General features: G+C 45.0%; 1 protein-coding gene, 1 long non-coding RNA gene and 4 pseudogenes across 4 annotated transcripts; all 6 read left to right on the forward strand.

Moving 5' to 3' along the window:
- Positions 1-14,159: 14,159 nt before the first annotated feature.
- Positions 14,160-20,139, forward strand: LOC125550115 (putative disease resistance protein RGA4). Of its 2 annotated transcripts, none has more exons than XM_048713030.2 (5): positions 14,160-18,651; positions 18,766-18,925; positions 19,171-19,268; positions 19,442-19,533; positions 19,733-20,139. In XM_048713030.2, the coding sequence occupies exon 1, from the start codon at positions 14,432-14,434 to the stop codon at positions 18,638-18,640; it is 4,209 nt and encodes a 1,402-aa protein (XP_048568987.2). In that variant the 5' UTR covers positions 14,160-14,431; the 3' UTR covers positions 18,641-18,651; positions 18,766-18,925; positions 19,171-19,268; positions 19,442-19,533; positions 19,733-20,139. The 2 variants fall into 2 exon arrangements, with proteins under 2 accessions (XP_048568987.2, XP_048568986.2); XM_048713029.2 differs by having other exon boundaries at positions 19,171-19,346; positions 19,733-20,138.
- Positions 20,140-20,840: 701 nt separating this feature from the next.
- LOC147977490 (uncharacterized) lies at positions 20,841-22,141 on the forward strand (annotated as a pseudogene).
- A 115-nt stretch (positions 22,142-22,256) lies between these two features.
- LOC147977491 (uncharacterized) lies at positions 22,257-23,654 on the forward strand. Of its 2 annotated transcripts, none has more exons than XR_015601924.1 (3): positions 22,257-22,759; positions 22,932-23,023; positions 23,223-23,654. It is a non-coding gene; the product is annotated as an uncharacterized LOC147977491 (long non-coding RNA). The 2 variants fall into 2 exon arrangements; XR_015601923.1 differs by having other exon boundaries at positions 22,257-22,836; positions 23,223-23,653.
- A 676-nt stretch (positions 23,655-24,330) lies between these two features.
- Positions 24,331-25,631, forward strand: LOC147977492 (uncharacterized; annotated as a pseudogene).
- A 2,190-nt stretch (positions 25,632-27,821) lies between these two features.
- LOC147977493 (uncharacterized) lies at positions 27,822-29,122 on the forward strand (annotated as a pseudogene).
- Positions 29,123-31,308: 2,186 nt separating this feature from the next.
- Positions 31,309-34,541, forward strand: LOC125553293 (uncharacterized; annotated as a pseudogene).
- Positions 34,542-72,089: the final 37,548 nt, after the last annotated feature.

Raw genomic sequence — 72,089 nt, forward strand, 5'->3', positions numbered from 1 at the left:
CTCTTTCCTTATTACTTCCTATTAATTGCAACGATGACCAAAGCTATGTTTGCCAACTCCCAACAACTTTTAATCATCATACTCTTTTTATGTGAAGTCATTGCTCTCAATAAGATCAATATGATCTCTTTGTTTCTTTTCATTCTTTTTATTATTTTCTTTTATTCACTCAAGATCACGACAAAATAATCAAGCCCTTGACTCAACACTAATCTTTATTATATAACTCACGGACTCGATTACATAGAGAGATCATAAAGCAAAACTCAAAACTAGATCATGCCATAACTTTATTCTACTAGATCAAGATACTACTAATAGGATCGAACTAAGAAAAACGGTAAAGATAGGAGTTGTGATGGTGATACGATACCGGGGCACCTCCCCCAAGCTTGGCAGTTTCCAAGGGGAGTGCCCATACCCATGTGATTATATCTCCTTTGCTGGTGAAGAAGGTAGAGGTGTTGTCGATGATGCGGGCTTGTCGTCCATCTTCCAAGGCATAGGCTCACCATCATGAAGGAAATATGCCCTAGAGGCAATAATAAAGTTATTATTTATTTCCTTATATCATGATAAATGTTTATTATTCATGCTAGAATTGTATTAACCGGAAACATAATACATGTGTGAATACATAGACAAACTTAGTGTCACTAGTATGCCTCTACTTGACTAGCTCATTAATCAAAGATGGTTATGTTTCCTAACCATGAACGAAGTGTTGTTATTTGATTAACGAGGTCACATCATTAGTTGAATGATCTGATTGACATGACCCATTCCATTAGCTTAGCACCCGATCGTTTAGTATGTTGCTATTGCTTTCTTCATGACTTATACATGTTCCTATGACTATGAGATTATGCAACTCCCGTTTGCCGGAGAAACACTTTATGTGCTACCAAACGTCACAACGTAACTGGGTGATTATAAAGGAGCTCTACATGTGTCTCCAAAGGTACATGTTGGGTTGGCGTATTTCGAGATTAGGATTTGTCACTCCGATTGTCGGAGAGGTATCTCTGGGCCCTCTTGGTAATGCACATCACTTAAGCCTTGCAAGCATTACAACTAATAAGTTAGTTGCGAGATGATGTATTACGGAACGAGTAAAGAGACTTGTCGGTAACGAGATTGAACTAGGTATTGAGATACCGACGATCGAATCTCGGGCAAGTAACATACCGATGACAAAGGGAACAACGTATGTTGTTATGCGGTCTGACCGATAAAGATCTTCGTAGAATATGTAGGAGCCAATATGGGCATCCAGGTCCCGCTATTGGTTATTGACCGGAGACATGTCTCGGTCATGTCTACATTGTTCTCGAACCCGTAGGGTCCACACGCTTAAGGTTTCGATGACAGTTATATTATGAGTTTATACGTTTTGATGTACCGAAGGTTGTTCGGATTCCCGGATGCGATCACGGACATGACGAGGAGTCTCGAAATGGTCAAGACATAAATATTGATATATTGGAAGCCTATGTTTGGATATCGGAAGTGTTCCGGGTGAAATCGGGATTTTACCGGAGTACCGGGAGGTTACCGAACCCCGCGGGAGCTATATGGGCCTTAGTGGGCTTTAGTGGAAAGGATAAAGGGGCATCCCAAGGTGGGCCGCGCGCCTCCCCCCTCCCCTAGTCCTATTAGGACAAGGAGAGGTGGCCGGCCCCCTCTCTCTCTTTCCCCCCTCGAGGAATCCTATTCCAACTAGGATTGGGGGGGGGGGGAATCCTACTCCCAGAGGGAGTAGGACTCCCTTGGCGCGCCCTCCTTGGCCGGCCGCCCCCTCCCCCTTGGCTCCTTTATATACGGAGGCAGGGGGCACCCTAGGACACACAAGTTGATCCTTGAGATCGTTCCTTAGCCGTGTGCGGTGCCCCCTGCCACCATATTCCACCTCGATCATATTGTAGCGGTGCTTAGGCGAAGCCCTGCGACGGTAGAACATCAAGATCGTCACCACGCCGTCGTGCTGACGGAACTCCTCCCCGACGCTTTGCTGGATCAGAGCCCGGGGATTGTCATCGAGTTGTACGTGTGCTAAGAACTCGGAGGTGCGGGAGTAACGGTGCTTGGATCGGTCGGATCAGGAAGACGTACGACTACTTCCTCTACGTTGTGTCAACGCTTCCGCAGTCGGTCTGTGTGGGTACGTAGACAACACTCTCCCCTCTCGTTGCTGTGCATCATCATGATCTTGCGTGTGCGTAGGAAAATTTTGAAATTACTACGTTCCCCAACAGTGGCATCCGAGCCTAGGTTTTATATGTTGATGTTATATGCACGAGTAGAACACAAGTGAGTTGTGGGCGATATAAGTCATACTGCCTACTAGCATGTCATACTTTGGTTCGGCGGTATTGTTGGACGAGGCGACCCGGACCGACATTACGCGTACGCTTACGCGAGACCGGTTCTCCCGACGTGCTTTGCACATAGGTGGCTTGCGGGCGACAGTCTCTCCAACTTTAGTTGAACCGAGTGTGGCTACGCCCGATCCTTGCGAAGGTTAAAACGGATTCAAATTGACAAACTATCATTGTGGTTTTGATGCGTAGGTGAGATTGGTTCTTGCTTAAGCCCGTAGCAGCCACGTAAAACTTGCAACAACAAAGTAGAGGACGTCTAACTTGTTTTTGCAGGGCATGTTGTGATGTGATATGGTCAAGACATGATGCTAAATTTTATTGTATGAGATGATCATGTTTTGTAACCGAGTTATCGGCAACTGGCAGGAGCCATATGGTTATCGCTTTATTGTATGCAATGCAATCGCGATGTAATGCTTTACTTTATCACTAAGCGGTAGCGATAGTCATGGAAGCATAAGATTGGCGAGACGACAACGATGCTACGATGGAGATCAAGGTGTCGCGCCGGTGACGATGGTGATCATGACGGTGCTTCGGAGATGGAGATCACAAGCACCAGATGATGATGGCCATATCATATCACTTATATTGATTGCATGTGATGTTTATCTTTTTATGCATCTTATCTTGCTTTGATTGACGGTAGCATTATAAGATGATCTCTCACTAAATTATCAAGAAGTGTTCTCCCTGAGTATGCACCGTTGCCAAAGTTCGTCGTGCCCAGACACCACGTGATGATCGGGTGTGATAAGCTCTACGTCCATCTACAACGAGTGCAAGCCAGTTTTTGCACACGCAGAATACTCAGGTTAAACTTGACGAGCCTAGCATATGCAGATATGGCCTCGGAACACGAAGACCGAAAGGTCGAGCGTGAATCATATAGTAGATATGATCAACATAATGATGTTCACCATTGAAAACTAATCCATTTCACGTGATGATCGGTTATGGTTTAGTTGATTTGGATCACGTGATCACTTAGAGGATTAGAGGGATGTCTATCTAAGTGGGAGTTCTTAAGTAATACGATTAATTGAACTTAAATTTATCATGAACTTAGTCCTGGTAGTATTTTGCAAATTATGTTGTAGATCAATAGCTCGCGTTGTTGCTTCCCTGTGTTTATTTTGATATGTTCCTAGAGAAAATTGTGTTGAAAGATGTTAGTAGCAATGATGCGGATTGGATCCGTGATCTGAGGTTTATCCTCATTGCCGCACAAAAGAATTATGTCCTTGATGCACCGCTAGGTGACAGACCTATTGCAGGAGCAGATGCAGACGTTATGAACGTTTAGCTAGCTCAATATGATGACTACTTGATAGTTTAGTGCACCATGCTTAACAGCTTAGAATCGGGACTTCAAATACGTTTTGAACGTCATGGACCATATGAGATGTTCCAGGAGTTGAAGTTAATATTTCAAGCAAATACCCGAGTTGAGAGATATGAAGTCTCCAACAAGTTCTATAGCTAAAAGATGGAGGAGAATCGCTCAACTAGTGAGCATGTGCTCAGATTGTCTGAATACTACAATCGCTTGAATCAAGTGGGAGTTAATCTTCCAGATAAGATAGTGATTAACAGAATTCTCTAGTCACCATCACCAAGTTAATAGAACTTCGTGATGAACTATAGTATGCAAGGGATGACGAAAACGAATCCCGAGCTTTTCATGATGATGAAATCGATGAAGGTAGAAATCAAGAAAGAGAATCAAGTGTTGATGGTTGACAAGATCACTAGTTTCAAGAAAAAGGGCAAAAGGAAGAAGGGGAACTTCAAGAAGAACGGCAAGCAAGTTGCTGCTCAAGTGAAGAAGCCCAAGTCTGGTCCAAAGCCTGAGACTAAGTGCTTCTACTGCAAAGGGACTGGTCACTAGAAGCGGAACTACCCCAAGTGATTGGCGGATAGGAAGGATGGCAAAGTGAACATAAGTATATTTGATATACATCTTATTGATGTGTACTTTACTAGTGTTTATAGCAACCCCTCAGTATTTGATACTATATCAGTTGCTAAGATTAGTAACTCGAATCGGGAGTTGCAGAATAAACAGAGACTAGTTAAGGGTGAGGTGACGATGTATGTTGGAAGTGGTTCCAAGATTGATATGATCATCATCGCACACTCCCTATAATTTTGGGATTAGTGTTGAACCTAAATAAGTGTTATTTGGTGTTTGCGTTCAGCATGAATATGATTTGATCATGTTTATTGTAATACGGTTATTCATTTAAATAAGAGAATAAATTGTTGTTCTGTTTACATGAATAAAACCTTATATGGTTACACACCCAATGAAAATAGTTCGTTGGATCTCGATTGTAGTGATACACATAATCATAATATTGAAACCAAAAGATGCAAAGTTAATAATGATAGTGCAACTTATTTGTGGCACTGCCGTTTAGGTCATATTGGTGTAAAGCGCATGAAGAAACTCCATGCTGATGGGCTTTTGGAATCACTTGATTATGAATCAGTTGATGCTTGCGAACCATGCCTCATGGGCAAGATGACTAAAAACTCCGTTCTTTGGAACAATGGAGCGAGCAACAGATTTGTTGGAAATCAAACATACTGATGTATGTGGTCCGATAAATATTGAGGCTCGCAACAGGTATCATTATTTTCTGATCTTCACAGATGATTTGAGCAGATATGAGTATATCTACTTGATGAAACATAAGTCTGAAACATTTGAAAAGTTCAAAGAATTTCAGAGTGAAGTGAAAAATCATCGTAACAAGAAAATAAAGTTTCTACGATCTGATCGTAGAGAAGAGTATTTGAGTTACGAGTTTGGCCTTCAGTTAAGAACAATGTGAAATAGTTTCACTACTCACGCCACCTGGAACACCACAATGTAATGGTGTGTCCGAACGTCATAACCGTACTTTATTAAGATATGGTGCGATCTATGATGTCTCTTACCGATCTACCACTATCGTTCTGGGGTTATGCATTAGAGACAGCTGCATTCACGTTAAATAGGGCACCATCTAAATCCGTTGAGATGACACCGTATGAACTATGGTTTGGCAAGAAATCTAAGCTGTCGTTTCTTAAAGTTTGAGGTTGCAATGCTTATGTGAAAAAGTTTCAACCTGATAAGCTCAAACCCAAATCGGAGAAATGTGTCTTCATAGGATATCCAAAGGAAATTATTGGATACACCTTCTATCACAGATCCGAGGGCAAGACTTTTGTTGCTAAATTCGGAAACTTTCTAGAGAAGGAGTTTTTTCTCGAAAGAAGTGAGTGGGAGGAAAGTAGAACTTGATGAGGTAACTGTACCTCCTCCCTTATTGGAAAGTAGTACATCACAGAAACCGGTTTCTATGACACCTACACCAATTAGTGAGGAAGCTAATGATGATGATCATGAAACTTCAGATCAAGTTACTACCGAATCTTGTAGGTAAACTAGAGTGAGATCCGCACCAGAGTGGTACGGTAATCCTGTTCTGGAAGTCATGTTACTAGACCATGATGAACTTGCGAACTATGAGGAAGCGATGATGAGCCCAGATTCCGCAAAATGGTTTGAGGCCATGAAATCTGAGATATGATCCATGTATGAGAACAAAGTATGGACTTTGATGGATTTGCCCAATGATCAGAAAGCCATAGAAAATAAATGGATCTTCAAGAGGAAGACGGACACTGATAGTAGTGTTACTATCTACAAAGCTAGAATTGTCGCAAAAGGTTTTCGACAAGTTCAAGGTGTTGACTACGATGAGAGTTTCTCACTCGTATCTATGCTTAAGTCTGTCCGAATCATGTTAGCAATTGCCGCATTTTATGAAATCTGGCAAATGGATAAACAAAACTGAATTCCTTAATGGATTTATTAAAGAAGAGTGTATACGATGCAACTAGAAGGTCTTGTCAATCCGAAAGGTGCTAACAAAATGTGCAAGCTCCAGCGATCCATCTGTGGACTGGTGCAAGCATCTCGGAGTTGGAATATACGCTTTGATGAGTTGATCAAAGCATATAGTTATATACAGACTTGCGGCGAAGCCTGTATTTATAAGAAAGTGAGTGGGAGCACTACGGTATTTCTGATAAGTATATGTGAATGACATATTGTTGATCGGAAATAATGTAGAATTATTCTGTAAAGCATAAAGGAGTGTTTGAAAGGAGTTTTTCAAAGAAAGACTTCGGTGAAGCTGCTTACATATTGAGCTTCAAGATCTATAGAGATAGATCAAGACGCTTGATAAGTTTTTTTTTCAAGGAGTACATACCTTGACAAGATTTTGAAATAGTTCAAAATGGAGCAGTCAAAGAAAGAGTTCTTGCCTGTATTACAAGGATGTGAAGTTGAGTAAGACTCAAAGCACGACCACGGCAGAAGATAGAAAGAGAATGAAAGTCATTCCCTATGCCTTGGCCATAGGTTCTATAAAGTATGTCATGCTGTATACCAGATCTATTGTATACCCTGCACTGATTTGGCAAGGGAGTACAATAGTGATCTAGGAGTAGATCACTGGACAGCGGTCAAAATTATCCTTAGTGGAATAAGGAAATATTTCTCAATTATGGAGGTGACAAAAAGGTTCGTCGTAAAAGTTACGTCGATGCCAGTTTTGACACAGATCTGGATGACTCTAAGTCTCGATCTAGATACATATTGAAAGTGGGAGCAATTAGCTAGATTAGCTCCATGCAGAGCATTGTTGACATAGAAATTCGCAAAATACTTACGGATCTGAATATGACAGACCCGTTGACTAAAATTATCTCACAAGCAAAACATGATCACACCTTAGTACTCTTTGGGTGTTCATCACATAGCGATGTGAACTGGATTACTGAATCTAGTAAACCCTTTGGGTGTTGATCACATATCGATGTGAACTATGGGTGTTAATCACATGGTGATGTGAACTATTGTTGTTAAATCACATGGCGATGTGAACTAGATTATTGACTCTAGTGCAAGTGGGAGACTGAAGGAAATATGCCCTAGAGGCAATAATAAAGTTATTATTTATTTCCTTATATCATGATAAATGTTTATTATTCATGCTAGAATTGTATTAACCGGAAACATAATACATGTGTGAATACATAGACAAACTTAGTGTCACTAGTATGCCTCTACTTGACTAGCTCGTTAATCAAAGATGGTTATGTTTCCTAACCATGAAAAAAGTGTTGTTATTTGATTAACGAGGTCACATCATTAGTTGAATGATCTGATTGACATGACCCATTCCATTAGCTTAGCACCCGATCGTTTAGTATGTTGCTATTGCTTTCTTCATGACTTATACATGTTCCTATGACTATGAGATTATGCAACTCCCGTTTGCCGGAGGAACACTTCACAACGTAACTGGGTGATTATAAAGGAGCTCTACAGGTGTCTCCAATGGTAGATGTTGGGTTGGCGTATTTCGAGAATAGGATTTGTCACTCCGATTGTCGGAGAGGTATCTCTGGGCCCTCTCGGTAATGCACATCACATAAGCCTTGCAAGCATTGCAACTAATGAGTTAGTTGCGGGATGATGTATTACGGAACGAGTAAAGAGACTTGCCGGTAACGAGATTGAACTAGGTATTGGATACCGACGATCGAATCTCGGGCAAGTAACATACCGATGACAAAGGGAACAACGTATGTTGTTATGCGGTCTGACCGATAAAGATCTTCGTAGAATATGTAGGAGCCAATATGGGCATCCAGGTCCCGCTATTGGTTATTGACCGGAGACGTATCTCGGTCATGTCTACATTGTTCTCGAACCGTAGGGTCCGCACGCTTAACGTTACGATGACAGTTATTATGAGTTTATGCATTTGGATGTACCAAAGATTGTTCGGAGTCCCGGATGTGATCATGGACATGACGAGGAGTCTCGAAATGGTCGAGACATAAAGATTGATATATTGGAATCCTATGTTTGGATATCGGAAGTGTTCCGGGTGAAATCGGGATTTTACCGGAGTACCGGGAGGTTACCGGAACCCCCCGGGAGCTATATGGGCCTTAGTGGGCTTTAGTGGAAAGGAGAAAGGGGCAGCCCAAGGTGGGTCGCGCGCCTCCCCCTCCCCTAGTCCTATTAGGACAAGGAGAGGTGGCCGGCCCCCTCTCTCTCTTTCCCCCCTCGAGGAATCCTATTCCAACTAGGATTGGCGGGGGAATCCTACTCCCAGAGGGAGTAGGACTCCCTTGGCGCGCCCTCCTTGGCCGGCCGCCCCCTCCCCCTTGGCTCCTTTATATACGGAGGCAGGGGGGCACCCTAGGACACACAAGTTGATCCTTGAGATCGTTCCTTAGCCGTGTGCGGTGCCCCCTGCCACCATATTCCACCTCGATCATATTGTAGCGGTGCTTAGGCGAAGCCTTGCGACGGTAGAACATCAAGATCGTCACCACGCCGTCGTGCTGACGGAACTCCTCCCCGACGCTTTGCTGGATCGGAGCCCAGGGATTGTCATCGAGCTGTATGTGTGCTAAGAACTCGGAGGTGCCGGAGTAACGGTGCTTGGACCGGTCGGATCGGGAAGACGTACGACTACTTCCTCTACGTTGTGTCAACGCTTCCACAGTCGGTCTGCGTGGGTACGTAGACAACACTCTCCCCTCTCGTTGCTGTGCATCATCATGATCTTGCGTGTGCGTAGGAAAATTTTGAAAATACTACGTTCCCCAACACATCATAGAAGGATGATCGAGTCTCCGGGATACTCAAATCTGCAGCCAAACTCATCCCTTTGAATCCATATTCATACTCACAGTTTTGGTTTTGCAGGTCATAGATTTGGGCTTGAAGGTGCTCGATCTTCTCATGAAGCTTGAAGATGGCCTCCCCGATATTGTCGGCATCCAGCTTGTGGTTGCTAGTGAACTCCGCGATCATCATGTGGTTGGAGTTGAGTCCACGTTCCACCATCCCTTGGCACTTGAAAACTTGTTACTCCACTACTTCGAGCCTTGTCTCCACGCTTCCGGTCCCCTTCGGTCCCTCAGCATCGCGGATGTGCAGCAACCCATCACGCATCTCAATGGTTTGAGGGTGTCGCAGCACCTCCGTGAGGTAAGGGTTGATGACCTTCTCGAAGAACTTGTCCTTGGAGGCATTTGGGGACGTCATTGATAACCTAGATCTGTCAGAAAAACAGCTCGAAACAAGAACAAAGGATAATTGTGTGATACAGGAGTCAAAACCTTCGGGAGGTTATATAATGATTTTTTACCGACCAAAATATGTATCGTGCAAGAAAACGGAGTCCGGAAGGCACACGAGATGCTCACGAGGTAGGGGGCGCCCAGGGGGGTAGGGCGCGCCCTCCACCCTCGTGGAGCCCTAGTGTCCTTCCCGGATTGCTACTTATTTTTCTATTTTTCTAAATATTCCAAAACGGAGAAATATTGCCTTAAAAACTGTTTTGGAGTCGGTTTACTTACCGTACCACATGTTGGGGAACGTAGCAGAAATTCAAAATTTTCCTACGTGTCACCAAGATCTATCTATGGAGAAACCAGCAACGAGGGAAAGGAGAGTGCATCTACATACCCTTGTAGATCGCTATGCGGAAGCGTTCAAGAGAACGGGGTTGAAGGAGTCGTACTCGTCGTGATCCAAATCACCGGAGATCCTAGTGCCGAACGGACGGCACCTCCGCGTTCAACACACGTACAGCCCGGTGACGTCTCCCATGCCTTGATCCAGCAAGGAGAGAGGGAGAGGTTGAGGAAGACTCCATCCAGCAGCAGCACAATGGCGTGGTGGTGGTGGAGGAGCGTGGTACTCCAGCAGGGCTTCGCCAAGCACCGCAAGTGACGAGGAGGAGAGAGGTAGGGCTGCGCCAGGGAGAGATCAAATCGTCTTGTGTTGGGCAGCCCCAAACCTCAACTATTTATAGGAGGAGGGGAGGAGGGTGCGCCCCCTAGAGGGGCGGCAGCCCTAGATGGGTTTGAGGGGGGCGGCCAAGAGGGGGAGAAGGGGGGCGCCCTAGGGTGGGCCTTAGGCCCATCTGCGCCTAGGGTTTCCCCCTTCTCCTCCTAGCTGCGCCTTGGGCCTTGTGGGAGGCGCACCAGCCCACTCAGGGGCTGGTCCCTTCCCACTCTTGTCCCATGCAAGCCTCCGGGGCTTGTAGCCCCACTTGGTGGACCCCCGGGACCCTCCCGGTGGTCCCGGTACGTTATCGATAAAACCCGAAACTTTTCCGGTGACCAAAACAGGACTTCCCATATATAAATATTTACCTCCGGACCATTCCGGAACTCCTCGTGACGTCCGGGATCTCATCCGGGACTCCGAACAACATTCGGTAACCACATACAAACTTCCTTTATAACCCTAGCGTCATCGAACCTTAAGTGTGTAGACCCTACGGGTTCGGGAACCATGCAGACATGACCGAGACGTTCTCCGGTCAATAACCAACAGCAAGCGCGGAAAGCACTAGGTTGGCTACCACTTGGTTGCCTTGGCACTTGTTGGCTACCGCGTGGTTGCCTTCGCACTTGTTGGCTACCTCTTGATTGGCTTGGCACTTGTTGGCTACCACTTGGTTGGCTCCCTTGTGTACCTCCTTGTTGGCTTGTGCTTGCATTATTTGTCTTGGACCTTTTCCTTGGTTTTGTACATTTTCTTTTGTTGTGGCCTTGACCTTTGCACTCCCCACAACGGGAGCTCTCACGAGGCTCTTGGAATTGGTCGTTGCCCGCTTCATGGCGGCCACCATGGCCCCATCCGTCCATGTCGCCTCTAAGACGCTTTGTCTGACGTCTACCCTATTTAACAACCTTCAACTCCGGATCCGGCCATAGTTGAACTCCATGATACTCCGGCCATTGTGATTGGTCAAAGTACGGGTGAAAGCGGGGAGCCCATGTTTTCTTGACCGTCATAATTGAGAACTCCGACTCCCTCACGGTGCGTGGGTGATTGATGTCCACATTCCTAACACGACCGGCGGTATACAAGTGTGAGCATGGGAGATGAAGCAACAATGGCCTCCCGCAAGTGCAATCACACTGTGTTAACGACACCTTGAAAGCCTTCCCTCCATGTTGCCGGCCATCATTTGTGGTTCCTCCTGCCTCTTTCACTTCGTACCTCCTTTGGAATTACCTAGGGTCGTGGTGTTGAATCTCGATGTTATTATGGTCTAAATCTTGATATTTTTAGTTGACCGCCTTTTCTTTTGCGGGGTTAGTCGACCACATTCTTGATGGGTTTCCACTTGAACCTTTCAACAGCCCACATTCGAAATCCGCGCCCGCCAGTCGCCACGGTCGCCGGAAACCGCAAACTTCAGTACAAGGTGAGAAACAGAAACAGAAACAGAGGGAAGGAGTGGACTTACTATGCATACATATAGACAGGCTGTTGCTCCCCGGCCAAGAGAAGCAGGAATGCAATGCTTGAGTGCTGGGAAATTTGGACAGCCGAGGAAGATGTGAGGACTCCTTGAGCTACGGCAAAGGTCACATCGTCACTGCCAAACAACAAAATGAATCGGCAATTAGTAGTATATGTGCATATTTGTCTGAGAAACAGAGGGTTTTCAGCAGGAAACAGGGGATCTTCAGCAGAAATTCAAGGTCTCTCTTCTACTCCTAGAAACCAGAGCATGAAAAAAAATAGGAGACCGACCTTGAACTAAGCCTCAAAGTTGACAACTTAACTTAACTACTAGTTCCATGTCTCCTTTTCTTTCACTGTGATTTATTTCGGGCAAAATCGGGATTACTCGAATCATGTGCAAAATTCAGGTGTCATTTCTGAAAACTGAATTACGCTATCCGAATTGTCAGGTAAACCCGGGCATCACGACTCGATTAAAGGATCTAGCCATAGCATTTGGTTGGGGGTATATTTGTAAAAGAAAAAGAGTGGCATTATTGAGGCGCAGAAGGGCAGCAGAGCATCCCATGTGGCACAGTGGCGTTTGGTCAGGTGACTGTGGACGACCAGAAAGACCGACCTCTAGTCTAGTCTAGTAGACAATGGCTGCCCATCTAGTCTAGTCTAGTCTATGAATTATTGATTGAGAGCAGAGCATCCCATGTAATGTGTCACTCACAGTGCCGTTGCTCACCATCCAAGTCCAAGCCCAAGTCCAGATCGGTAAGAGCAACTCCAACGGGACCATCTATTTCGTCGTGTGTTGGGTCAGCGCGGACATAAAAATTGGTCCAACGCACTGATCCAAACGGACGCGCGCCCGTTTTTCGTCTGCCTGCTGACCCATTTCCGGCCTAAATTTGTGCCTTGTTTGTGTCGGCCCAAACACGAAGCGGACACGCGGCTCATGCGCCTCCTTCTCTCCCTGGCCCACCAGTCAGCGTCACAGCCTGTCCTTTTTTATCCTCTTCCCCCGCACGCTCCCATGCTCAAACCCTACCACCCGCCGACGCCCATCTTCCCCGGCCACCTTGCTCACCAGCCCTTCCCCTCCTCCTCCCAATACATTCACCGGCTTTTGGTGCCTCCCTACGGCCGGTGACGGAGATCTGCGACGGCGGGATTTGGCGCATCCCGTCAGCCTGATTTGCCGATTCAGGTCGTCGGTGAGTGCGCCTTGCCATGGATTGGCCGGGTAGCGGAGCACACAGCCTCGGCAGTGCCTCCGCGTCGCATGCAGGTGTTGAGGCCTCCTCTACCCGCTCGGATCTACCCCGTCGTCGGTTTGCCCGCAAAGCCATGGACGGCCTTCGCCCTGGCTCGGTGCTGGCCCAGAGGCTTGCCGGCTCACCATTGCCGCTCATAAAGTGCGATGACTGCCCTCGACAGGTCGTGCTCCGAGTCTCTTCGACGGAACATCCCCAATGGGTGTTCACCAAGTGCAAAAATGATGGGGTACGTGCTTATGTTGGTTCGGTTTTGTTCTCGGTGTCGGCACAATTTCGGGAGCTTCATATTTGCTTAAATTTGTGTATAGGAAGGCTGCAAGTTTTGGTTTTGAGAAGAATAGTACATCGATTTTGATTGAAAGAAATTTGCTAAATGTCCGTGAACTTGTAGCTAGAATTGAGGCTAGGTATCAGACTAAAGAAGAGACCAAAAGGGAATCAACCTCTACTTCTTTAGAATCAAAGAAGAAAGAAGTTGTGAAGCTCAAGAATCCACAGATCAACAATGAAGACATAGAGAAGATATTAGTCCAACTAGTGGGAGCAGTTATGGAAGTTGGACATCTTCTAAAATGTCTAATTGTGGTTTTGTTTTCTTTGGTCTTGCACTCGTAGCAAAGAATTGGTGAATGCATGTATCAAAAATGTCTTTGATGAAATAAAAAAAATGTTCAATGGAAACCAAACAAGCAGCATGAGGACGAAAAATGCGCCGTCGCGTCGGACGCACCGCCGACTCAAATGCAAAAGGGGACGGACATGCTAACCCAAATGGACAAAAGGCGGACAAAAGACGGACACCGGCTTCTTCAGCAAGGCGCCTGACGTACGCAACCAGAAGCTCTCGACGTATGAGAAGGAGTTCCTGGCGGTGATCGACAAGTGGCGGCGCTACCCGCAACGCGGCCCCTTCGACATCCTTACTGATCACAAGTCACTTTGCAATCTGGGCGAGCAACACTTGAACCCAAACGGATGAAAAATGGACAAAACACGTACCCGTTTGGATCGGCGTGTTGGAGTTGCTCTGACGCATCCTGGGCGCTGCAGCATTTGGTTAGGGGTGAATTTGTAAAAAGAAGTGCGGCATTATTGAGGGAGGAGGCGCATTTGAGCATCCCATGTGACACAGTGTTGGTCAGGTGACACAGTACCGTTGTAGTACTGTAGAAGGAAAGGAAGGAAGAAAGCAGGCCGCACTTTCTCCTTTCCGTCACCTCTCCAGTCCACTCCATTCGCAGTCCTCTCCAATCCATCCATCCACACCCAGCGGCAGCGGCGACTGACCTCCAAGCTGCCCGCCCGCCACTTTACATCCTCGCAGCCCAATCCATTCCACCCCGCCTTCTGCTGCTGCTGCTTCCTCCCTCTTCACCACTACTCCGGCGAGGCCAGGCAGAGTGTCTGCACGGCAGTGCAGAGAGACGATGCAGGCGGCTCTCGGCCCGGCGGCCACGCTCCTCGGCAAGGTGTTCACGATGCTGTCCGCCGTCCCGGTGGCGGCGTACGTGGACAGCCTCAAGCTCGGCCACAACTCGGAGCATATCAAGGACAAGCTGCTGCAGACGCAAGGCCTGCTGCACAACGCCCAGGCCCAGGGGAGCCACCTCGGCGACAACCCTGCCCTGCAGCGCTTGCTGGAGAAGCTGAGCAGGGACGCCGACCAGGCAGAGGACCTGTTGGATGAGGTCCACTACTTCCAGATCCATGACAAGCTCCATGGCACCACCTACGCCACCACCCAAGAGGCCGGCCATCAAGCTCTCCACGCCGGTAGTGCTATTCGCCACTTGTTCCGGTGTTTTTCTTGCTCGCCTACACCCAAGAGCAAGAGCGATGGTAGTGATGATGATGCTGCTGCTGTTGCCGGTGCACCACGCCACGTCACCAACACCCTAGGCACCTTGCTCCACTGCTTTTCTTGCTCCCCCTGTACACCCAAGAGCAAGAGGAATGGTGGGATTGATGCTGCTGCTGCTGCTGCTGCTAGTGCTGATGGTGGTGATGCTGCTGCTGTTTCTGTTGCCGGCGTCACCAACTCCAATTCTGCTAGTGCTGATGATGGTGACACGCTGCATTTCGACAGAGTGTCCATGTCCAGAAAAATCAAGTCCCTATTACAGGGCATGCAGTCACACTGTGATTCCGTCTCCAATTTGCTCGGCAATATCCCAACCAGCAGCAACACGACAGTGACAGTCGTCCAAGACCGGCCTCAGACTGCTTCCATGATTATACAAGATACATTGTATGGCAGGAAAGGCATTTTTGAGGAAACTGTCAGTCGTATCACCGCTGCCACAAACATTGTTTCTGTTCTTCCTATAGTTGGTCCTGGGGGTATTGGAAAGACAACTTTCACCACTCATCTGTACAATGATGCAAGGACTGAAGAGTACTTCCAAGTCAAGGTCTGGGTATGTGTATCCACTGATTTCGATGTGCTTAAGCTCACCAGGGAGATCCTTGGCTGCATACCTGCAACTGAAGAAGAAAGAAACAGCGGTGTTGCAAATGAAACAACCAATTTAGACCAGCTTCAGAAATCCATAGCACAACGTATCAAGTCCAAGAGGTTTCTGATTGTATTGGATGATATATGGAAATGTGACAGTCAGGACCAGTGGAAAACTTTCTTAGCTCCGTTCACAGAGGGGGAAGCCAAAGGAAGCATGCTACTTGTCACAACTCGATTCCCAAAGGTAGCTGACGTGGTGAAAACAGTTGATCCACTAGAGCTGCGGGGTTTGGAGTCTAATGACTTCTTCACATTCTTTGAATCATGTATATTTGGTGCAGACAACAAGCCCGAGCATTATGAAGATGAGTTTGCTGGTATTGCACGAAAAATTGCAAACAAGCTAAAAGGTTCCCCGTTGGCAGCCAAAACAGTTGGTAGACTATTGCACAAGGACCTTTCTCAGAAACATTGGAATGGAGTTCTTGAAAAGCATCAGTGGCTAAAGCAGCAAAAGAATGATGATATCATGCCATCTTTAAAGATTAGCTATGATTGCCTCCCTTTTGATCTGAAGAAATGTTTTTCCTGTTGTGGCCTTTTCCCTGAAGATCATAGGTTTACTTCTTCAGAAATCAATCATTTCTGGGTTGCAATAGGTATCATAGACTCTGATCATCAAGACGATAGGAACTACTTGGAAGAACTAGTGGACAATGGTTTTCTCATGAAGGAACCAGTGGACAATGGTCATCGGTACTGCTATGTAATGCATGATTTAATGCATGAGCTATCTAAGATTGTTTCTGCACAAGAATGCCTCAATATAAGTGACTTAGATTTCAGAGCTGATGCCATCCCACAATCTGTTCGCCACTTATCTATCAACATAGAAGACAGATATGATGCAAATTTTGAGGAAGAAATGTGTAAACTGGGGGAGAGGATAGAGATTGCTAATCTACAGACTTTGATGATTTTTAGAGAATATGAAGAAAGAATCGCCAAGATTTTGAAAGATAGCTTCAAGGAAATAAACTGTCTGCGTGTTCTGTTTGTAGTGGTGAAGTCTGCACAATCTTTTCCATATAGGTTTTCAAAACTTATCCACCTCCAGTACCTCAAAATTAATTCATCTCACAGGGAAATGAGTTTACCTCGTACACTATCAAGATTTTATCACTTGAAATTCTTGGACCTAGATGGTTGGCATGGTCGTTCTTATTTGCCTCAAGACTTCAGCAACCTTGAGAATTTACATGATTTCCATGGTAGAAGTGAACTCCACTCCAACATTCGCAATGTCGGAAAGATGAAGCATCTGCAGGAGCTAAAAGATTTCCATGTCAAGAAGGAGAGCATGGGATTTGAACTCACAGAACTTGGGGCATTGTCAGAGCTTGAAGGAGGACTGATTATACGTGGTCTTGAACACGTGGCAAACAAGGAGGAAGCCGTTGCAGCAAAACTGTTATTGAAAAGGAATCTGAAGGAGTTGAAATTATTCTGGGGCAGAGACCAACCAACTACAGATGCTGATATTCTTGATGCTCTTCAACCACACTCTAATCTTAGAGTACTTACAATTGCAAATCATGGTGGTACCGTTGGTCCTAGCTGGTTGTGTATTGACATCTGGTTCACAAGTTTAGAGACTCTCACTCTAGAAGGTGTATCTTGGAGCACCCTCCCACCTTTTGGGAAGCTACCAAATCTCAAGGAACTCTATTTGATTAAAGTTTCTGGAATGCATCAGTTTGGGCTTCAATGTGGTGGCGCTCCAGGAAAATGTTTTATGCGCTTGAAGAGAGTTGGGTTGCATGATTTGCCAGACCTTGCTGAATGGGTTGTGGAACCTAATTGCCATTCCTTTCCAAGTATTGAAGAAATAGATTGCTTCAGTTGTCCCAATCTCCGTGTGATGCCCTTGTCGGAGGTATCTTGCACCAATTTGCGCAGCCTTCATGTTTCTGGGTGCCCCAAGATGTCTCTGCCCTCCATGCCTCACACCTCCACACTGACAGATCTGCATGTTGGAATAGGTGATTCAGAAAGGTTGCGTTATCATGGAAAGAAATTGGTTGTTAGTGGGTATGGCGGTGCTTTGGCCTCCCACAATCTGGATAAAGTAGAAGATATGATTGTCACAAGATGCGACGGTTTGTTCCCTGAAGATTTGGATGGCAGTTTTGTCTTCCGTTCAGTTAAGAATCTCACATTACATGTATCTCGTCTTACCAGCAGCAAATCATCATCGTCAAAAGTGTTAAACTGTTTCCCAGCTCTTTCTGTGTTGCACATAGATCACTGTGAGGAGGAATGTGTAATGCAGTTCCCATCATCCAGCTCACTGCAGGAACTTACCTTCCGGGACTGTAGGAGGCTGGTTCTTGTGCCTGTGGAGAAGGAGAATGGAGGCGGAATTCAGGAGGACAACTCATTGCTCCAATCATTAACAATATTCAATTGTGGTCGATTTTTCTGTCGGTGGCCCATGGGGAAGGGAGAATCAGAGACCATTTGCCCTTTCCCTGCTTCCCTGAGGGAACTTGATGTTGACTATGAGCCAAGCATGAAGTCAATGGCTCTGCTCTCAAACCTCACGTCTCTCACCACTCTAAGCCTAAGAAAGTGCAGTAATTTAACAGTGGACGGATTCAATCCTCTCATCGCAGTCAACCTCACCAAGCTGCAAGTGTTTGAGTGCAACACCTTAGCAGCAGATATGCTCTCCGAGGTGGCCTCTCAGAGGGCCAAATTATTGCCTGCAGGTTACATCTCTAGATTGGAGGTACTCATCATGGAAGACATCTGTGGATTGCTTGTTGCTCCTATTTGCAATCTCCTCGCCCCAGCCCTCCACACACTTGTATTTGGTTCTGATGGGAGGATGGAAAGCTTCACGGAAGAGCAGGAGAAAGCGCTGCAGCTCCTCACCTCCCTCCAGCATCTAGCATTTTCCAAATGCGGGGTTCTGCAGTCCCTTCCTCAAGGGTTACATCACCTTTCTTCTCTCAAGGAGTTATATGTCATTGGGTGTCTAAAAATCCAATCGTTGCCCAAGGAGGGCCTCCCGCTTTCGCTGAGAACACTCGCAGTCGCCTCCAGCACTGAGATATACGAGCAAATTGAGAAAATCAAAAGAACCAACCCAGATTTATCCGTCTTGTATTGCTAACTACACCCAAGGTAACACTTGTCGCCTCCCTATTCTCTTGTTTTTCTATTTCTGATGAAACGAGGTTTATTCGCCATCCATATATATTTCTGCCTCATCTTAACCACTGTTGTCAAATCTTACAGACTACTAGCAGGTTCCACTGTTGCAATCAATCTTTTGTGCACACAGGTTGTGAAACCTGCACATTAATCAGCAGGTCAGGTGCGAGATACAACCTACCGACTCTTCATTCTGCAACGCAACACTAGCTGTGAACTCTTCATTCTGCTGCATGATCTGCCGGTTAGTACCTCTCCACCTCCAGAACCAAATTCCTTTTTTTTAGAAAAGGAGGATGACCCCCGGCCTCTGCATCTGGGCGATGCATACGGCCACTCCAGAACCAAATTCCTGATCCTTCATTTATGACTGCATTCATTTCATTTAGGCCTCCTGAGTAGCTGCGTTATTGTTATAGGAGTTGCCTATTATTCCAGCTTGTTCTTCATTGTCTGACCCAAGAATAGTTGGTTACCCGAATTCTGCAGACCTAGCAATTAGAGTGCATTAGTGAATGTTGCACTTGGTGGTCTTCAATACAAACGTGGAGTTCTGCGGTGGTTTTCTTGTTGAAGGGTTTTCCAAGGTCAGCAGACAGCAGGCCATTACTTGCTCTCTTTTTTTCGAAAAAAAAAACAAAACAAAACAAGCAGAACAAACAAAGGTAATGGATGATTTGGTGTTGTTTAATTTACCTTAGATAGAGTGCTTTGTCTGACCCAAGTTCATTTATTCTACTCTACTTATTGGATTCTGCAGTCCCAGTAGTGAATTGAATTTCACAGCTGATTCAGAGCAAACAAACAAACAGAAGAGAAGTGAAGCAATTGTCTGTGTTGATAAGCTGAAAGGTCAGTACGTAGTTGACACTTTGTTGTCATTTTTTGTGTTTTCTGTACTGATGCTCAAATAGGAGTGTCGTGCACTGAAACATACATTGTAATCTCTCTCTGAATTACTTGAATCTGTCTGTCGCCAGAATGTTGCTGTTGCTTTCAGGTAATTCCTCAAGCAGCAGCTGATACAACAATTGTGTTTGCGTGTTTGCAGAATAGAATATCGACCTAAGTGATGGTTCCTTCCTTTAAACAAGACAAGTGGGCTTTAATTTGTGGATGCAGCAGCAAGCAGAGCAGAACAGAGCAGAGCATTCCAAGAAGGGACATCCAAGATCCAAAGTGTGCCAAGGTGTGAGATGGTGGTTATTGGGATTCAGCATCAGCCTCGCACGCACCACTTGACAAGAAACTTTTGTGTATTCGCCTCTGTAGATTAAATGAAATTGGTACGACAGTAGAATTGTGTTTTTTTCTAGATCAAGGGATACATACATACCTACGTACGTACATGGGATTTGGGAGGACTGCAATGTTGGAACCAAAGGATCAAACAATAGTGAACCGAGGTGTAAGACGAGGTTTCAGAAAACTCCCGCAGCTTTTTTGTTTCTTTCACTGAATTTATTTATTCAGAGTTACAACTTTGCGCCATCCCACGAACGAATCAGTATGGAACCGTTAAGCACTTGAGCTGCTAATCTCGCTAACCTGCTAACTGTCCAAACTGATAGAGAACTACCGACACAGCTGTCATGGCAGCAAAACTAACTGAATTTTTCTGAAACTCTGAAGCTACTCAACTTGCAAGGTTTATTCTAACATGCAACTCCCGAAAAAGGCATTTTTCTCGGTCCAAGTACACACGTGTCTCGGACCTGAGTGAACATTATATTCAGTTAAAGCCCAATCTGCTCCAAGTAGCGTGGTGCTGCCACATTCCATTAGTCATTTGATAAAGCTAATTAGATATCTTGATGCCACAGGCAGTGTTGCCAATAACATCACTTCCTAAGTATTTTCATGCACTTCAAACACATGGAAACACTTATTGTGTCCAATTCCTTGCTTGAAACCTCAGCAAACTTTGCTATTTGGACCTACTCCCTCCGTTCCAAAATAGATGACCCAACTTTGTACTAACTTGATAGTAGACAAAGTTGGGTCATCTATTTTGGAACGGAGGGAGTATCTGGCAATATTAGCCTCAGTAAGCAACTTGCATCAGTGACCTATTTGGAGGTCTCTCAACTCTTTTCCTCAATCTATCCGCGTGTTCTGTACTCCAAGAGTTGACTTGTCTAAAAGAAATTTTAACCAACATGACATGTTTGCCTGAAAGCATATGGAGTCTCTCTGCTTTGAAGCTACTTGAAATTGTTGGATATCCCAGTCTGACAGCGAGGTGCCAAAGGGAGGATGCCCACAAGATTTCTAAGGCCATCCATATTTCCTCTCATTGGTTGGTGGCTACATACATGCTCTGCTCTCATTCTTGTTCGGTGCAGAGGAGACGAGGTAAGCGGCCTACTGTTCCCAAGTGGATGTTGAAAAGGAATCTGAAGGAGTTGGAATTACTCTGGGACAGAGATGAACCAACTGCATATTAGATGTATCTCATCTTACCAACAAATCATCATCATCAAAAGTGTTAAACTGTTTCCCAACTCTTTCTGTATTGGAGATAGATGGATATGGAAGCGATGACTATGAGGATATGGAGATTCAAGGATATGGAGACAATGACTATAAAGAATGTGTAATGCAGTTCCCATCATCCAGCTCACTGCAGGAACTTACCTTCCGGGACTGTAGGAGGCTGGTTCTTGTGCCTGTGGAGAAGGAGAATGGAGGCGGAATTCAGGAGGACAACTCATTGCTCCAATCATTAACAATATTCAATTGTGGTCGATTTTTCTGTCGGTGGCCCATGGGAAAGGGAGAATCAGAGACCATTTGCCCTTTCCCTGCTTCCCTGAGGGAACTTGATGTTGACTATGAGCCAAGCATGAAGTCAATGGCTCTGCTCTCAAACCTCACGTCTCTCACCACTCTAAGCCTAAGAAAGTGCAGTAATTTAACAGTGGACGGATTCAATCCTCTCATCGCAGTCAACCTCACCAAGCTGCAAGTGTTTGAGTGCAACACCTTAGCAGCAGATATGCTCTCCGAGGTGGCCTCTCAGAGGGCCAAATTATTGCCTGCAGGTTACATCTCTAGATTGGAGGTACTCATCATGGAAGACATCTGTGGATTGCTTGTTGCTCCTATTTGCAATCTCCTCGCCCCAGCCCTCCACACACTTGTATTTGGTTCTGATGGGAGGATGGAAAGCTTCACGAAAGAGCAGGAGAAAGCGCTGCAGCTCCTCACCTCCCTCCAGCATCTAGCATTTTCCAAATGCGGGGTTCTGCAGTCCCTTCCTCAAGGGTTACATCCCTTTCTTCTCTCAAGGAGTTATGTGTCATTGGGTGTCCAAATATCCGATCGCTGCCCAAGGAGGGCCTCCCGCTTTCGCTGAGAACACTCGCAGTCGCCTCCAGCACTGAGATATACGAGCAAATTGAGAAAATCAAAAGAACCAACCCAGATTTATCCGTCTTGTATTGCTAACTACACCCAAGGTAACACTTGTCGCCTCCCTATTCTCTTGTTTTTCTATTTCTGATGAAACGAGGTTTATTCGCCATCCATATATATTTCTGCCTCATCTTAACCACTGTTGTCAAATCTTACAGACTACTAGCAGGTTCCACTGTTGCAATCAATCTTTTGTGCACACAGGTTGTGAAACCTGCACATTAATCAGCAGGTCAGGTGCGAGATACAACCTACCGACTCTTCATTCTGCAACGCAACACTAGCTGTGAACTCTTCATTCTGCTGCATGATCTGCCGGTTAGTACCTCTCCACCTCCAGAACCAAATTCCTTTTTTTTAGAAAAGGAGGATGACCCCCGGCCTCTGCATCTGGGCGATGCATACGGCCACTCCAGAACCAAATTCCTGATCCTTCATTTATGACTGCATTCATTTCATTTAGGCCTCCTGAGTAGCTGCGTTATTGTTATAGGAGTTGCCTATTATTCCAGCTTGTTCTTCATTGTCTGACCCAAGAATAGTTGGTTACCCGAATTCTGCAGACCTAGCAATTAGAGTGCATTAGTGAATGTTGCACTTGGTGGTCTTCAATACAAACGTGGAGTTCTGCGGTGGTTTTCTTGTTGAAGGGTTTTCCAAGGTCAGCAGACAGCAGGCCATTACTTGCTCTCTTTTTTTCGAAAAAAAAACAAAACAAAACAAGCAGAACAAACAAAGGTAATGGATGATTTGGTGTTGTTTAATTTACCTTAGATAGAGTGCTTTGTCTGACCCAAGTTCATTTATTCTACTCTACTTATTGGATTCTGCAGTCCCAGTAGTGAATTGAATTTCACAGCTGATTCAGAGCAAACAAACAAACAGAAGAGAAGTGAAGCAATTGTCTGTGTTGATAAGCTGAAAGGTCAGTACGTAGTTGACACTTTGTTGTCATTTTTTGTGTTTTCTGTACTGATGCTCAAATAGGAGTGTCGTGCACTGAAACATACATTGTAATCTCTCTCTGAATTACTTGAATCTGTCTGTCGCCAGAATGTTGCTGTTGCTTTCAGGTAATTCCTCAAGCAGCAGCTGATACAACAATTGTGTTTGCGTGTTTGCAGAATAGAATATCGACCTAAGTGATGGTTCCTTCCTTTAAACAAGACAAGTGGGCTTTAATTTGTGGATGCAGCAGCAAGCAGAGCAGAACAGAGCAGAGCATTCCAAGAAGGGACATCCAAGATCCAAAGTGTGCCAAGGTGTGAGATGGTGGTTATTGGGATTCAGCATCAGCCTCGCACGCACCACTTGACAAGAAACTTTTGTGTATTCGCCTCTGTAGATTAAATGAAATTGGTACGGCAGTAGAATTGTGTTTTTTTCTAGATCAAGGGATACATACATACCTACGTACGTACATGGGATTTGGGAGGACTGCAATGTTGGAACCAAAGGATCAAACAATAGTGAACCGAGGTGTAAGACGAGGTTTCAGAAAACTCCCGCAGCTTTTTTGTTTCTTTCACTGAATTTATTTATTCAGAGTTACAACTTTGCGCCATCCCACGAACGAATCAGTATGGAACCGTTAAGCACTTGAGCTGCTAATCTCGCTAACCTGCTAACTGTCCAAACTGATAGAGAACTACCGACACAGCTGTCATGGCAGCAAAACTAACTGAATTTTTCTGAAACTCTGAAGCTACTCAACTTGCAAGGTTTATTCTAACATGCAACTCCCGAAAAAGGCATTTTTCTCGGTCCAAGTACACACGTGTCTCGGACCTGAGTGAACATTATATTCAGCTAAAGCCCAATCTGCTCCAAGTAGCGTGGTGCTGCCACATTCCATTAGTCATTTGATAAAGCTAATTAGATATCTTGATGCCACAGGCAGTGTTGCCAATAACATCACTTCCTAAGTATTTTCATGCACTTCAAACACATGGAAACACTTATTGTGTCCAATTCCTTGCTTGAAACCTCAGCAAACTTTGCTATTTGGACCTACTCCCTCCGTTCCAAAATAGATGACCCAACTTTGTACTAACTTGATAGTAGACAAAGTTGGGTCATCTATTTTGGAACGGAGGGAGTATCTGGCAATATTAGCCTCAGTAAGCAACTTGCATCAGTGACCTATTTGGAGGTCTCTCAACTCTTTTCCTCAATCTATCCGCGTGTTCTGTACTCCAAGAGTTGACTTGTCTAAAAGAAATTTTAACCAACATGACATGTTTGCCTGAAAGCATATGGAGTCTCTCTGCTTTGAAGCTACTTGAAATTGTTGGATATCCCAGTCTGACAGCGAGGTGCCAAAGGGAGGATGCCCACAAGATTTCTAAGGCCATCCATATTTCCTCTCATTGGTTGGTGGCTACATACATGCTCTGCTCTCATTCTTGTTCGGTGCAGAGGAGACGAGGTAAGCGGCCTACTGTTCCCAAGTGGATGTTGAAAAGGAATCTGAAGGAGTTGGAATTACTCTGGGACAGAGATGAACCAACTGCATATTAGATGTATCTCATCTTACCAACAAATCATCATCATCAAAAGTGTTAAACTGTTTCCCAACTCTTTCTGTGTTGGAGATAGATGGATATGGAAGCGATGACTATGAGGATATGGAGATTCAAGGATATGGAGACAATGACTATAAAGAATGTGTAATGCAGTTCCCATCATCCAGCTCACTGCAGGAACTTACCTTCCGGGACTGTAGGAGGCTGGTTCTTGTGCCTGTGGAGAAGGAGAATGGAGGCGGAATTCAGGAGGACAACTCATTGCTCCAATCATTAACAATATTCAATTGTGGTCGATTTTTCTGTCGGTGGCCCATGGGAAAGGGAGAATCAGAGACCATTTGCCCTTTCCCTGCTTCCCTGAGGGAACTTGATGTTGACTATGAGCCAAGCATGAAGTCAATGGCTCTGCTCTCAAACCTCACGTCTCTCACCACTCTAAGCCTAAGAAAGTGCAGTAATTTAACAGTGGACGGATTCAATCCTCTCATCGCAGTCAACCTCACCAAGCTGCAAGTGTTTGAGTGCAACACCTTAGCAGCAGATATGCTCTCCGAGGTGGCCTCTCAGAGGGCCAAATTATTGCCTGCAGGTTACATCTCTAGATTGGAGGTACTCATCATGGAAGACATCTGTGGATTGCTTGTTGCTCCTATTTGCAATCTCCTCGCCCCAGCCCTCCACACACTTGTATTTGGTTCTGATGGGAGGATGGAAAGCTTCACGGAAGAGCAGGAGAAAGCGCTGCAGCTCCTCACCTCCCTCCAGCATCTAGCATTTTCCAAATGCGGGGTTCTGCAGTCCCTTCCTCAAGGGTTACATCCCTTTCTTCTCTCAAGGAGTTATGTGTCATTGGGTGTCCAAATATCCGATCGCTGCCCAAGGAGGGCCTCCCGCTTTCGCTGAGAACACTCGCAGTCGCCTCCAGCACTGAGATATACGAGCAAATTGAGAAAATCAAAAGAACCAACCCAGATTTATCCGTCTTGTATTGCTAACTACACCCAAGGTAACACTTGTCGCCTCCCTATTCTCTTGTTTTTCTATTTCTGATGAAACGAGGTTTATTCGCCATCCATATATATTTCTGCCTCATCTTAACCACTGTTGTCAAATCTTACAGACTACTAGCAGGTTCCACTGTTGCAATCAATCTTTTGTGCACACAGGTTGTGAAACCTGCACATTAATCAGCAGGTCAGGTGCGAGATACAACCTACCGACTCTTCATTCTGCAACGCAACACTAGCTGTGAACTCTTCATTCTGCTGCATGATCTGCCGGTTAGTACCTCTCCACCTCCAGAACCAAATTCCTTTTTTTTAGAAAAGGAGGATGACCCCCGGCCTCTGCATCTGGGCGATGCATACGGCCACTCCAGAACCAAATTCCTGATCCTTCATTTATGACTGCATTCATTTCATTTAGGCCTCCTGAGTAGCTGCGTTATTGTTATAGGAGTTGCCTATTATTCCAGCTTGTTCTTCATTGTCTGACCCAAGAATAGTTGGTTACCCGAATTCTGCAGACCTAGCAATTAGAGTGCATTAGTGAATGTTGCACTTGGTGGTCTTCAATACAAACGTGGAGTTCTGCGGTGGTTTTCTTGTTGAAGGGTTTTCCAAGGTCAGCAGACAGCAGGCCATTACTTGCTCTCTTTTTTTCGAAAAAAAAAACAAAACAAAACAAGCAGAACAAACAAAGGTAATGGATGATTTGGTGTTGTTTAATTTACCTTAGATAGAATGCTTTGTCTGACCCAAGTTCATTTATTCTACTCTACTTATTGGATTCTGCAGTCCCAGTAGTGAATTGAATTTCACAGCTGATTCAGAGCAAACAAACAAACAGAAGAGAAGTGAAGCAATTGTCTGTGTTGATAAGCTGAAAGGTCAGTACGTAGTTGACACTTTGTTGTCATTTTTTGTGTTTTCTGTACTGATGCTCAAATAGGAGTGTCGTGCACTGAAACATACATTGTAATCTCTCTCTGAATTACTTGAATCTGTCTGTCGCCAGAATGTTGCTGTTGCTTTCAGGTAATTCCTCAAGCAGCAGCTGATACAACAATTGTGTTTGCGTGTTTGCAGAATAGAATATCGACCTAAGTGATGGTTCCTTCCTTTAAACAAGACAAGTGGGCTTTAATTTGTGGATGCAGCAGCAAGCAGAGCAGAACAGAGCAGAGCATTCCAAGAAGGGACATCCAAGATCCAAAGTGTGCCAAGGTGTGAGATGGTGGTTATTGGGATTCAGCATCAGCCTCGCACGCACCACTTGACAAGAAACTTTTGTGTATTCGCCTCTGTAGATTAAATGAAATTGGTACGGCAGTAGAATTGTGTTTTTTTCTAGATCAAGGGATACATACATACCTACGTACGTACATGGGATTTGGGAGGACTGCAATGTTGGAACCAAAGGATCAAACAATAGTGAACCGAGGTGTAAGACGAGGTTTCAGAAAACTCCCGCAGCTTTTTTGTTTCTTTCACTGAATTTATTTATTCAGAGTTACAACTTTGCGCCATCCCACGAACGAATCAGTATGGAACCGTTAAGCACTTGAGCTGCTAATCTCGCTAACCTGCTAACTGTCCAAACTGATAGAGAACTACCGACACAGCTGTCATGGCAGCAAAACTAACTGAATTTTTCTGAAACTCTGAAGCTACTCAACTTGCAAGGTTTATTCTAACATGCAACTCCCGAAAAAGGCATTTTTCTCGGTCCAAGTACACACGTGTCTCGGACCTGAGTGAACATTATATTCAGCTAAAGCCCAATCTGCTCCAAGTAGCGTGGTGCTGCCACATTCCATTAGTCATTTGATAAAGCTAATTAGATATCTTGATGCCACAGGCAGTGTTGCCAATAACATCACTTCCTAAGTATTTTCATGCACTTCAAACACATGGAAACACTTATTGTGTCCAATTCCTTGCTTGAAACCTCAGCAAACTTTGCTATTTGGACCTACTCCCTCCGTTCCAAAATAGATGACCCAACTTTGTACTAACTTGATAGTAGACAAAGTTGGGTCATCTATTTTGGAACGGAGGGAGTATCTGGCAATATTAGCCTCAGTAAGCAACTTGCATCAGTGACCTATTTGGAGGTCTCTCAACTCTTTTCCTCAATCTATCCGCGTGTTCTGTACTCCAAGAGTTGACTTGTCTAAAAGAAATTTTAACCAACATGACATGTTTGCCTGAAAGCATATGGAGTCTCTCTGCTTTGAAGCTACTTGAAATTGTTGGATATCCCAGTCTGACAGCGAGGTGCCAAAGGGAGGATGCCCACAAGATTTCTAAGGCCATCCATATTTCCTCTCATTGGTTGGTGGCTACATACATGCTCTGCTCTCATTCTTGTTCGGTGCAGAGGAGACGAGGTAAGCGGCCTACTGTTCCCAAGTGGATGTTGAAAAGGAATCTGAAGGAGTTGGAATTACTCTGGGACAGAGATGAACCAACTGCATATTAGATGTATCTCATCTTACCAACAAATCATCATCATCAAAAGTGTTAAACTGTTTCCCAACTCTTTCTGTGTTGGAGATAGATGGATATGGAAGCGATGACTATGAGGATATGGAGATTCAAGGATATGGAGACAATGACTATAAAGAATGTGTAATGCAGTTCCCATCATCCAGCTCACTGCAGGAACTTACCTTCCGGGACTGTAGGAGGCTGGTTCTTGTGCCTGTGGAGAAGGAGAATGGAGGCGGAATTCAGGAGGACAACTCATTGCTCCAATCATTAACAATATTCAATTGTGGTCGATTTTTCTGTCGGTGGCCCATGGGAAAGGGAGAATCAGAGACCATTTGCCCTTTCCCTGCTTCCCTGAGGGAACTTGATGTTGACTATGAGCCAAGCATGAAGTCAATGGCTCTGCTCTCAAACCTCACGTCTCTCACCACTCTAAGCCTAAGAAAGTGCAGTAATTTAACAGTGGACGGATTCAATCCTCTCATCGCAGTCAACCTCACCAAGCTGCAAGTGTTTGAGTGCAACACCTTAGCAGCAGATATGCTCTCCGAGGTGGCCTCTCAGAGGGCCAAATTATTGCCTGCAGGTTACATCTCTAGATTGGAGGTACTCATCATGGAAGACATCTGTGGATTGCTTGTTGCTCCTATTTGCAATCTCCTCGCCCCAGCCCTCCACACACTTGTATTTGGTTCTGATGGGAGGATGGAAAGCTTCACGGAAGAGCAGGAGAAAGCGCTGCAGCTCCTCACCTCCCTCCAGCATCTAGCATTTTCCAAATGCGGGGTTCTGCAGTCCCTTCCTCAAGGGTTACATCCCTTTCTTCTCTCAAGGAGTTATGTGTCATTGGGTGTCCAAATATCCGATCGCTGCCCAAGGAGGGCCTCCCGCTTTCGCTGAGAACACTCGCAGTCGCCTCCAGCACTGAGATATACGAGCAAATTGAGAAAATCAAAAGAACCAACCCAGATTTATCCGTCTTGTATTGCTAACTACACCCAAGGTAACACTTGTCGCCTCCCTATTCTCTTGTTTTTCTATTTCTGATGAAACGAGGTTTATTCGCCATCCATATATATTTCTGCCTCATCTTAACCACTGTTGTCAAATCTTACAGACTACTAGCAGGTTCCACTGTTGCAATCAATCTTTTGTGCACACAGGTTGTGAAACCTGCACATTAATCAGCAGGTCAGGTGCGAGATACAACCTACCGACTCTTCATTCTGCAACGCAACACTAGCTGTGAACTCTTCATTCTGCTGCATGATCTGCCGGTTAGTACCTCTCCACCTCCAGAACCAAATTCCTTTTTTTTAGAAAAGGAGGATGACCCCCGGCCTCTGCATCTGGGCGATGCATACGGCCACTCCAGAACCAAATTCCTGATCCTTCATTTATGACTGCATTCATTTCATTTAGGCCTCCTGAGTAGCTGCGTTATTGTTATAGGAGTTGCCTATTATTCCAGCTTGTTCTTCATTGTCTGACCCAAGAATAGTTGGTTACCCGAATTCTGCAGACCTAGCAATTAGAGTGCATTAGTGAATGTTGCACTTGGTGGTCTTCAATACAAACGTGGAGTTCTGCGGTGGTTTTCTTGTTGAAGGGTTTTCCAAGGTCAGCAGACAGCAGGCCATTACTTGCTCTCTTTTTTTCGAAAAAAAAAAACAAAACAAGCAGAACAAACAAAGGTAATGGATGATTTGGTGTTGTTTAATTTACCTTAGATAGAGTGCTTTGTCTGACCCAAGTTCATTTATTCTACTCTACTTATTGGATTCTGCAGTCCCAGTAGTGAATTGAATTTCACAGCTGATTCAGAGCAAACAAACAAACAGAAGAGAAGTGAAGCAATTGTCTGTGTTGATAAGCTGAAAGGTCAGTACGTAGTTGACACTTTGTTGTCATTTTTTGTGTTTTCTGTACTGATGCTCAAATAGGAGTGTCGTGCACTGAAACATACATTGTAATCTCTCTCTGAATTACTTGAATCTGTCTGTCGCCAGAATGTTGCTGTTGCTTTCAGGTAATTCCTCAAGCAGCAGCTGATACAACAATTGTGTTTGCGTGTTTGCAGAATAGAATATCGACCTAAGTGATGGTTCCTTCCTTTAAACAAGACAAGTGGGCTTTAATTTGTGGATGCAGCAGCAAGCAGAGCAGAACAGAGCAGAGCATTCCAAGAAGGGACATCCAAGATCCAAAGTGTGCCAAGGTGTGAGATGGTGGTTATTGGGATTCAGCATCAGCCTCGCACGCACCACTTGACAAGAAACTTTTGTGTATTCGCCTCTGTAGATTAAATGAAATTGGTACGGCAGTAGAATTGTGTTTTTTTCTAGATCAAGGGATACATACATACCTACGTACGTACATGGGATTTGGGAGGACTGCAATGTTGGAACCAAAGGATCAAACAATAGTGAACCGAGGTGTAAGACGAGGTTTCAGAAAACTCCCGCAGCTTTTTTGTTTCTTTCACTGAATTTATTTATTCAGAGTTACAACTTTGCGCCATCCCACGAACGAATCAGTATGGAACCGTTAAGCACTTGAGCTGCTAATCTCGCTAACCTGCTAACTGTCCAAACTGATAGAGAACTATCGACACAGCTGTCATGGCAGCAAAACTAACTGAATTTTTCTGAAACTCTGAAGCTACTCAACTTGCAAGGTTTATTCTAACATGCAACTCCCGAAAAAGGCATTTTTCTCGGTCCAAGTACACACGTGTCTCGGACCTGAGTGAACATTATATTCAGCTAAAGCCCAATCTGCTCCAAGTAGCGTGGTGCTGCCACATTCCATTAGTCATTTGATAAAGCTAACTAGATATCTTGATGCCACAGGCAGTGTTGCCAATAACATCACTTCCTAAGTATTTTCATGCACTTCAAACACATGGAAACACTTATTGTGTCCAATTCCTTGCTTGAAACCTCAGCAAACTTTGCTATTTGGACCTACTCCCTCCGTTCCAAAATAGATGACCCAACTTTGTACTAACTTGATAGTAGACAAAGTTGGGTCATCTATTTTGGAACGGAGGGAGTATCTGGCAATATTAGCCTCAGTAAGCAACTTGCATCAGTGACCTATTTGGAGGTCTCTCAACTCTTTTCCTCAATCTATCCGCGTGTTCTGTACTCCAAGAGTTGACTTGTCTAAAAGAAATTTTAACCAACATGACATGTTTGCCTGAAAGCATATGGAGTCTCTCTGCTTTGAAGCTACTTGAAATTGTTGGATATCCCAGTCTGACAGCGAGGTGCCAAAGGGAGGATGCCCACAAGATTTCTAAGGCCATCCATATTTCCTCTCATTGGTTGGTGGCTACATACATGCTCTGCTCTCATTCTTGTTCGGTGCAGAGGAGACGAGGTAAGCGGCCTACTGTTCCCAAGTGGATGTTGAAAAGGAATCTGAAGGAGTTGGAATTACTCTGGGACAGAGATGAACCAACTGCATATTAGATGTATCTCATCTTACCAACAAATCATCATCATCAAAAGTGTTAAACTGTTTCCCAACTCTTTCTGTGTTGGAGATAGATGGATATGGAAGCGATGACTATGAGGATATGGAGATTCAAGGATATGGAGACAATGACTATAAAGAATGTGTAATGCAGTTCCCATCATCCAGCTCACTGCAGGAACTTACCTTCCGGGACTGTAGGAGGCTGGTTCTTGTGCCTGTGGAGAAGGAGAATGGAGGCGGAATTCAGGAGGACAACTCATTGCTCCAATCATTAACAATATTCAATTGTGGTCGATTTTTCTGTCGGTGGCCCATGGAAAAGGGAGAATCAGAGACCATTTGCCCTTTCCCTGCTTCCCTGAGGGAACTTGATGTTGACTATGAGCCAAGCATGAAGTCAATGGCTCTGCTCTCAAACCTCACGTCTCTCACCACTCTAAGCCTAAGAAAGTGCAGTAATTTAACAGTGGACGGATTCAATCCTCTCATCGCAGTCAACCTCACCAAGCTGCAAGTGTTTGAGTGCAACACCTTAGCAGCAGATATGCTCTCCGAGGTGGCCTCTCAGAGGGCCAAATTATTGCCTGCAGGTTACATCTCTAGATTGGAGGTACTCATCATGGAAGACATCTGTGGATTGCTTGTTGCTCCTATTTGCAATCTCCTCGCCCCAGCCCTCCACACACTTGTATTTGGTTCTGATGGGAGGATGGAAAGCTTCACGGAAGAGCAGGAGAAAGCGCTGCAGCTCCTCACCTCCCTCCAGCATCTAGCATTTTCCAAATGCGGGGTTCTGCAGTCCCTTCCTCAAGGGTTACACCGCCTTTCTTCTCTCAAGGAGTTATGTGTCCGTGGGTGTCCAAATATCCGATCGCTGCCCAAGGAGGGCCTCCCGCTTTCGCTGAGAAAACTAAGGATGGATTGTCACAGCGCTGAGATAGAGGAGCAAATTGAGAAAATCAAAAGAACCAACCCAAATTTATCCGTCAAAGGATAACTACACCCAAGGTGACACTTGTCGCCTCCCTATTTTTCTTGTTTTTCTATTTCTGAAGCAAGGTTTATTCACCATATCTCTGCTTCATCTTAACTTGTCAAATCTTACAGACTAGCAGGTCCCACTCCACTCCACCACTGGAGGAAGCTACTGCAGCCAAACTGATATTGAAAAGAAATCTGAAGGAGTTCAAATTATTCTGGTCGGGCAGAGATGGAGCAACTACAGATGCTGGTATTCTTGATGCTCTTAAACCACACTCGAATCTTAGAGTACTTACAATTGCAAATCATGGTGGTACCATTGGTCCTAGTTGGTTGTGTCTTGACATCTGGTTAACAAGTTTAGAGACTCTCACCCTAGAAGGCGTATCTTGGAGCACCCTCCCACCTTTTGGGAAGCTACCAAATCTCAAGGGCCTCTATTTGAATAAAGTTTCTGGAATGCTTCAGTTTGGGCCTCTATGTGGTGGCGCTCCAGGCAAATGTTTTTTGCGCTTGAAGACAGTTAGGTTTTGTGAAATGCCAGATCTTGCTGAATGGGTTGTGGAACCTAATTGCCATTCCTTTCCAAGTCTTGAAAAAATTGAATGCATCCGTTGTCCCAATCTCCGTGTGTTGCCCTTGTCCGAGGTATCTTGCACCAATTTGCGCAGACTTGAAGTTTCTATGTGCCCCAAGATGTCTCTACCCTCCATGCCTCACACCTCCACACTGATAGATTTGGTTGTTAAAACAGGTGATCCAGACACGTTGTTGCGTTATAATGGAAAGGAATTGGATGTTAGAGGGTATGGCGGTGCTTTGGCCTACCACAATTTGGATAAAGTAGAATATATGGCTGTTGCAAATGTATCGCACATATCATTGACAGACATTGAAAAGTTTAAATCCCTAACACAACTAGCTGTCAAAAGATGCGCCGGTGTGTTCCCAGAAGAGCTGGATGGCAGTATTGTCTTCCGTTCAGTTAAGAGTCTCACATTAGACGTATGCCATCTTTCCAGCAGCAAATCATCATCGTCAGAAGTGTTAAACTGTTTCCCAGCTCTTTCTGTGTTGGAGATAGTTGGAGATGGAGACCATGACTATGAGGAATGTGTAATGCAGTTGCCATCATCCAGCTCACTGCAGAAACTTAGATTTAGAGACTGTAAGGGCCTGGTTCTTGTGCCTGTGGAGAAGGAGAATGAAGGAGGAATTCAGGAGGACAAGTCATTGCTCCAATCATTAACAATACATGGATGTGGCGAATTGTTCTGTCGGTGGCCCATGGGCATGGGAGAATCAGAGACCATTTGCCCTTTCCCTGCTTCCCTGAGTAGACTTCTTGTTTGGAACGAGTCAAGCATGAAGTCAATGGCTCTGCTCTCAAACCTCACGTCTCTCACCACTCTAAGCCTAATAAGCTACAGTAATTTAACAGTGGATAGATTCAATCCTCTCATCGCAGTCAACCTCAAAGAACTGGAAGTTATAGGCAGCAGCAGATATGCTCTCAGAGGTGGCCTCTCAGAGGGCCAAATTATTCCCTGCAGGTTCCTTCCGGTTGGAGAAACTCAAGGTGGATAACATCTCTGGATTGCTTGTTGCTCCTATTTGTAACCTCCTCGCCCCGGCCCTCCACACACTTGAATTCATGGAAGATGAGAGGATGGAAAGCTTGACGGAAGAGCAAGAGAAAGCGCTACAGCTCCTCACCTCCCTCCAGAATCTAATATTTTATGCCTGCGAAGGTCTGCAGTCCCTTCCTCAAGGGTTACATCGCCTCTCTTCTCTCAAGGAGTTACATGTCGTTAACTGTCCAAAAGTCCAATCGATGCCCAAGGAGGGCCTCCCGGTTTCGCTGAGAAAAGTACACATGATTGGTTGCAGCGCTGAGATAAAGGAGCAAATTGAGAAAATCAAAAGAACCAACCCAGATTTGTCCGTCTTTCGATAGCTAAACCGAAGGTAACACTTGTCAGTTGTCACCTCCCTATATTTTCTTTTCTATTTCTGAAGCGTGGTTTATTCGCCGTATTTCTGTTGTGCCTCATCTTAACCACTATTGTCAAATCTTACAGACTAGCAGGTTCCACTCCACTCCACCACTGTTGCAATCAATCTTTTATGCACACAAGTTGTCAAACCTGCACATTAATCAGCAGGTGCAAAGCAACTACATTCCAACTTATGATCCAAAATTCTGCTACATGATCCAAAATTTTCTGCAACTCAAGAACCAAATTTTTTATCCTTAATTTATGACTGCATTCACGGTGCAAAGCAACTACATTAATTTATGTGCTTAATTTATGCCTACATTCACAGTCCAATGCACACTTCTTTTTGTACCCCTTTTGTGCTAGTAGACTTGAGATTGATACACCGTTGATGTTAGGTTTCATAATATATATATGCGTGCATTTTCTTCGTCAGGCTTCTGTTCCCTATGTATGTGAAATAAAAAAGGGCGTGTGTGACATGACTCACTCAGTCACTTGGTACCGATCAACAAGAAGTCTAGAGTCGTAGCTGCAACCTGCAAGAAGTGAGGCTGGAATCATGAAATTATCAGGCTTGTGCTCCTTTTTCGCATGAACAGAAGAGGCCAATTTCACTGTTGGCATCAGTTGCAGCGAGGAAGAGGTATTTAACTGCCTGCTGTTATTGAAAAAGAAGATTTTCTTTCTTTTTCTTACCATGAATGAATGAATGAATCAAGTGCCTTTTATTTCCTCTTTCTTGAATCCTTCCCTTTGACAGGATGATGCCGCTGCTTTGCAAAAAAGCACCTGATATATCATATATGTAGCAGAGGGTGCTGGCTTGGTGGTGCAGAATGGTATGGATTCCTACTATTATCGTGAAGTGAAATTGAATTGAGTTACAATCTACAAGAGAAGAGAAAATGCTTTCCAATTTGTTTGATTCTTTCTTGAAAAATCCCTATTTAGCCTGATACTGAATTATTCCTGTAGGATCGGAGCTATGAGTACTGAAATTATTGTACCCAGCTACGTACAATCTTGCATGGAGAGTCCATACTTGTTTAGGTTTCATTGCCGTTGATCCTTCACTCAAAGGTAATGAATGATCGGGTGTTTAAGTTGCCTTAGAGTGCTTTGTTCATACTTTGTCTGACCCAAGTTCATTCATTTATCATAAAACTATTTTATTTTATTTTATTTTATGATATACAGGACATGGAGGTTCTGCAGTCCCAGTGGTGAATTAAATTTCACAGCTGATTCAGAGCAAACAGACAGTGCTGAAGCAATTGTCTGTCTTGATATGCTCAAAGGTCTTTGTTCTCATTAAGTGTTGTGCACTTGAATGTTGCTGCTTCCTCAAGCACCACATTACTGATATAATTGTGATGCGTGTTTGCAGAATAGAATATGGACCTAAGTGATGGCTCGCAGTGCGATGTCCTTCCTTCCTTCCTTTAAACAAGACAAGTGGGCTTTAATTTGTGGATGACAAGAGAGAGCAGAGCAGAGCATTCCAAGAAGGGACATCCAAAAGGAAAGTGTGCCAAGGTGTGAGGTGCTTATTGGGATTCAGCATCAGCCTCGCACGACTTTAGAATTTTTTGTTTCGCCTCTGTAAATTGAATTTGTAAGGTAGAATTGAGTTTTTTTTCCCAGTGTTGCGATCAAGATTTTGTTCCGTGACCATGGACCAACTGATCGATGATGCCAATGTTGTTTGTTGTAACTGGCATTAGCACAATGCTAGCTAGTACAGTACATTCACGCTTGCTTAATGTCTATAAGATTTGGCAGCTTCACATGTGAATCTGAGATTGAAGGCAAAAGTTGTGTGGTTTATAAATTCCTCAGTGGCAGCAAGCAATGTGAGTGACTGCCTGCCTTGAGCTTTGGGGCCTTCCTGCTTCTCCTAGCTAGCTTTTTTTTTTGAAAAGGGGGACACCCCGGCCTTTGCATCAGAACGACGCATACGGCCACATTTATTTAGCAAAGTAAATAAGGTTCAAAAAGGTCTTAAAGTCTACAAACAAAAGGAACGGCAAGCTCACATAGAGCCTCAATGCCAAAACAGAAAGCCTAACAAGCCACAACCGGTTGGCAAATTAACAGATACGTAAACTAATCGCCTATCCTATTACATGACCGCCATCCAAACCGGTTGAAGATATCCCGCGCTACCATCTCCCACTGGACAGATCCAGTAACCAAACGCTCCCTGGCCTCCGTCGGAGTGAGTGAGGACCACATACGGATCAACACGGTAGCCCGGAATAAAACCTGCAAAAAATGAATAGTTGTTGTTCTGTTAAAAGCCAAATCATTTCTGCAGTTCCAAATTGCCCATAACAACGCACAAACTCCTACACGAATGTGTCTAGCTGTTTCGGACTCTATCCCAGCAAGCCACGTCCCGAATAACGTGTTGACCGAAGTCGGAGGAGTAATGTTAAAGGCAATTTGCACAGAGCGCCACAAGCCTCATGCCAATGGGAAGTCAAAGAAGAGGTGCTTGATGGTCTCCTCCCGATCACAGAAACTACACCTAGTAGAACCTGTCCAGTTGCGCTTAACTAGATTGTCCTTTGTTAAAATTACTTGTTTATGTACAAACCACATAAACACTTTGATCTTTAAGGGGACCTTAACTTTCCAAACCTTTTTGAAATTAGGAAACACACTTGAGTTAATGATATCGACATACATCGATTTAACTGTGAACTCCTCAGATCTAGTAAGCTTCCACCACAACTGATCGGGCTGAGAAGTTAACTAAACCCCCATCAATCTACGGACCAAGTGAAGCCATGCTTCCCATCGGTCACCCACAAGCACCCTCCTAAACTGAATGTTGAGCGGAATGGACTGCAGAACCATGGCAACAAGAGCCTCACGGCGCTGAACAATACGATAAAGGGACGGATACTGGGTCGCCAACGGCGCGTCACCAAGCCACGTATCCTCCCAAAATCGAGTGTCATTACCATTACCGACAATATGCCTAGTTCTGTTAAAGAAGGTAGCTTTGATTCTCATGAGCCCCTTCGAGAACGGCGAATCAGTTGGTCTCATAGTGACCTGGGATAGGGTCTTGGACTGCAAATATTTATTACGTAAGATCTGCGCCCACGTTGCCTCCGTCTCAAGTGCCAACTTATACAACCACTTACTAAGCAGGCATCTGTTCTTGACTTCTAGATTTTCAATACCCAGCCCCCCTGGTCCTTTGATCGACAGATAATATCCCATTTGGCCAGTCGGTATTTTCTCTTAAGTTCATCACTCTGCCAAAAGAATCGGGATCGATAGAAATCCAGCCTCTGACTAACCCCAACTGGGACCTCAAAGAAGGATAAGAGGAACATAGGTAAACTCGTGAGCACCGAGTTAATAAGGATCAACCGGCCTCCATAAGACATGAGTTTTCCCTTCCAGCAACTCAGTTTCTTCTCAAACCGATCCTCTATGCACTTCCACTCGCTGTTTGTTAGCTTACGATGATGAATGGGAATACCTAGATACGTAAAAGGTAGAGCCCCAACTTCACACCCGAACAATTGTCTATATGCCCCTTGTTCATCTTTGGCTCTACCAAAGCAGAACAACTCGCTTTTATGGAAATTAATCTTAAGCCCCGTCAATTGTTCAAATAGGCATAACACTAACTTCATGTTTCTCGCTTTTGCCAAATCATGTTCCATGAAGATGATAGTATCATCAGCGTACTGCAAGATGGACACACCACCATCAACCAGATGAGGCACCAAGCCACCCACCTGACCGGCCTCTTTTGCCCTTCCTATCAGGATCACCAACATGTCTACCACAATATTGAATAATATTGGAGACATAGGATCGCCTTGTCTCAACCCCTTATGCGTTTGGAAATAATGACCTATATCATCATTCACTTTGATTCCAACACTCCCTTTTTTGCGTGAATGCTTCCACCTGGCGTCGCCAAGCCTCATCAAAGCCCTTCATGCGTAAGGCTTGTTGAAGGAACGGCCATTTGACTTTATCATATGCCTTCTCGAAATCCACTTTGAAAATAACCCCATCCAGTTTTTTCATGTGGATCTCATGGAGCGTTTCATGAAGGACCACCACCCCTTCCAGGATGTTCCTGTCCGGCATGAAAGCCATTTGAGTTGGCTGCACCACGGCGTGCGCAATCTGTGTTAGCCTAATCGTCCCAACCTTGGTAAAGATTTTGAAACTGACATTCAGAAGACAGATAGGCCGAAATTGCTCGATTCTCACGGCCTCTGTTTTCTTAGGGAGCAGGGTTATTGTTCCAAAGTTAAGCTGGAAAAGCTGCAAATGTCCTGAGAACAAATCATGGAACATTGGCAACAGATCCCCTTTAATAATATGCCAGCACTTCTTATAGAACTCAGCCGGAAAACCATCCGGACCGGGAGCCTTATTATTTTTCATCTGGGAAACGGCTTCGAAAACCTCCTTTTCCAAAAAAGGGGCTGTTAATATATCGTTCTCCACAGCAGTAAGTTGAGGTACATCTTCGACTCTAGACTCATCCAGAGACACACAGTTCTCCTCTGATGGTCCAAACAATCGTTTGTAGTACTCAGTAATGTACAGCTTCAAATCATCCTGACCGATAATCGTACCCTCATCTTGTTCTAGCTGGAAGATTCTCTTCTTCCTATGTTTGCCATTTGCAATCATATGGAAGAATTGAGTGTTCGCGTCCCCCTCGACCACTCTTCGTACCTTGGCCCGCAGAGCCCACTTTAACTCTTCTTCACGAAGAAGTTCTTTCAACCTCATCTCAGCGTCAAGCTTAGTATGAAGCTCGGTGGCTGGCAACACCGTGGTTTCTGCTTTTACATCTAAGGACTAAATGAGGGCAAGGAGCCGTTCCTTTTCAACCCTATAGATCCCACTGAGATGTTTAGCCCATCCACGGAGGAAACTTCTCAGATGCCTAATCTTATTCTGCCAGCGCTCAAGCGCATTCCTCCCGCCTGCATCCTTAGCCCACTCTCTGGCTACGAGATCCAGGAAGCCTTCTCTTTCAAACCACGCAAGCTCGAACGAGAACAAATTCTTGTTTCCCGAGTAGGTAGCCCCACCAGAGTCCAGAAAAAGAGGCGTGTGATCAGAAATCCCGCGATATAGAGCCTGAACTGTTACAAAGGGAAATTTATGTTCCCATTCGACACTTACGAGTACCCGATCCAACTTTTCAAACGTTGGATTTGGCATGGCGTTGGCCCAAGTAAACTTCCTACCTGAAAGCTCAATCTCTCTCAGATCCAAGCTTTCAATGATAGTGTTGAACATAAACAACCATCTCCCGTCAAAATTATCATTGTTCTTCTCGTCTCGACTCCTAATAATGTTAAAGTCACCCCCAACGAGGATGGGGAGCTGCTCAGAGCCACAGACTCTAACCAGGTCGGCCAGGAAATCCGGTTTGAATTTTGCCTGCGCGGCACCATACACTGCCACCAGCACCTAGTCCAAACCGTCGACCTTGAATCGCACCCTGAACTTTACAGCAAAATCTCCCATGCCCACACTTCGAACTTCGAGAGAATCGCATCGAACACCAAGTAAGATCCCTCCCGATCTCCCTCTTGGTGGCAGACAATGCCAGTCAAACTCAATACCCCCCGAAAGAGTGTTAAGAAATTGTGGTGAGAAATTTGCTCTACCAGTTTCCGACAACGCAATAAAATCCAATCGTTGCTCGATGGATGCATCTGCAAGAAATCTTCTTTTAGCCAAGTCCTTAAGACCTCTGCTATTCCAAAAGATTCCTCTCATATCTCGTCGTGGAATTTTTTAGCGAAGCGGATCCTAGAACTCCTACGCACATCAGACGTTGGGTAAATCTCGTGCTTCCATTTGCGCTTAGGGCCGGTCCTCGCATCCACCCGGTCCTCAATCCCCGTTTCAGGGAGACCAACAACATCCATCTCGAAACTCTCATCCTCCTCCTCCGGTTCCGGGAGGGAGGGTGCGAGATCGGCACAAAAATCATCGAGCACCCGAACTCCCAAGGCATCAATCTCGGAATCATTCATGGGTTTGACAGCAGCTAAGTTTCGAATCAAATCTAAAGCCCTCTCGGCTTCTAGATCTAGCAAATCATTGATGGAGTTAGAAATTTCACCCTCATTACTACCTAGTGAAATCCCTAGTTGGTTCGCATTATCAACAATCTCATCATTCAAAAAATGCAAAATGGAATTAGAAGTATTGACCGACATACCAGTAGTGACCTGGACGTCACGAAGCTTGGCTGCCCTCTCGGCGCACCGTTGCTGCATGTCGTCCACCTCCGGACGGCCCTGAAGACGGCAGCTCACCCGCCGGCCCTCAGACGCCTGGTCCGGAATCCCGCCGAACTGAATAACCTCCTCCCGAGTGAAGTTGCCTGGGGATTGACCGCCTGTCACCCCCCGAACAATCAGCTGATCTCCACGGCTAGGAGACAGCGCCGAGTGGGCAGATGGGGAACCAAAGGCCACCTGCCCCCGCTCCCCATCCACCCCAGACCTGCGGCCAGGAGCGATCGCCGGCGTCAACGGTGGTGTGGTCCCCCTGGGCGCGGAAGGTGAAGAAGGCCCCGGGGCCACCCGCCCTAAGCCCCCTCCAACGGCTGGACCGGCCTCCCGCAGGATCGGCCCAGCGACCGGTGAAGAAGGCGCTGAGGCCACCTGCCCCGGCCCCCCTCCCGAAGGTAGCACCTCCCTCATGGTCGCACCGACCTGAGCGAGAAGAGAAGGGGGGCGCCAAGACCACCTGCCTCGACCCCCCTGCACAGCTCGAAACCACCACCCGTAGCTCCGCCGTCTCAACACAATCTGGCGAAATCTCTATCTCCGAAATCTCCTCCGCGCTAGAACCCTCCACGCCCGGGCCCTCAAAGTCCAAGGCGGGTAGAGAGTGCTCAAAAGCATCAAAAGACTCGACTCGCTCGCTCCATAGCCTCAGAGGTGCAGTAGCAGGCTCAATAGACCCAAACCTCAGAGTAGTCGACGGCACTAACGCAGAAGGCGCCGTGCCATCTCCAGTCATCTGAGCAGCAGTCCCCGGTCCCTCGGACATCTCTCGTCCAAGATCAGCGGCCGGAGTCTCCTTAGCTCCTGCACCCTCATCATCCTCGTGCATATCAACATCAGTGGTAGTAGGTGCCTCAGCAAACAGGCTGTCATCCTCAAACTCAATCTGAAGGTTGTAAACCTGGCCTCGATAAGCCCACTTGACCACATCCGGCACAAACTCAATGTCCAAAATGCTGACCAGTAAGCGAGCAACCCCATGAGCTCTAGTAAAGGCCATATCCACATGCTCAGGCTTTCCCACCATGATGCCCAAACTAGAAACGACCTTAGCATCCTGCATAGGTTTGGAAGGAGCTCCCGAAAACCGTAACCAAGCCTGGGTAAGAGGTTTACCCTGAGGTTCAATCAACTTCCACTCGTGGAACTCAAGAATACCCTCAGTACCTGGCACTTTGCACATCCCGAAACTCAAGAGCCTCTGTAAATCCTCCACTGTCGGGAACTCAACCCTGAACAAGTTCGCCTCTAGACTGACAAGCTCCCAGTGGAAATCCCCTGGGGCCAGCTCCCGAAGCCGCTGCACAATCTGGGTCCCAGAGACTTCTCCTTTAGTCACTTTAACAATCCCAGTTGTCACACTCTGAACCTCATCAGGAACCTCCCTCTCGGTCGGAGACTCAAAGAACGTGAGCTCAGCACAGTACACTCCATACATCATAAGATTCGGTACCTGCTCCCTCATAAGCGGACAGACCCCCGACTCATGGGCAGGCTTGCCACACGTATCGCATAAAACGGCCACACACTCAGCAATGAAATGGCCCTTATCGCCACAGCGGTAACATAACATCCTTTCTTTCTTGCGCGCATACTTGGCCGCCCTGTCCTCTGCCGACATAGACCCATTCTCACCATTAGCAGGGACCACCACGTCAGCCAGTGCCGTTACCACCTCCATAGCCTGGCAAGACAACTCAGGTTCCGCAGTCTCCTCGCCAACAGGTGTCTGGTCCACAATAATAGGATGCTGTCGTGGACGATAGCGGCCACCGCGGCCACCTCGGCCACCACGGTTACCACGAAAACCACCGCGGTTACGATGAGCCGGTCCAGATGCCCCTTCAACGAAACCACCCGTTGGCCCCAGGAAGGGCCTCTCGGCCGAGCCATCGCTCTGCCAGGCATACACCCGTCCACCACCCGTGGACGAGGATCCCCGGTGCTTTCCATCTCCATATGCGTTATAACCATCGTCGCCCCATTGACCACGAGGCGCAGTCGAACCACCACCATCCGTAGGAAGCGGCAATTGGGCATGCATCAGCACCGGCGCATCCAAGTGCTGCGACTGCCGGGCGACAAAGTGCGGCGGTCTGGCGCCTGACTGAGCCGTCGCAGGTCGAGGCGGCAGACCCGAAGCGGGCGGCCTCGGACCAGCAGCCCCTCTGCCCACAGCAGCAGCAGGGTTCGGCACCGGGGCCGGGGGATGAGGCACACCATCCCGGCCCAATGCCGGTTGCGGCACCACCACCGGCGCCGGGGGTCGAGCGCCTGGGAGCCCCGCGGCCAACCGCGCCAAAGCCACGCGCCCCGATAGCAGACGGCGGCCTAGGGCCGGTGACCTGAGTCGCCGCCCTGCCGACGCCAACGCCTGGTGACGGGGCCACCACACCGCGGCCCGTCCCCGACTGGGGGCCGTTTCCACCATGTCCAGATGCTGGCAGCTGGCCGTTCCCGCCGCGTCCATCTCCCGGCAGCGGCGCTCGCCCTCTGCGGCCAGCACCACCCGTGGCGGCGCCCTTGCCAGCAGGCGGCAAAGCTCCCCGGCCAGCCATTGCTCGGAGTGGGGGGATGCGCGTAGCCCGCCCCGCACCACGTGCACAGAACCCCGGCCGGCCACTTCGGAAAACCCTAGATCGCAACGAAGAACCACCGCCTCGACGCTCGATCGTGCATGGGTCAGTAGGGGAGATCGACGTAGTAGTAACCGAGTTAGACTGGGCCTCATACCCAGTTAACTCCGGCCCACATACGCGAAGGCCCGGCTCACACAGAACCGGCCCAACCCTAGACGCTCCCAGCTCGCAGCCCAGGAGGGAATTCAAACGATGCGCCCGCATCTGGGAGATCTCGAGCACATGCCCCGCCGGCAATGTCGCCGCGGCCGCCGCCAGCGTCCGGGAAGCAATTGCACGGCGCATAGGCCTCTTTTTCCTCAGAACTTTAGTCCATGAATCCGGCTTAATTAAATCAAAGAGAGTAAGATTGGGAAGACTAACCTTTGGGAGAGGTCCCTTCCATGGCCTGATAGCCGTCGTCGCCGTTCTCCGGTGAACAACGCGACGAACCATCTCCTTCCTCTCACCCGCATGGAGCCCAACCCTCGCCGGATCGTCCACCGGCAAGATCTTGTCTACCGTAGTGGCAACATCGTCTTCGTCATACCCCGCATGAAAAAACTCGCAAAACAGGTCGGAGGGGGTCGGCGTTGGCGGTGAGGCCGCCGGATCATCACCGTCCCCGTCCGCCTCCTCGTCATCAGATCCGGCCAACGCCCAGAATCGGCCGCCGACCTGCGGGCGAGGCGATGAAGCCGAGGGCAGCGCCCCGGCGGCCGCCGCCCCGTTGCCCCGCGGAGTCGCCTGATGGCCCTCGTAGTCGCCCCTCATCTACTCACCTCTTGAATCAACATTGATGTGCAGCAGTCGCCTGATTCTCCTAGCTAGCTTGCCATCAGCTGCTGCAGCAGTAGAAGATTGGTGTGCTTTAAAGGTCCTTGGAATAAATCGATGTACATTTGAAATTTGTTGTTTACTACTGTACGTATCTTTGTATGGTCATGTCTCTGCACATCCTTTTTGAATATGAGCATCCTTGTGCAACTTGAGTCAGCCTTAAATCAGTGATGCGCGCCTTTCGATGTAGATGTGCAGTGTAGATGTACACTTGAAATTTGCTATCTACTTTCTTTGTATGGTCATTATGACTCATCTGCACATTCGGTCAGCCTTTAATCATTGATGATGCCTACTTTCAATGTTGATTCATTGTTACAGTTTCAGTCAGCCTTAAATATGTTTGTTAGACTTGAAATTTGTTTGTTTGTTTCTGAAACCTAGCTTGCCAAGCAAAGCCAAAACAGGGAAGAACTGCTAATGCATTACTGCAACCTTCATATAAGTACAAATTAAGATGATGAAGTTAGTTTCGTCTTGCAATTTTATTGAGAAAGAAAGCCCTTTGCTGTTTCCTGGAGTATTTTCTTTGGATGCGTAATTTTGTTTTAATCTTTTTTGAACAGGGGGAAGACCTCGGCATATGCATCATCATCATGCACAGAGCCAATCCTAGATACAAGTCGTTGTTTTTGGTTAAGTCTTGCATTGTGGATTGATAATGACATGTCACGGTCTAAACGTATACGTTGTTTTTAGAGCTCCGATTTTGCGGTACTAATTAACTATACTAATTTTGCTTTTTTTTCCTTCTATATATATTTCAAAACGGTCTAAACGTATATGCATATTAAAAAAATGTTAAACAGTTACATAACCTGGTTCAAATAAAAAATACAAAGTTTTGTTGATGTGAGTTTTAAATAAGTGTCCTCATATTTTGGAAAATGTTCGCGTATATTTTAAAAATGTAATGTATTTAAAAATAAAATCACGCATTATAAAATAATGTTCACTTTATCTTGTATTTAAAAATATATTCAAGCATTATCAAATAATGTTTACTTAATAAATTGTTTCTATCTATTTAATAATATTAAACATCATTTATTTAAAATAAATGATGCGTCTACTCACGGAATGTGCATCGTTTGATGCATAGGCCCAGCTGGTTCATTTATCCTATCTACAAGTACCGATCAAAGTCACTGGGCTTAATTTAGGGCAGGGTCACTGTCATGAATTGGGCTTGTTCATTGCAGTGCAATAGTGTCACCTGAACCCAAAGAAAAGAGGGGAACTCTTATATGACGCATTGCGAGCGCGGGCCCATTAGGCGACACTGAGGTGTTTCAGTTCGTCTCGTTTTTTTCTTCATGTGCGTACACTAGCAAATCGGTGACACTGTATCAATTCAGCGGTACTGTGGTGACTTGAAGCACTGTAGTTCGTTTTTTTGCAGTCATTTAAATTTATTTTATATTCAAAAAACACGAACGTTTTTTAAATTGTGAAAAAAAATAAATCATTTTTTTTGAACATTTTTTAAATCACAAACATATTTGAAAGTACCTATCATTTTTAAAAAATTGCGAATATTTTTAAAAATTCCCAATTGTTTAAAAAATAGGAAGATGTTCTTAAAATCCAATTATTTATGTAATTCCGATATTTTTCAAACATTTGCTGAAGTTACCACCATTTATTTATAAAGAAATTAATAACCAAAGAAACTAGGAACAAAAAGGAAAAATCAAAAACCGGACCGAATTGAAGATTCCAAAACTGATCAAGACTCCATCGACCTCTGGGGCTCCCGGCTCCCCAACAAGATCAAGATCTTTGCTCGACTTCTTCTCGGCAACCGGCTTAGCACGCGCGCTAATCTGTTTGCCAAAAATTGTGCTCTGTCACCGAAATGTGCCTCTTGCCAAGACGACGAAACGATGGACCACCTCTTCGCCTCCTACCAGCGGGCGACCCTTGTTTGGTCGCGCCTCGACATGGGCCCCTTCCTCTCCGTTGTGGAAATTGTTTCCGGCCATCCCCGGGCGCCAATGGATGCTGCTGCTTGGCGGGCGGGCCTCTACATCCTCCTCTGGCATATGTGGAAGGCTAGAAACAATGTGGTGTTCAACTCCATCGTCTGTGAGCCCAAGGACGTTCTCCGGCGTGTGGCCAACGACACACTGCTTTGGGCACGGCGTTTCGATGACTCTGTGTGCGGCCAGCTCCTCCGGTTTCACTCCCTCCTCATTGCAGCTACCTAGCCTCCTTCCACTTGCTTTTTCACTTTTCTCTCTATCTTGTTGTTTTTATCTCCTTGATGGAAAACACTGTATGACGGCCTCGTCCTTTCGGGCAATATAACAACCGGTGGGGCTCAATGCCCCCCATCATTCTCGAAAAAACTCGTACTGGGTTTTGCATGCATTTGTGTTTGTCGTTTTAGATTTTTATTCATCTGAATGGTGATGCAGGAAGACATGGTGGATGTAAGTCATGAGTCAATGCTGGAATACTATGATATTGCCAACAAGATATTTAATAGTGAGGATGAAGGTTATAGATTCTATAACAAATATGGTCTTGAGAAAGGTTTTAGTGTCCGGAGAAGCTATGTCGAGTGGGATGGATCCAACTGCCATGTAATTTTAAGGAAATTTGTGTGTAGTCATGAAGAGGAAGATAGAAGATAGAAAGAGGAGGCCACGGAGTATAACAAATCTGTAGAATATTTCTTTTATTTTCATAAGACTTGTCCAAAATTGGGAATCTCTAGGTTTCTTTGCTATCAAAGCTAAGCAACTCCCCCCCATATTTTCTCCTAATTATACTATTCCACAAGCCTTCTTCAATTTCCATTTTCCAGAACCATTTAGCTAATAGTGCAATATTCATTACCTCCAAGTTGAGAATTCCCAATCCCCCTACATCTTTAGGTAAGCAGCATTTCTCCCATTTGACCAGGTGATACCTTTTGATGTTCTCATCCTCTTGCCAGACCAATCTAGCTCTGAAAAATTCAGCTTTTTTAATAATCCCCTTGGGGAAAACATAAAAGGACATCATAAAGAGTGGGATATTTGTCAAACATGCTTGCACCAAAGTTACTCTGCCAGCAATAGAGCCTAACAGCTTCCCTTGCAAACAACTACATCTCTTTTCAATTTTTTTTGAGATGTCTTTTCAATTTTGTTAGTTACACAATTCCAATGCATATTCCTAATTCTGACATCTGACACAGGCATTCCTAGATATTTGATAGGTAACTCCCCCATATTTCGAGCCCAATCGAGACTAAAATATAAATTAGGTTCCGATTCAATAAGAAATGTTGAATTCTGAAAACTCAAAATCCAATATAACTTCCAAAGTATGTGAAATCTCGCATACTTTGGTGATGCCGGAAAAAAAATCTATTTCCGAAATTTAAAACCTTGCTACAGGCTAGCATACATGTTGTATGTTCTTTTTGTCCAAGCAAGAAAGAACGCATGCATGCATTGCAAATTGGCAACGAGAAGAAGAAATTCATATGGAGAGTTATTATTATTATTTGTTGATGATTAGCCAAGGCACAAGAAGGAAGGTGACCGGATGTGCATGTTACAACATCTTGTTGGGGAACGTAGCAGAAATTCAAAATTTTCCTACGTGTCACCAAGATCTATCTATGGAGAAGACTAGCAACGAGGGGAAGGAGAGTGCATCTACATACCCTTGTAGATCGCTAAGCGGAAGCGTTCAAGTGAACGGGGTCGATGGAGTCGTACTCGTCGTGATTCAAATCACCGATGATCAAGTGCCGAACGCACGGCACCTCCGCGTTCAACACACGTACAGCCCGGTGACGTCTCCCACGCCTTGATCCAGCAAGGAGAGAGGGAGAGGTTGAGGAAGATCCAGCAGCACGACGGCATGGTGGTTGCAGGGCGTCACAGTAGCAGGGCTTCGCCTATACTACGAGAGAAAGACGTAACGGGGAGAGAGGGAGGCGCCAGGGGCTGGTCTCTCAAGTCCCTCCTCTTCCCCACTATATATAGGAGGGCCAAGGGGGGGTGGTGCGCCAGCCTAGGAGATCTAATCTCCTAGGTGCGGCAGCCAAGGGAGGTTTCCCTCCCCCCCAAGGCACCTAGAGGTGCCTTCCACCATTGGGACTCTTCCCTTAAGTGGAACCCTAGGCGCATGGGCTTTTGGGGCTGGTGCCCTTGGCCCATCTAGGCCAAGGCGCACCCCTTACAGCCCATGTGCCCCCCGGGACAGGTGGCCCCACCCGGTGGGCCCCCGGGACCCCTCCGGTGGTCCCGGTACAATACCGATAACCCCGAAACTTGTCCCGATGGCTGAAACAGCACTTCCTATATATAATTCTTTACCTCCGGACCATTCCGGAACTCCTCGTGACGTCCGGGATCTCATCCGGGACTCCGAACAGCATTCGGGTTACTGCATATACATATCTTCACAACCCTAGCGTCACCGAACCTTAAGTGTGTAGACCCTACGGGTTCGGGAGACATGCAGACATGACCGAGACGTTCTCCGGTCAATAACCAACAGCGGGATCTGGATACCCATGTTGGCTCCCACATGTTCCACGATGATCTCATCGGATGAACCACGATGTCAAGGACTCAATCAATCCCGTATACAATTCCCTTTGTCTAGCGGTATTGTACTTGCCCGAGATTCGATCGTCGGTATCCCTATACCTTGTTCAATCTCGTTACCGGCAAGTCTCTTTACTCGTTCCGTAACACATCATCCCGTGATCAACTCCTTGGTCACATTGCGCATATGATGATGTCCTACCGAGTGGGCCCAGAGATACCTCTCCGTTTACACGGAGTGACAAATCCCAGTCTCGATTCGTGCCAACCCAACAGACACTTTCAGAGATACCTGTAATGTACCTTTATAGTCACCCAGTTACGTTGTGACGTTTGGCACACCCAAAGCACTCCTACGGTATCCGGGAGTTGCACAATCTCATGGTCTAAGGAAATGATACCTGACATTAGAAAAGCTTTAGCATACGAACTACACGATCTAGTGCTATGCTTAGGATTGGGTCTTGTCCATCACATCATTCTCCTAATGATGTGATCCCGTTATCAACGACATCCAATGTCCATGGTTAGGAAACCGTAACCATCTATTGATCAAGGAGCTAGTCAACTAGAGGCTCACTAGGGACATGGTGTTGTCTATGTATCCACACATGTATCTGAGTTTCCTATCAATACAATTATAGCACGGATAATGAACGATTATCATGAACAAGGAAATATAATAATAATCAATTTATTATTGCCTCTAGGGCATATTTCCAACAGTCTCCCACTTGCACTAGAGTCAATAATCTAGTTCACATCGCCATGTGATTAACACTCACAGGTCACATCGCCATGTGACTAACACCCAAGAGTTTACTAGAGTCAGTAGTCTAGCTCACATCACTATGTGATTAACACTCAATGAGTTCTAGGTTTGATCATGTTGCTTGTGAGAGAGGTTTTAGTCAACGGGTCTGAACCTTTCAGATCCGTGGGTGCTTTACAAATCTCTATGTCATCTCCTAGATGTAGCTACCACGTTCTATTTGGAGCTTATTCCAAATAACTGTTCTACTATACGAATCCAGTTTACTACTCAAAATAATCTGGTTTAGTGTCAAAGTTTGCATCGGCGTAACCCTTTACGACGAACTCTTTTACCACCTCCATAATCGAGAAAATTCCTTAGTCCACTAGTTACTAAGGATAACTTTGACCGCTGTCCTGTGATCCATTCTTGGATCACTCTGGTACCCTTTGACTGACTCATGGCAAGGCACACTTCAGGTGCGGTACACAGCATAGCATACTGTAGAGCCTATGTCTTAAGCATAGGGGATGACCTTCGTCCTTTTTCTCTATTCTGCCGCGGTCGAACTTTAAGTCTTAACTTCATACCTTACAACTCAGGCAAGAACTCCTTCTTTGACTGATCCATCTTGAACACCTTCAAGATCATGTCAAGGTATGTGCTCATTTGAAAGTACCATTATGCGTTTTGATCTATCCTTATAGATCTTGATGCTGAATGTTCAAGTAGCTTAATCCAGGCTTTCCATTGAAAAACACTTTCCCAATAACCCTATATGCTTTCCAGAAATTCTACATCATTTCTGATCAACAATGTGTCAACAACATATACTCATCAGAAATTCTATAGTGCTCCCACTCACTTCTTTGGAAATACCAGTTTCTCATAAACTTTGTATACACCCAAAATCTTTGATCATCTCATCAAAGCATACATTCCAACTCCGAGATGCTTACTCCAGTCCTTAGAAGGATTGCTGGAGCTTTGCATACTTATTAGCATCTTTCAGGATTGACAAAACCTTCCGGTTGTATCACATACAACCTTTCCTCAAGAAAAATCTTCGAGGAAACAATGTTTTGACATCCTATCTGCAAGATTTCATAAATAACGCAGTAATCGCTAATATAATTCCAACAGACTCTTAGCATCGCTACGAGTGAGAAAGTCTCATCGTAGTCAACTCCTTGAACTTGTCGGAAAAACATCTTAACGACAAGTCGAGCTTTCTTAATGGTGACATTTACCATCATTGTCCGTCTTCCTTTTAAAATCCATCTGTACTCAACAGCCTTACGACCATCGAGCCATTCTGCCAAAGTCTACACTTTGTTTTCATACATGGATCCTCTCTCGGATTTTATGGCCTCGAGCCATTTATCGGAATCCAGGCCCACCATCGCTTCTCCATAGCTCGTAGGTTCATTGTTGTCTAGCAACATAACTTCCAAGACAGGGTTACGTACCACTCTGAAGTAGTACGCATCCTTGTCATCCTACGATGTTTGGTAGTGACTTGATCTGAAGTCTCATGATCAATATCATAAGCTTCCACTTCAATTGGTGTAGGTGCCACAGGAACAACTCTTTGTGCCCTGCTATACACTAGTTGAAGTAACGGTTCAATAACCTCGTCGCAGCCCCAAACTTTTAAGAAATGACAGCTTAGGTTTCTCTAAACCATAGTTCATACGGTGTCATCTCATCGGAATTACGTGGTGCCCTATTTAAAGTGAATGTGGTTGTCTCTAATGCCTAACCCATAAGCTATTGTGGTAATTCGATAAGAGACATCATGGTATGCATCATATCCAATAGGGTGCAGTTATGATGTTCGGACACACCATCACACTATGGTGTTCCAGGCTGTATTAGTTTTGAAACAATTTCCACAATGTCTTAATTCTGTGCCAAACTCGTAATTCAGATATTCATCTCTATGATCATATCATAGATATTTTTATCCTCTTATCACGACGATCTTCCAACTTCACACTGAAATTACTTGAACCTTTCAATAATTCAGACTCGTGATTCATCAAGTAAATATACTCAACATCTACTCAAATCATCTGTGAAGAACATAACGATATCCACTACATGCCTCAGCACTCATTGGACTGCACACATCAAAATGTATTACTTCCAGCAAGTTGCTTTCTAGTTCCATTTTACTGAAAACGAGGCTTTCAGTCATCTTGCCCATGTGGTATGATTTGCATGTCTCAAGTGATTCAAAAACAAGTGAGTTCAAACGGTCCATTTGCATGGAGTTTCTACATGCATATACACCAATAGACATGGTTCGCATGTCTCAAACTTTTCAAAAATGAGTGAGCCCAAAGATCCATCAACATGGAGCTTCTTCATGCGTTTTATACCGATATGACTTACGTGGCAGTGCCACAAGTAGGTGGTACTATCATTACTATCTTTTGGCATGAACATGTGTATCACTACGATCGAGATTCAATAAACCATTCATTTTAGGTGTAAGACCATTGAAGGTATTATTCAAATAAACAGAGTAACCATTATTCTCCTTAAATGAATAACCGTATTACGATAGACATAATCCAATCATGTCTATGCTCAACGCAAACACCAATCTCGATGGTAGAGGGAGCGTGCGATGCTTGATCATATCAACATTGAGAACACTTCCAACACATATCGTCAGCTCACCTTTAGCTAGTCTCCGTTTATTCCGTAGCTTTTATTTCGAGTTACTAACACTTAGCAACCGAACCGGTATCTAATACCCTGGTGCTACTAGGAGTACTAGTAAAGTACACATTAACATAATGTATATCCAATATACTTCTATCGACCTTGCCAGCCTTCTAATCTACCAAGTATCTAGGGTAATTTTGCTCCAGTGGCTGTTCCCTTTATTACAGAAGCACTTAGTCTCGGGTTTGGGTTCAACCTTGGGTTTCTTCACTAGAGCAGCAGCTGAATTGCCGTTTCATGAAGTATCCCTTCGTGCCCTTGCCCTTCTTGAAACTAGTGGTTTCACCAACCATCAACAATTGATGCTCCTTCTTGATTTCTACTTTTGTGGTGTCAAACATCACGAACATCTCAAGGATCATCATACATGTCCCCGATATATTATAGTTCATCACGAAGCTCTAGCAGCTTGGTGGTAATGACTTCGGAGAAACATCACTATCTCATTTGGAAGATCAACTCCCACTTGATTCAAATGATTGTTGTACTCAGACAATCTGAGCACAAGCTCAACAATTGAGCTTTTCTCCCTTAGTTTGCAGGCTAAGAAAATTGTCGGAGGTCTTATACCTCTTGACGTGGGCACGAGCCTGAAATCCCAATTTCAGCCCTCAAAACATCTCATATGTTTCGTGACGTTTCAAAAACGTCTTCGGTGCCTCAACTCTAAACCGTTTAACTGAACTATCACGTAGTTATCAAAACGTGTATGTCAGATGTTCGCAACATCCACAGACAACGTTCGAGGTTCAGCACACTGAGCGGTGCATTAAGGACATAAGCCTTCTAAGAAGCAACGAGGACAATCCTCAGTTTACGGACCTAGTCCGCATAATTGCTATTATCAACTTTCAACTAATTTTTCTCTAGGAACATATCTAAACAGTAGAACTGAAAGGCGTGCTACGACATAATTTGCAAAATCCTTTTTGACTATGTTCAGGATAATTAAGTTCATCTTATGAATTCCCACTCAGATAGACATCCCTCTAGTCATCTAAGTGATTACATGATCCGAGTCAACTAGGCCGTGTCCGATCAACACGTGAGACGGACTAGTCAACGTCGGTGAACATCTTCATGTTGATCGTATCTTCTATAGGACTCATGCTCGACCTTTTGGTCTTCTGTGTTCCGAGGCCATGTCTGTACATGCTAGGCTCGTCAAGTTAACCCTAAGTGTTTTTGCATGTGTAAAACTGTCTTACACCCGTTGTATGTGAACGTAAGGATCTATCACACCCGATTAACACGTGGTGCTTCGAAACGACGAACTGTAGCAACGGTGCACAGTTAGGGGAGAACACTTCTTGAAATTTTAATGAGGGATCATCTTATTTACTACCGTCGTTCTAAGCAAATAAGATGTATAAACATGATAAACATCACATGCAATCAAATAATAGTGACATGATATGGCCAATATCATGTAGCTCCTTTGATCTCCATCTTGGGGCTCCATGATCATCTATTACAAGAACATGATCAATCTCATACATCACATATATCATTCATCACATCCTTTTGGCCATATCACATCACATAGCATACCCTGCAAAAACAAGTTAGACGTCCTCTAATTGTTGTTTGCATGTTTTACGTGGCTGCTATGGGTTTCTAGCAAGAACATTTCTTACCTACGCAAAGACCACAACGTGATATGCCAATTGCTATTTACCCTTCATAAGGACCCTTTTCATCGAATCCGATCCGACTAAAGTGGGAGAGACAGACACCCGCTAGCCACCTTATGCAACTAGTGCATGTCAGTCGGTGGAACCAGTCTCACGTAAGAGTACGTGTAAGGTCGGTCCGGGCCGCTTCATCCCACGATGCCGCCGAATCAAGATAAGACTAGTAACGGCAAGCATATTGAAAAAAATCAATGCCCACAACTACTTTGTGTTCTACTCGTGCATAGAATCTACACAATAGACCTAGCTCATGATGCCACTATTGGGGAACGTAGCAGAAATTCAAAATTTTCCTACGTGTCACCAAGATCTATCTATGGAGAAGACTAGCAACGAGGGGAAGGAGAGTGCATCTACATACCCTTGTAGATCGCTAAGCGGAAGCGTTCAAGTGAACGGGGTCGATGGAGTCGTACTCGTCGTGATTCAAATCACCGATAATCAAGTGCCGAACGCACGGCACCTCCGCGTTCAACACACGTACAGCCCGGTGACGTATCCCACGCCTTGATCCAGCAAGGAGAGAGGGAGAGGTTGAGGAAGATCCAGCAGCACGACGGCATGGTGGTTGCAGGGCGTCACAGTAGCAGGGCTTCGCCTATACTACGAGAGAAAGACGTAACGGGGAGAGAGGGAGGCGCCAGGGGCTGGTCTCTCAAGTCCCTCCTCTCCCCCACTATATATAGGAGGGCCAAGGGGGGGTGGTGCGCCAGCCTAGGAGATCCAATCTCCTAGGTGCGGCAGCCAAGGGAGGTTTCCCTCCCCCCCAAGGCACCTAGAGGTGCCTTCCACCATTGGGACTCTTCCCTTAAGTGGAACCCTAGGCGCATGGGCTTTTGGGGCTGGTGCCCTTGGCCCATCTAGGCCAAGGCGCACCCCTTACAGCCCATGTGGCCCCCCGGGACAGGTGGCCCCACCCGGTGGGCCCCCGGGACCCCTCCGGTGGTCCCGGTACAATACCGATAACCCCGAAACTTGTCCCGATGGCTGAAACAGCACTTCCTATATATAATTCTTTACCTCCGGACCATTCTGGAACTCCTCGTGACGTCCGGGATCTCATCCGGGACTCCGAACAGCATTTGGGTTACTGCACATACATATCTTCACAACCCTAGCGTCACCGAACCTTAAGTGTGTAGACCCTACGGGTTCGGGAGACATGCAGACATGACCGAGACGTTCTCCGGTCAATAACCAACAGCGGGATCTGGATACCAATGTTGGCTCCCACATGTTCCACGATGATCTCATCGGATGAACCACGATGTCAAGGACTCAATCAATCCCGTATACAATTCCCTTTGTCTAGCGGTATTGTACTTGCCCGAGATTCGATCGTCGGTATCCCTATACCTTGTTCAATCTCGTTACCGGCAAGTCTCTTTACTCGTTCCGTAACACATCATCCCATGATCAACTCCTTGGTCACATTGCGCATATGATGATGTCCTACCGAGTGGGCCCAGAGATACCTCTCCGTTTACACGGAGTGACAAATCCCAGTCTCGATTCGTGCCAACCCAACAGACACTTTCAGAGATACCTGTAATGTACCTTTATAGTCACCCAGTTACGTTGTGACGTTTGGCACACCCAAAGCACTCCTACGGTATCCGGGAGTTGCACAATCTCATGGTCTAAGGAAATGATACTTGACATTAGAAAAGCTTTAGCATACGAACTACACGATCTAGTGCTATGCTTAGGATTGGGTCTTGTCCATCACATCATTCTCCTAATGATGTGATCCCGTTATCAACGACATCCAATGTCCATGGTTAGAAAACCGTAACCATCTATTGATCAACGAGCTAGTCAACTAGAGGCTCACTAGGGACATGGTGTTGTCTATGTATCCACACATGTATCTGAGTTTCCTATCAATACAATTATAGCACGGATAATAAACGATTATCATGAACAAGGAAATATAATAATAATCAATTTATTATTGCCTCTAGGGCATATTTCCAACACATCTTTGCTTAAACATGTGGGGGATACTTAGTAATGGTGTACACTTCTTAGTTTATTAGCACCAAAGCACGCTAGCTTGCTCGTCAGAAGTTAGTATTTTACTTTATACTTGAATTTAGACCACAAGTATATATTTTCTGTGTGAGGACCGGGGGGGGGGGGGGGGCATCGGCCCCTTGCCCATATTTAGCAAATCTGAAATTTATCACAAAAGGGGGCATTGCCCTCATAAATGGAGTACATATTGGCTTGTAACAACAAGCCATTTTATAGAAATTAATTGATGCAAGCCTGTCCGACGAGGTTGATCGGCACAACATTGATGGCGTGCACCGGATAGTTGAGAGCATGGGTGTTCTTGCTTGCCACGTCTAACTAAGCGGTGCCTAGCTTGAAGATGATCGTGTTGCCAAATATGGCATCAAACTTGACATCCAAGAAGGAGACGGTCGCCTAGAGGATGCCGTTCATTTCTTGACTACTACAACAAGCATATCCACACCAATCATTTCTTGACACCACAAGGATACAAGTTTCTTCAACAACAATTCCTTCAGGAAGAGTGACACACAAACACCATCGTTACCGGATTCAACAACCAAATGCCAAAATCTAGGTTTTCACCTTGAAGAATGGGTCTAGAGCACATCCGAGCAATGCATTCAACAAGGTAACGATGCAAAAAAAATCGCCATTGCCAGGTCTAACCTCAGTTCAGACCTAGGGTTTACACCCGAGAGCTCAAAACCGGGTGCTCAAGGAGCACCATCATATCGAAGTCAATTTTGTGTTGTCGCCACCACTTTTCCACGAGCCCAGCAACTACTTGTAGTAGGTTTGAAATCCAACGCCGATGTTGCACAACCATATCCTCTGTTAGTACTGCTTTTACTTTGTATATATATCTTCTAATGTGGCTATTAATTGTCTTGGACAGATGAGAGGACCGCGCATCTTGGGCCTGCCTCTGCAAACAACAAAAATACTAATATCGGGTGTGTAGTATCTTGGAGCTGCTGTGCCATGGAATGTTTCTGTCGTGCAAACATTAAGGGATATGTAGTATGTATGATTTGTCAGCTATGAACATAATATCCACTGATTGCCATCACTCCATATATAAATGCAAACTTCTGTATAGTACATATTCAGATGATGATTTTAGATTCATTCTTCCAATTTTATTGCGACACTTCAACGGCCCAGCTTATTTTTTATCATCATTTTTTTCATTTCTGTTTTCCCCTTTTTTTTAATTTTAATGAAATTCAAAGAAATATCCACAAATATGAAAAAATATTTGCAAACTTGGACAAATGTTCACGAATTACAAAGAATGTTCATGATTTTGAAAAATGTTTGAGAATTTAGAAAATGTCAAGATTTAAAAAATTCTTCATGAATTCAAAAAAATTCACGTACTCAAAATATATTCGCAATTTCAGAAAATGTTCAAAAAATTTAAAATATGGTCATGATTTCAAAAATTGTTCATGAACTCAAAATGTTTGTGTATTTTAAAAAAAATCACCTATACAAAAATGGTTTGAGAATCAAAAATTAGTTCACGATTTCAAAATTATTTGTGCAAAGTACAAAGAAAAAAGAACGTATGGTTGGAAACTCAACCAACGTATACAATTGTTTTTCAAAAATTGTTTATGAATTCAATTTTTTAAAAAAACAGCATATACAAAAATGGGTTGAGAAGTCAAAAAATGTACATAATTTAAAAAATTATTTGTGAAAATAAAAAATAGAAATGTTTTAAAATTATTTTTTTTTCATAATTTCAAAATTTGTTAGGGAAACCCAGAAAACTTTAAATATGGTTTGAGAATTCAAGAAAAGTTTTTTTAAATAAAATGGTTTGAGAATTTTTTTTCTTTCACAATTTCAAAATTGTTCGTGAAAAGAAAAAGAAAAAGGAAAAATGGTTTGAGAATTCAAAAAATGTTAACGATATCAAAAATGGTTTGGATATTTTGATTGTTCGACATACCACTATGTATTGGAATGCGTATAAGGCGACAAGACAACCATGCAAGGCCATTTGCATGTTCAGGTAGAGTGGCAAATATCGAATGAGACGGCTAGTGTGTACAAATACGGTGGTTTTGGAGGAGGACAGTGTTTCGGTGCTCAAGCTCATCTCCTATGGATGAATAGTAAAATAAAAAATAACTATTTTTTTAAGAATAAACAACCATTTTTTAGACATGAAAGTTGAACAAATGCTCTACGTTCCTACGAATTTTCATGACGACGTGACATCAGGGGAGCTTTGGACATGTTTCTTTTTATTGTGGAGCACTGGTTTTATTTTTTCTACCCCGAGCTCCCCCGATGTGATATGGTCATGAAACTTTGCAGGCACATAGAAAATTTATTCATCTTTCATGTAACAAATGTTGTAATTAATTTTGCTACTTTTTGAAATTTTGTTGTTCGTCCATGAGCAGATGAGCTCGTGATCAACAACGGATTTCTGGTTTTGGAGTTCCTTTGCCCCCTCGTTTGTACCTTATGTGCTTCTTCTTGTAGTCGCACTAAACTTAGGCATGCAAATTTGGAACATTTAGGGTACCCTCTTATCCTCTTCAATTCAACTGAGGGCTTGTTCGGTTGCATGGGGTTTGAACGAGATTGGAGTGGATTGGAGAGGATTAAATCCCCTACAAGTCAAATTCCCCTCAATCCCCTCCAAACCTCTTCAATCCTCTTCAAGAGAGGTTTAACCGAACAAGGCCTGAATGAACTACCCTTTTCAGAATTTACTTCATTTTTGAAACTTAGTTCATTTGGTTGAAATAAGTAGGGACTGAGGGTACCCTAAGGCATTGTTTGGATGTGAGTGTGGACATTACTAGGGAAAAGATGCCTAGAGTGTAATATAATTGGCAAAACAAAACCCCCTTGGAAATCCACATGGCTCTTTGGGAGAGATGGGGATAGTCAGGCATTGTTTGGAGCTTGTCATGGATGTGGAAGTAGTCCAACTCGTCCAGCAAGTCCTCAACATTGTGCACCGAGTCTCACAGGTTCTGCAGTAGCTTCTCCGTGGCCGGCTAGAATTTTTTTGAAAAGCTATGAAATGTCAGGTCTGTTTTGGGGAGAAGCCGTGGCCACTGCAGTATACTTGTTGAATAGATCACCGACGAAGAGTGTGCCAGGTATAACTCCTTATGAAGCATGGCATGGAAGGAAGCCAGATGTGCATCATCTTCACACATTTGGTTGTGTGGCTCATGTAGAAGTGACATGACCATTAGGAGGAAAACTTGCAGATAGAAGTGAGAAATTTGTGTTTGTTGGGTTTGTGCGTACGTGGCTCAAAGGCATATAGGTTGTACACTCCAACAACAGGAAAACTGATGGTATCACGAGATGTAGTCTTTGATGAGAAAAATAAGTGGACGTGAGTGGAGAAGTAGAGTATGCAATTGTCAGTCCTGAAGAATTCACATTCGCACATTGATCCTGAAGATTTAGCATAGACAAATTGTGATGGCAACCAGACTAAACAGTGTGGTTCTAGTGGCAATTTGCCTCGGAACGATGGGTCACTAGCTGAAGCTCAATCTTCCCCAGTCACTCCAATTGCTCCTGTGACACAAGGGACACCAATGACAGCGGCCTCGTCTGCTATGGAATTGTCTGGACCAGTACACATGAGAAGCCTTGAAGAGTTGTATGACAAACACAACCCCAAGTTGGAGTCCTGCAGATTTTGATCATATGGAAGATCTTTGAGTTGTGTATGCTTGGAGCTAACGAACCAACGAATCACACTTAAGCCCTGAAAGATGAACCATGGAAGCAAACAATGGAAGAAGAACTGGAAACCATACATGAAAAATGAAACATGGCAGTTGGATTCACTTCCTGCTGATGCTAAAGCCATAGGCTTGAAATGGGTTTTCAAGTTGAAAAAGGATGCAGCTGGAAAAATAGTGAAACATAAAGCTCGACTTGTGGCCAAAGGCTATGTGCAGAGGCAGGGAATTGACTTTGATGAACTCCTCCTTGGCTGCCACCCGAACCCCCAAAAAGATCCATCGCTAGACAGTACTGTTGCCACAACAAGTTTCTTTAGTTATTTTTATTTTTACAAATCACAAGCTTTTTTATAAGTCGTAAGTCCATGACACTGATTGCTACTTTGTTCTTGTGACTTAGTTAGATGTAATTGTTCTTGTGATGTAGAAGTACTGATGTAATTATTTTTGTTGACTTACTGGACTGAGCCGGGGACGGTGGGCTGGCACGCAAGACTGGACTGCGAGAGGGCAAAAAGATGGATTACGTGCTCCTTTGTTTGTGTGTGTAGGAATTTTGTCGAACACCTGTGTGTGTGTGTGTGTGTGTGTGTTTGTGTCAGTCCACCGTGTGAAAAGTACCTGAACATGTTCGGTGTCATCAAAAGACCGCTCTGGAATACATAAACCTCAAAAAGCACCAAACTATGGTCAGAATATGGTCTGATGACATGGATTGTGAGGGTCTGCTTGAGATTGCCTGGGTGAAAATTAGTAAGATACCTCTTAATAAAAGATGTGATAAGAATGTGGCTTATGCTAGTGGGCTTGTTGGGATGACTTTAGAGATCGATATGTCTACTATTAAATGCCCCTCGTCTGTTCGGGTTAAGATTGGATGTCGCAGTGTTGATGATCTTCCTGTTCTGCTGAGGGTTGCATGGGGGGCCGTTTTTACAAATTCCTATATGAAGTAGAAGAAGTTCTGGTGAGAAACCCGATGAAGGAAGATGATTCTGTGCCTGTTAGAAATGATTAGAAAGAATCCCTGCTGTCCACTCCGAAGAGGAAAAGGCAGGACGGGGGAACTGAGCCATCTAAGAGTGTTCATGCTCCTGTTGAGCATGGTACATCTTCCTTCAGGGGGGAGGCCTGTCGCCTGCTCCCTCTTGAAAAAGAGAATGAAAATGAGGAGGATAACTTGTCAGACTCTTAAAGTGATGACGATAAAACCTTATTTATTGAGAAGCTGGCCAATGAGAATTCTGCTCAAGAGGGCTATGAGGAGAAATCAGATGGAGGAAAAATCACTGATCATGAGGAAAAAACACATGACAAAAGCACTGATGTGCAAACACTGCAGGTGAATGTACTTCCTTTGATTGAGAAGAAATGCTCATATGTGGAGGTAGTAACTGGTGTTTCGCAGGTTTCAGAAGTGACAGGAGAGGTGGATCCTAAGCTGAAGGTATCAGATGATTATCTGGTACACCTGCCATCACCTGATTGTGACAATGAGATAATTCCCACACCTCCATTGATCCCTGAGACTAACCTGAGGTTTAGTCTTCGATGTGGTCAGGAGAGGCAGGGATACATGATGCAAAAAGCTATGGAAGTGGCCAAGAAGAAAAATCTGGAAGGTAACTATCAAAACCCTAGAAAAAATTTCTTTTGATGCTTTGGGGGATGCTGAGCTAATAAGTAGAGATAATAAAATGGGGGTTCTAATTCCAGATGATCACTTTACCTGTACTGATATTCTTCATGAGTTAGAGGATGTTAGAGGAAATCTGTTGAGTAAACAGGATGACATTAACAAAAGAAATGAGAAAGAGGATGACCTGGTGGTCACAAATGGACTGGGAAAACAAGCCCCTCTTAGCTTATCTTGGTTAGAACAAGATGAGTATTGTAGTGAAGATTTCTATTCTTATAAAAATGGGAGTAGAAAGAAAAAAAGTAAGTCTGCTGTCAAGCTATCTAGGCCTGTGACTAGAAGCCAAAAGAAAATGACAGTAGAAAACATTGATAGTGGTAATCCCGCCCTGGCCCCTGGCAGGGTTACCAGGTCCAAAAAACAAAAAAACTGTTCCAAATGAGAGGTCTCATTTGGAACTGCAGAGGGGTAGGCAAGAAAGGAATGGCCACCTGCCTCTCTGATCTAATTAGTGACCATTCCCTTGATTTCCTGGGTCTACAGGAAACCATGAAGAAAAACTTCTCCCCTAAATGCTTAAGAAAAATTGACCCTTTTAGTATCTTTGAGTGGGTCTGGATCCCCTCATGTGGCAAATCAGGTGGTATCATTGCGGGGGCTAGAAAAGACATTTTGGACTTGAGTTCTAACAAGAAAGGAAAGTTCATGATCCAGCTTGATCTAATTGATAGGGAAAAAATCCGAATGGAGCATTCTAGTGGTGTATGGCCCAGCTCATGAAGAGATGAGGGAGGAGTTCCTGCTGGAACTTGCTCAATTCTGTTCTGATATGAACAAACCCTTCATAGTTGGGGGAGACTTTAACATCTTGAGGCATGGTGGAGAGAAAAATAAAAAATTACATGGACATAAATCTATGGACATGTTCAATTCTGTCATTAATGCATATGGCCCGAGGGAAATTTATTGTAGTGGAGGGAAATATACTTGGACAAATAACCAGACCCACCCCACTTTGGAAAAGCCGGACAGGATTTTGATGTCTAGTGACTGGGAAAACCTATACCCATTGGTAACTGATAGAAAGCTGGTTAAAGAGTTATCTGACCATAACCCCCTACTCCTTTCCTCAGGAGAAATGGGCAGGGAGGCATATAAACCCAGGGAGTTCAGGTTTGATCTGGCCTGGTTTAAAAATGAGGACTTTCTACCCTTAGTGGAGAAAATATGGAATAAAGCGGTTAAAGCTGAAGATCCTATTGATATTCTTAATATCAAACTAAAAAGGTTTAAAACCTTCTTCAAAGGGTGGGGGTCCAATAAGTACGGCCATACCAAGAAAAGAAAAGAAGAATTAAGAGTAGAATTGTCCACTCTTAAGGAGCTTGAAGAGGAGGGACCTCTGACCCCTGAGATGTATAGTAGAAAGGCGGATATTAATTTTGAGCTTCATGAGATTCTGGTGAATGAGGAGATTTTCTGGCTGCAACAATCCCATGAGCGTTGGCTGCTCAAAGGGGATTTGAACACTGATTACTTTCATAAAATTGCAAACGGGCGAAAAAGGAAGAATACCATTCATACCCTCAAGCATGGTGATGTTGAGATAGAAGGTACTGATAACCTTGAAAGTGCGTTATATCGACTAGAGGGGGGGGGTGAATAGGCGATTTTTATGGAAGTCTTCAAAACATGGAAGTTTCAAAGACAAAAGATAGAAATAAACCTATTACCATGCAGCGGAAGGTAGACTACACTAGGCAGCTAGGCAGTAAAGATCAAGTAGGAAGATATTGTGAAGCCAATCAGAACAAGCAGTCACTCAGTGAAGACAAAAGATAATGCAATCATACAATGACTTCACAAGGACCAACAGTAAGTAAAGGTAAGGGAAGGATGAAACCAGTGACTCATTGAAGACAATGATTTGTTGGACCAGTTCCAGTTGCTGTGACAACTGTACGTCTGGTTAGGGCGGCTAGGTATTTAAACCTGAGGACACCCAGTCCTGAACACGCAGCTCAGGACACCCAGTCCTCACCGTATTCCCCTTGAGCTAAGGTCACACAGACCTCGCCCAATCACTCTGGCAAGTCTTCAAGGTAGACTTCCAAACCTTCACAGACTTCATTCACCAGCGATCCACAATGACTCTTGGATGCTCAGAACGCGACGCCTAACCGGCTGGAGGATTCATAGTCCTCAAGTGAAATAAGTCTTCAGATCACATAGACAGGAAGACTTAAGTGATGCCTAACACTCTTTGGCTCTGGGTGTTTAGGGCTTTGTCCTCTCAAGGAATTCTCTCTCAAAGGCTTCGAGGTGGGTTGCTCTCAAACGACAAAAGCCGTACTCTAACTCTGAGCAGCCAACCGTTTATGGTTGTAGGGGGTGGGCTATTTATAGCCACTAGGCAACCCGACCTGATTTGTCCGAAATGACCCTAGGTCACTAAGGAACTGACACGTGTTCCAACGGTCTGATTTCAAACACACACGGCAACTTTACTTGGGCTAAAAGCAAAGCTGACTTGTCCAACTCTGAACAAGATTCGCTCTCATAGTCTTCACTCGAAGACATAGGATTTTGGTTAAGCATCACTTTAGTCATTCTGACTGGTTCTCTTGGACCCCACTTAACAGTACGGTGGTTCCTATGACTCAACAAAGAAGAAAAAGAACTACGAAAGATCTAAGTCTTCGCGCTCCATAGTCTTCATGCGATGTCTTCTCTTGTCATAGTATTCAATGTGAATGTCTTCACATACCACCTTTGACTTCGATGTCTTCATACTTTTTAGGGGTCATCTCTGGTATGAAAACCGAATCAATGAGGGACTTCTACCTGTGTTATCCTGCAATTCTCACAAACACATTAGTCCCTCAACTAGGTTTGTCATCAATACTCCAAAACCAACTAGGGGTGGCACTAGATGCACTTACAATCTCCCCCTTTTTGGTGATTGATGACAAACTAGTTGAAGTTTTCAACGGGGAATATAATATGTGAGATTGTAAAGGAATTGTCTTCATAAGTTGCAAGGGCTCCCCCTGAAGATGTGCATATAAGTAATTTGCTTTTGAAATGAAAATGCACATGGCAGGTTGTACTTGTGGAGATCCTCTTCAACTTATGATGACAATTCATCATGCATGAAAAGTATGTGAAGATAATGACATGCATAATGAAAAATGGACGTCTGCAAATGATCTAAGTGCGGAATTTATCGTCGCACATGCGGAATTTATCATCGCAACACAGAATAGCAAATAAGTAGCATACGACCATCGAGTTTAAGTGTTACAACTCAAAGAACCAAATGTATCAAAACGAGAGTTGTAAACACTAGGCAAAACACAAAGTAACTGCCCATATGGACCCGCTTGAAGACTATCAAACTCATATGCTTCTCCCCCTTTTGTCAGTAAGGACCAAAAAGGTTTGAAGACATAGAGCATCTACTCGTTCCCATGAGGAGTAGGTGAAGCAGCAAGGTCGCCGGTGGTGTTCGGCGGTGCAGAAGAACTCGGGGCAGTATCGATGCATGCAGAAGTAGGGGGCGGTGAAGTAGCATCGTCTTCGTCCTCGATCACTCTGGCATTCACAGTTGCAGCGGAGGAAGAGAACTCAGAGTCTTCAAGAGACGGAGTTTGTCGCAGCACAGTCCTTCTTGGAGGTGTGGAGTCAAACTTGAAACGTTTAGAGAAGCCATCCTCTTGAAGATCATCTTCAGAACACATAAGCGACAGCCCTTTCCATGTACGCCGACAGGTTTCATGGGCAACAAAGGCATTCTTGGTGGCAAGATTGCGAATGCGGTTGACATCCACCAAGAGGCTTTGCATTTGGCGCTTCAGCCAGTCATGATGCCTATCCTGGTTCTGATGAAGGGCAACCAGAAGCTCTCGGTCATTGAGAACACGAGATCGCTTCTTGGGCCGTTGGGCAATAGTGCTTTCAGTGGCTTCAGTGAGGGCACGATGAGGTGCACGTGTAGTACCAGCCAGAGGATAAACACGAGTGACTGCTTCAACTCCTTCAATGTTCTGAGAGAAACTTTGATGCTCAGCATTCTGAAGACTAAGAGGCTCCTTGGCAGGCTCTGGATAGATGGCTTCAACGGACATATCCACGTCAGGCAGAAAGATCCGATGATTGCGAGCAGAGGGCTGATATGAGATAGCTGAGTGGAGTTTGATCAGCCGCATTATCCATGGAGCGTAGAACTTCAAGCCAAAAAGATGAGATCCTGATGCAGCAAGTTGGCGGATGAAGAAGTCTTGTGCATTGAAGCATTTGCCATGAAGAATATAGAAGACCAAAGTCTTCATTGCACCTTCCAGCTTTGCATGTGGAGAATGTCCTTTGATGGGCCAGAGAGTTCGCCTTATAATGTGATAGATAGTGCGTGGCAGATACTCAAGGTCTTCAACAAAGAACTCCTTAGGATATGCAGCATCTGGAGGCAAAGGCTTCATCATGCTAAGCATCTGACTCATGTTCGGTTCAGGCTTCTGAAAGATGCTCTCCATAGCTTCACTGTGAAGCTGACAGCCAGGTTCATAGAGATCTCCAGGAGTGGGCAGACCAGTGAGCTCAATGATATCAAAGGCTTTGGCTTCATGATGAACATTTCTGGTCATCCACTCAAGGACCCAAGTCTTCGGATCTCTGTTGTAGCCACGAATGTGAAGAGTGGCATAAAATTGGAGTAGCAACTCTTCGTTCCAGTGCTCTTTGTCGGTGACGAAAGGCAACAATCCAACCTCTTTGAAGCAATCCAGAGCTTCTTCCAAGCAGGGCAGACCAGTTATTGCTTCGGTGTCAAGACGCATATGAGGGAAGATGCGACCTTGATTGTACAGAATGCATGAGTAATAACTCCGCCGCGGATAGCTCCAGAACCGATCAGAAGATATTATTTCCCTTGAGTAGGGGTTCTTGGAGCTATTGAAGAAGGTGTTGTCTGCTTTGAAGCCGTTGACATTAAAGGATCCAGGTGCTGATGCAGGACCTGGAAACCTGGGCAACCTTGGCATTGGCTTCTGTACATGAGGCCTGTGCTCAACATGATAGTCAAACTAAGGACCAACAGTAGGTGCAGGAATAGGAGTAGTAGCATCATTTGCTTCACTGACTTGTGGCTCATTGGTTGGTGTAGGCTCCACATTTGCTTCAGCCATGACAACGTCATTGGCTTCATTCGTTTTGGTGGTGGCAGCCTCAAGATTCTCAACCTCCACTTGATGAGCTGGAGGGTCGGGCGCAGACACGTTCTCCTCGAGAACAACTTCATGGTGAGACGGGGGTGTAGCAACTCTCGGGGTTTCTTCTTCATCGGCTGATGCAGTCAGAACATCTTCAGCCAGTTTGGCTTCGGATTCAGTCAAGGAGTGGCATCTGGAAACACTTGACGTGCAACAGATTTTTTTGCAAGGGACGTGCAACAGATTGGTGAGGCACTTCTCCTTCTGGAATGCTGGAAGGAGGGACTTGAGACCTTGATCCTTTGCGAAGCCTACGGAATGCTGGCGACGCCTTTGGAGATGGAGTTGGCTCGGCCTCAAAGTCATCTTCTTCTTCTTGCCGGGGTGTTGTGACTTGTTGTTGTGGGTGATCAGCCCATGATGCATCCTGAGCAATTGGCGTCAGAGGATGACCAATGCTGATGAGTTCGCTGTGCGTAAGCACAGGCGATGATACCAAGTTGTGCTTGATCTGAGGAAGAACTACATCATCTTCAACATTGTCATGGTGACCAATGTCTTCAGCAGCGGTGGGATCAGCTGCTGGAATGTCTTCAGTTTCATGAGCCTCTGTGGAAGCAGGCTCATGGATAGTCAGTTAGCGCTCTTGATGTTCAGCGGCAGGGCGAACCATGGAGATAGGTTCAACAACTAAGGACTCTGTGGGAGCAGCCCGATCCTTCTTGGTCTTGTGCTTCTTCTTGGAGGGAGCAGCAGCAGAGGCTTCAGGATGTTTCCTCTTTCTCGCTTCAGCCTCAGCAGTCCTCGTCTTCTTTAGTTCTGAAGCGGTTGACCTCACCTTTGGCTTCGAGCTAGTCATGCTGGCTGGGAAGACAATGGGATGTGCTTCCTGCCTTGGCGCTTCGGGTTCGGCCATAGCTGGCTTCTTCTTCTTTTTTGCAGCCATCCTGGGATCGATGCCAGGACGACCAAGGGCCTTGCGCTTCTCAGCCTCATTGTAGGCTTGCACACACTTGTCAGCCAGGCTCTTCATGCGCTCACGAGAACCTTGAGCTTGTTCACGCTTCTTGAGAAAGGCTTCTTTGAGCTCGTGCAGCATGATCTTGAAATTTTTGACCTCTTGCACGCTGAGCTTGGCCATGTGCTTCTTGAACTGAGCTTTCTCAAAGTCAATCATTTGCTTCAGTTCAACGATGCGCTGAGCTAGAGCTAGCTCTGTAGCAATGGCGCCGTGGAAGGCGACACTGAGGCCAATTGGAAGTTGCAGATCTTCAAAGCTGAGGTTAGGCGTGTCAAACCACTCATCAATGAAGTTGTGGATGATTGCCACGTCAAAGAGAGGCAAATCATTGAAGATTTCTGCTTCTTCTTTGCTCTTGATCAGTTGCTCAAGAGCGTCATCTGCAAGATCGTCATCGCTGGACAGATCAATGGCGTCGTTGCGCAGAATAGCAGCAGCAGTCAGTTCTTGGCTGGTGTGTTGCAAAGGCATCTTGACTCTCGAGGGCTTGGAGATGCGTGACAAATCTTCAGACTGCACACTGTCTTCAGGAGGTGCAGTAGCCAGTGGCTTCGCCCGTGAGATTTTTGGTGCTGAGGCAGGCTTTGAAGCTTTAGGCTGCTTCAGTTTCTTTGGCTTCGGCGGTGCAGGCGCTTCATCAGATTCAGCGTCATTTGCAGGCTCATCCACGGCTGTCGCTTGAACCATGATATGAGTGATGAGACCTTCCAGGTTGTAGAAGGGCCCAACAAGATTGGGTTCAGCTTCGCGGGTGCCATCGGCACGGGGAGCGGAGGGACCAGGGTTGAAGTCTAGTCCCAATGACTTCTTGTTTTGCTTGGACGAATTCTTTGCAAACTGGAAGTTGCGTTTGAACAGATTGCCGTCACGACACTATAGCAATGACGATGGGTGTGCATCCGCAGGCTGTGGTCCACGGACCATGCAGGGATAGAAGCCTTGTTCAATGGCTTCATCTCTAGACCTGGGTTGAAGATTTCTGTATAGGATGTCTCCCCATGGTCGCTTGATGGCATTCTTCTCAGCATATTCCTGGGTCACAAACCGGTACTTGAACCATTGTTCTGCCCAATATCTTCGAATCCATTGGATTCGGGACTTGCGCTGATTGTAATCCTCTTCAGGATCTGTCTTGTAAAGCTCTGAGAGGTCATCAGGCAAATCTCTTGATGTTCCCCCACGACGCTGTCTGCCACCCTTCCTTACTGATTTCTCTGCAGCCATAAACTTCAAACTGAATGGCTTCAACACGTTCAAAGGCTTCAAAGGCTTTCGCTTGTTTGACAAACAGGAACTGGCTTCGGGAGAATTTATATGATACTGTAAGAATTCTGCAAATGAATGCAGACTATGAGAACCAAGGGATTCTCCCATGGACATGTACCTGTGACAGCATTAAGGTGCAAGGGAAGGGGAAGAGGTCATATGCATTCTCAGAAGATTTTGAAGATAAATCAGTTTAGAAGACATTGACCTCATCGTGCGAAGACATTCACTCATAGATAAGAAGTTTGTTCCAGATTTGTACGAATCCACGGATCAGTACAAGTGAGGAATCTAACTACTTTGTGAAGCATAAGTGAACATACTAGGCATATAATGAGATGCAGTATGAAATAGATCCATCTTGTGTGAACAGAAACTTCTTATGGTAGAAAGTGATGAATCTATAGGATCAAAGGGGCCGTAAAAAGGAAGTTTTATTTACCACACGAAGAACTGCTAGACGGAGTGGAAGAGGAGGCCGAGCAGTTCGATCGTCCATGCCCTAACTTGGCGACGGAGGACACCTATGGCGACGGCGGAGAAGACGATGTTCGCTGCCGGCGTGAAGACGGCGTCGGAGAGGTCGCGGTAGCTAAGCGCTTCGTCGCCGGCGTCGTCGAGGGCTAGCGATGGCGCTAGGGTTCGTGCAAGAGTGGAAGAAAGGATAATTACTGTGGTGAGGCGTGCATTTATAGGGACAGGGACGGCATAGTGTTATTACACAGGTGCCCCTGGCGATTCACATCTAAAGGACACGTGGCCATCATGCAACATATCGGAGGTTGTTCCATGTTCCCACGCATGCCTGAATTGTCGGGTGGTCGTTCCCACTTCTCCGGGTTTCAGGTGAAGGAATTAGCATTGAAAGCAGACTTAATGTTTATCTCTGTATCTTCTGCTGACAAGGACACAGAGAAGACATTCGACAGTTTCAAGAGAATGCATATGATTTGGAGAGAGAGAGTTTGAGATAGAAAGCATAGAGAGGTTAGGGTCTGATCACATTCACTTAGTTCAAAAGTTTCAACAAGAAGACATAGCTATAAGTGAATGCTGTAGAGGACAGAACACTAGTATATGTATATATATATATGTGAGAAAGACAACCAAACCAACATAGTGAAGATAATCATGAAGACAAGTTGAGAATGAAGACAAACAAAATGTGAAGACATAGCAAATGTAACGCCATGGGCAAAACACTTCAAATAGAAGAATTTGGTGGTGGCGTTACCCACCATATAGGAAGTATTAGACCAGACACGGCGCACAATTATCATGGCGCTCCGAAATCAAATTCCACATTAATGTATTCACACTTAGAATGTATGTCTTCATTGATTGAAGATATACTTTACTTCGTGTGTTGCACATCTAAGTCATCAATATGCATAAGTGTTAGGATGTGTGCCTGATCACAGGACATTTGAGGATTCCAAGATATTTAGCTCACACCGTAACTTGCAAAATCTCTTCTCATCCAAGGGCTTGGCGAAGATATCTGCCAATTGTTCTTCAATGTTGACGTGTATGATATCAATATCCTCCTTCAAAACATGATCTCTGAGAAAGTGATGATGAATTTCAATGTGCTTTGTCTTCGAGTGCTGAACTGGGTTGTTTGCAATCTTGATGGCGCTTTCGTTGTTGCAGTAGAGTGGCACTTGCTTCAGATGAATGCCATAATCTTTGAGTGTTTGCTTCATCCACAGAAGCTGAGCGCAGCAAGATCCAGCAGCAATGTATTCAGATTCAGCAGTGGAGAGAGATACACAGTTCTGCTTCTTCGAAGACCAACATACAAGTGATCGTCCCAGAAAATGACATGTGCCTGATGTAGACTTGCGATCCACCTTGTCACCAGCATAATCAGCATCCGAGAATCCAACCAGGTCAAACTCTGAGCCCTTTGGATACCATACTCCTAGTTGGGGTGTAAGCCAAATATCGAAGAATTCGCTTCACAGCTAAGTGGTGCGATTCCTTTGGTGCCGCTTGGAATCGAGCACACATGCAAACACTAAGCATAATATCTGGCCTAGATGCACATAGATAAAGTAAAGAACCAATCATGGAGCGATATACCTTTTGATCGAACTCTTTACCATTGTCGTCAGGACCCAGATGATGTTTGGCTGGCATTGGCGTTGTGAAGCCTTTGCAGTCTTGCATACCAAATTTCTTCAGGCAATCTTTGAGATACTTTTCTTGAGATATAAAGATGCCGTTGCGTTGCTGACGTATTTGAAGACCAAGGAAGAACTTCAGCTCACCCATCATGGACATCTGATATTGCTCTTGCATCATATATCCAAACTCTTCACTGTATTTCTGATTGGTGCAGCCGAAGATAATGTCATCCACATATATTTGGCACACAAACAGTTCACCATCCACTAGTAGAAAACGGAGCTTTAAAACCGGTTTGTAAGGGCCTTTAGTGCCGGTTATGGAAACGGCACTAAAGTGTGGGCACTAAAGGCCCCCCCCTTTAGTACTGGTTCGGCACGAACCGGCCCTAAAGTGCCACCACGTGGCGTGAGCTCACGCCCTGGTATGTGGGACCTTTAGTACCGGTTGGTGTTACCAACCGGTACTAAAGGTTTTTTTTTGAAAATTTTGGAAAAAAAATTTGATTTTTTTTTCGATTTTTAAATTTTCTGAATTATTTGATGATTTAGTCTCTAATCACCTCTCTTAATTGCTCAAGTGTGGATCACTCAGCTCACCCATCATGGACATCTGATATTGCTCTTGCATCATATATCCAAACTCTTCACTGTATTTCTGATTGGTGCAGCCGAAGATAATGTCATCCACATATATTTGGCACACAAACAGTTCACCATCCACTAGTAGAAAACGGAGCTTTAAAACCGGTTTGTAAGGGCCTTTAGTGCCGGTTATGGAAACGGCACTAAAGTGTGGGCACTAAAGGCCCCCCCTTTAGTACCGGTTCGGCACGAACCGGCGCTAAAGTGCCACCACGTGGCGTGAGCTCACACCCTGGTATGGGGGACCTTTAGTACCGGTTGGTGTTACCAACCGGTACTAAAGGTTTTTTTTTTTTGAAAATTTTGGAAATTTTTTTTGATTTTTTTTCGATTTTTAAT

This window comes from Triticum urartu, chromosome 4A, assembly GCF_056163025.1.
Source record: "Triticum urartu cultivar PI428250 chromosome 4A, HENAU_Tu73, whole genome shotgun sequence".
In the NCBI taxonomy this organism is placed as follows: Eukaryota; Viridiplantae; Streptophyta; class Magnoliopsida; order Poales; family Poaceae; genus Triticum; species Triticum urartu.

Excerpts from the sequence above, each read along its gene's own strand:
- LOC125550115 (XM_048713030.2), top strand. The coding sequence starts at position 14,432 with ATGCAGGCGGCTCTCGGCCCGGCGGCCACGCTCCTCGGCAAGGTGTTC.